This window comes from Varanus komodoensis, unplaced genomic scaffold, assembly GCF_004798865.1.
Source record: "Varanus komodoensis strain SLA01 unplaced genomic scaffold, ASM479886v1 scaffold12, whole genome shotgun sequence".
Classification (NCBI taxonomy): Eukaryota; Metazoa; Chordata; class Lepidosauria; order Squamata; family Varanidae; genus Varanus; species Varanus komodoensis.
The window spans coordinates 12,646,865-12,718,953 of NW_025335349.1; the positions used below are offsets into that span (position 1 = coordinate 12,646,865).

General features: G+C 43.6%; 1 protein-coding gene across 1 annotated transcript; it reads left to right on the plus strand.

The window, feature by feature from the left end:
• The first annotated feature begins 8,838 nt into the window (after positions 1–8,838).
• On the plus strand, positions 8,839–30,566 carry LOC123019017 (hormonally up-regulated neu tumor-associated kinase homolog A-like). The gene is made up of 7 exons (XM_044421455.1): positions 8,839–9,090; positions 9,837–10,129; positions 13,805–13,860; positions 17,558–17,696; positions 24,086–24,213; positions 25,919–26,054; positions 30,374–30,566. The coding sequence occupies exons 1-7, from the start codon at positions 8,839–8,841 to the stop codon at positions 30,564–30,566; spliced, it is 1,197 nt and encodes a 398-aa protein (XP_044277390.1).
• The last annotated feature ends 41,523 nt before the right edge of the window (positions 30,567–72,089 follow it).

Below are 72,089 nucleotides of genomic sequence, written 5' to 3' on the forward strand. Positions count from 1 at the left end.
CTAAGAGAAAGTCCAGGGCTGGCTTCCTGTTAAGGACAGGGATGGTGACTTCCCTCCTGGAGCTTCCCTGGTAGAATCCACACACCCCTCCAGTACTGCAGAAACCTCCCTAAACATACACTTTGCTTGTTCTCTCTGTCTTTGACCGCTGCACCTTTGTGCACTTGTGACTTGCCTTCTTCATTGCATACATGCTCCAGGGGAACCATACGCCAAGCAGAGCATCAAGGGGGACTACTGCACCCATAACCCACTCCCAGGTTGGCAGTCAGTGGTTGTCAGGTCCAGAGCCATGACATGGACAGCTAGAGGCAAGGCAAGGCAAGGCAAGAGCAACAGAGGCTCCAGGGCCCGGGCAACAGAACTTCAGAAAGAGAGTGTTCAAACACAGGGCTTAATGGAAAGTCCAAGTAATAGCAGAGGCCAAGATCAGCAACCAGAAGAACACATGAGAACAGACCAAGGACATGGTCAGGAAGAAGCCAAGAGTCAACAACTGGGAGGAGAACTAGAGGTGCAGGTACCTTGGGAAGGATAATAATAATAATAATAATAATAATAATAATAATAATAATAATGGGAAAGGAGACACAGCATGGCAGGGTACACAGCTAGGCGAGGTGCATGAGATAACAGGAACCAGATGCAGCAGGGGTCTGGCAAGATGCAGGAGCTGAACCGCGGTTTGCAGGAAGCCCTGTGTTACTGAGGCAACACAGTGAGGCAGCATACACAGGCAAGGCGTGATATAGGTCAGGCAGGAGCAAGGCAACGTGGAAAAGTAAAACCAGGAGCAGGAACCTTTGGGCAGGAGGTGAGCACAGCAGCAAGCAGGCGAACTGTGTTGCTGAAGCGACGTGGAAAGGCAGGAGACAAGCAGGAACCGGGACCAATCGGAGGGAGCAGGAGCAAAAGCACGCATGTTGCTAAGGCCAGTTCTGGGGGGAAGTGCAGGAGTTTGTCAGTCAGCCGAGAGTTCCAGCAAGGCCTGGGACTGATCCTGCATATACAGTGGTGGTGGTTCTGGCCACCAGAGCAGCCCAGATCCTGGCAATGGTTCCCACTGAGCAGGACACACCTTCTGTTGAACAGAGGCACATTGTCCACTGATACCCCAAACACATCGCATTGCTTGTTGTTGCTTTAAGTTGCCCAATGCATCTTGAGTGCCTGCCTTCCATTTTCCTTCCTGCTCCTTCAGATGAAGGCTGACAAGTAGAAGACACCTTGCTTTGATTGATCTGTTTACTTTAGCAAGCCGGCAAGCAGGGGGAGACGAGGAGATCACAGGGAATGCGAAGCTTAATCACAGCTTTCCTGTCATCTTCCCTGCACTCCTAATCACCAAAAAATAGTTGCACCAGGAAGGTTTCAATAGCAGAGAGAACGTGAGAGAAAGGTTTTAACCGTCACTTTCTCTGTAATCTCCCTCTGTAAACATGGTTCAGCTGAGGACTAGGAAGCAGGCAATCCCTGCACGGGAATGGGCAAGGGAGAAGCGAAGTTTTCCGGTCGCTTTCCTCCGCTGTTCCCCTGTGCATGCCACCCTGCTGAAAGCTAGAAAACAACTGAGCAGGACCGTGGGAAGGGAAATCATAGGGAAGATGAGAGCTAAGCATCCTATTTCCTGCAGTCTCTCTCCATCGTCATGCTGCTGAGCTGAATGGTAGAAAATAAGTGAGGAGCACTGGAGTGTTGACTTTTTAAGCTAAAGTAGTCTTCTTTTTTAGCATAGTACCACTATTTGCAAACTAGTGGCAGTCTCAGACACTCCTCAGCTCTGTGTGTGAAAGAAAGACCGACCTTTGCCCTGGCTCTGGCTACCCATAGCAGCTCCAGCCTCTGCCCCACAAGCCACTGACGAAGCCTCGTGGTGAAAAGATATCTTTTGCATTACAGGGGCTGAGCACACACAGCAGTGATGTTTATGCATCTTTCAGGCAGAAACCCACATTATGAGAAATTCTGTAATCATTTTCAGGAGTTCTTTTCAGAAGCCACTTTCCCCATCCAGTGTTGCATTGTATAAAAGAAAAGGAAAAAAGAAGACTTTCCAAAACTAAAAATCTGAACTCCATGTTATCATTTATATATCTTCCCTTAAGTCCAGGAACTCTACTTGTTTTGATAAGGTACATTGAGTATTAAAGATTTTGCAGATTCTCATATCCGGATCTGATTTAACAATGTTATCTCAGAAAGTGCAGCCACTACCTCAAAATCAGTAACTAGAAAATGAAGGATATATATAAAAAAAGATAACACTTGATATTACATTGGAGAGCCTGCTTCTTGGTGCATGAATAAAAACTCAGTCTCACATTAAAAATAAGCATCAGGCCATCTGTTATTGAAGGAATAATCTCAGAAGAGGATAACGTATCACACATCAGGCATGACATCACATGCAGATCAAACGCTTTTCATGCCAGGCAGAAACCCACAGGAATTTGCCATTTTTTGCAGATGCACATTTGCTATCTGGGGTTGATGTGTTACTGAATTTATTGATCCAGAGAGGAAGTAAAATTCAAGAGCTGGCAAAATCAGGACTGAACAGATGGTTGTCCAGGATTCTGTCCACAGAACTGTAAGATAGCAAAGAATGGGAGATAAAAAACAAATACACGTAAAACCTCAGAAGACCTTTCCTTTATAACTGACATTGAAAACTCATGCATGCATTCTCTGTCCTGTCTCTCTCTCTCTCTTGTGCATGCAAACACCCACACAGCACTGTTTTCATGCAAAACTCTCCTTCGTGACATAACGGAGTGACTTTAAGCCATATTGATTAAATCAGCATTCTCCAGCCTGGTGCCCGCCAGATGTTTTGGACTTCATCTCCATGAGCCTGGGCCAGCATGGCTCATGCTCAGGAATTCTGGGAGTCATAGACTGAAGCATCTGGGGGACACTGGGTTGGAGAAGGTTGTGTTAAATCAATGCAACTTAGAAAGCACAACTTTGTGCGTGGACTCAAAGAGCAAAATCTGCAGAGAAGATTCCCTCCACATGCTTAGCTCGCATTCATTCCAAATGAGCATGCGCAGAAGAACCATCTCTTAAGTTGTAGCCAAAATCTTTTAATGTGTCACATGAAACCTGTATCATTTCAGTATATGCACATATTTTAGGACGGATATATAGTTAAATAAAATACCTACTGGCAATACCCCCCTTTTGTAATTCTGTTCCTGTATGTTCCACAAATGCCACTTCCTAGGACATGTATAAACCAAACTTCCATGCTAATGAGGACTTGTTTTTCTGTGGTCTACCTTCTATTTATTTAATGCAATATAATCCAGAGCAGTTAAAGACGGGAATTACTGCCTTATATTTTGTGAATAATCACACTGCTTTGGTGATTAAGGATGTGTGAATCAAGCAAATTTGAGCTCATTTCCATGCTAGTTGTGAACTGATCCATACTCAGCTGTGAGCTTTTGTGTTTTGTCTTTGTCTTTTGTACAAATTGATGCACTTTTCCATCAATGTGCACATTTTTAAAATATATTTTTCTCTTATTAACATAAACATACTGATACGTGTTATTCAAATGTGTGCATTTCCAAGTGCACTTTTTAAATATGAATCTTATCACAACCTTGGAAATGTTCAGAATGCAGATTTGCATTAAGGTCTGTATTCAAATCCAGGAGTTGAGAATTGAATAAATTCTGGCAAAAAACAAACAAACTACTCACTCAAATATTGAATCTTCCCGCTTGTGCTGGTGAAGTTTCACAAAAACTAAGCAAACTGTGATAGTGAATTGGCAAAATGAACACAAAACAGAAGCTTTCCTCCAATATTCCAAAGATACATACTGTCAAGCACCCAATGTTAACAGGAGGGGAGAAATGATGATTAGCAGAGTGAATGAAAAATAAAATGTAAACTATGTGTATACCCTGCAATTTGGAGATGCTTGATGTCAATACATCTTCAACCATGCATCACCCTGCTGGCTTTCTGCCCAAATATTTAGAACCATATTCGCTTCCCTGATTCTGGGGGGAAGACTATGAAGTGCAAACCCCAATCGGTGTGTTTCCAGGGCAGCTCTTCTATTCAAAGTATTTCTCTTTTGGAGGAAACCTATCATTCTTTTCCAAACATTTTAGGAATCCCAGTATCATGGGGACTCCAAGAATTTCTGTCTTATGGATCCCTAGCCCCACTTACAGAAGTACAATCCAACCCAAGTGTACCTTGGGGATGAGGAAAGATTGCCAAACTGGTTTAAAAGCACTGCCTTTCCTAACTGAGCACTGAGAAAGTTCTGTTGGACCTCAACTCCCATTACCCTAAGGTAATGGGAATTGTAATCAAACGCATATGAAGGAAAGACCAGACTGCAGAGTGGAAAAGACTGCTGCAGTGGATTGGGAAAAATGTTGTGATATTTTTGTTAGGTTTTGTTTGTTTTTGTCCAGTGATCAGCCCACCACAAACATGGACTTTTTACATGTTCCAAGCATTGTCTTTGATTTGCAGCCCTTTCTGTATTTCCCCATTGTGTCTCCTCCTTTTCCCCACCTTACCAGTAAAAATCAATAAAGAAGAAAAAAATGAAATAGGTACCCAACACCTTTTAGATGGTTGACTTAGGAGCTCTATAATTGTTAATTGGTTGACTTTGGATTGTCTTTTCTGTTTTAAGTTTGTATGTGAGCTGCTTTGGAAGGACTTTTTACCCTGGAAGGTGTCTGTGTATTTACTACTCTGCCAAATTTTTCCTTTTATTTGTTTTCCATCATTTGATATAGAGAAGAAAATCAATCCAAACATGGTGGGCTGAGGTAAGGATTTCAGAGAAATTTCTCAGGCTGCAGGGCCTTACTGTAAGGAGGTAGCTGAGGGACTTTCTATTCTATACTGTTTATCTGGTTCTGTCCTTGCAGCCTCTCTGGCTGCTCCCACTTTCTGAAAAGCCTCCAGAGGACTAAACTAGGACGCCCTTCCTTGGGGAGCCCCAGTGCTTGCCCCGGAGCATGTGAAAAATAAGCAAGGCATTTTTGATTTTATGTCGTTAAACGTCTTTTAAACAAGAGGGAGAAGAACTCCTTGCTTGGGTTTCAGCAGGCTGCAGGCAGCAACAGAGGAAATCCTCAAGGGCCCGAGTCCCTTCATTTTCTCCAGGAGTGCTTTGTCAGCATTCAGCACATGCTGATGGAAGCTGTGCAGTTTCCACTGTGTTGAAAAAATGGTCTTGTGTCACACACAAATGCAACTGGGGGGAGTAGGAGGAGCTGGAAAGGGGATATCTGCAGAGAAATGGCCTTTTAAGTGTTATTGTTATTTGTTTGCTTTAGATCCATTATGTGCACTTTCACTGGAGGAAAAAAAAAAGTAATTCACAGCCGCTTCCCAAAAGCCAACACTGTACTGCCTTTTTCAGCAAAAAGAAAACACAAATCATGACCATTGAAGAATTACACAAATTTAATGTCAACAATGCAGAACCTGAAATTGTGAAAGATTTTGGTTCAATTCTCAATTCAAATGGAGACTGCAGCCAAGAAATTAGAAGAGGATAGTCTTAGCGGGACAGCCAAGAAGAATCTAAAAAAGATAATCAAATGTAAAATCATTTCACTGGAGACGAAGGCCAGATCATCCACACTATTGTACTCCCGATCACTATGTATGAGTGTAAAGGTTGGAGAGTGAAGAAAGCTGGCAGGGAGGAGAATGATGCAGTTGAAGCATGGTGCTGGAGGACAGCTTTGTGAATGCCTTGGACTGACAGGAAGAACGAGTGGGTCCTAGATCAAATCATGCCAGAATGCTCCCTGGAAGCAGAAGTGATGAAACTGAAACTGTCATACTCCAGAAACCCCAGTGGGTTGTACCATTAGAAGGTTCAACTCACTGGAGAAGACAATCAAGCTGGGGAAAATCAAAGGCAGAAGATGAAGACCAGCTATGAGATGGATGGATTCCACAGAGGAAGCCACAGCTTTGAGTTTAGAAGAGTTGAGCAGGGCAGTCAAAGGCAAGGCATCTTGGAGGGCACTCATGCATACAGTCACCCTAAGCCAGAGATGACTTGACGTCATGGAGCAACAACAGACATGCCCAGTGCAAATCCCCATCCCCTTGGAGTCCTCTGAGGGCTTTTTAAAAGCAGCCAGAGATGCCACAAGAACGAGAGAAAAAGGGTGAAAAAACACAGAGAATCTCCTCAGCCACCTTTTACAGGAAGGTAAGCACTGAAGCCTCGTGCCCTGCAAAATTTCTCTGTAATTCTTTAAACACTGCAAAAGAAGCAAAACAATGACTGACTCTTTCACAGGGAAATGGAAGAAGTTGCAAAGGTGTACATGCATTTCTGGCACAGCACTAATGTATACATAAAGAGGTGGGGGGATTCTCCCTAAAATAATATAATCACTGCAGGTGTTGCCTTTGGGCTGGAGGATTCCTCTGCAGCATTTCAACATCAACTGGACTATATTCACTGTGTAATATACTCCCCAGTGTTAAGTATTGCTGCTTTTGGCACATTTGTTCCTTTTTATTTGTTCCTTTTGAAGTCTCTCCTCTTCCAAACAAAAAAGGGCTTTAAAAATATTTGGCAATCTATCTAATGTACTTTTTTTTCAAGGTGTGATGTTGGGCTCTTCCCCAACCATAACAACAGTAAGTTCAGCTGGCTATCATATTTTACATTTGTCATGGTGTGTGTGTGAGGAAGCTTCCACTCTTAATTTTAAAATGTGTTTTGAAATATGTCATTTATGCTTTATGCTGTGCTTCCTCTCCTTTTCCTTTTAATTAACTGATACAATTCTGCACCTGCCATTTCTCTCTTTTACTCAGGAGAGGAGCAAAAGGGTGGGCAAAGGTGGCATGGAAGAAGGTCACATCAGCAAAATAATATTATTCAGTCCTTCTTTTTTCAGTGTAAATTGTGTTCTAGCTCACCATACTACTCTCAGGAGAAATCTGTGGATATGAAAGATGGAGGAGTTTGTTTGTGTAGAGAGGCCGGGTGGATGAGCAAGAAGCTAGAGACATGTGCATTTGACTGTACCTATCATAATTTCTTCCCACAGGGAAGGAGCTTCCAGGTAAACATGCACAGACAACCCCAACACAGTGTGATAAACACTATGCATGTTCACACAAGCACACATGCAGGCAGACACACAACCTCTTCCTCCAGAGATTAGGACCTCTGGGGTAGAGGCAGTGAGGTTAAAGCCTTCCTTCTCCTACCAGTGCTGGTCAAGATGGCGGCTTCAATGCTGTTATTAACCATGGGAAAGCAGAGATCTGAAGCACCTCAGGAACACAGGGAAGGCATGAGATTAAAGCTTCCTGATCAGGACTGGACCTTCCTTGCTGCTGGGACAGTGCTCTGTTCCCCAGCAGAAGCTGAGGGCAGTGGGGAACGTACACAGTGCCAACTGGGCTTCACCAGCAACATGGAAAGAGGTCAAGGGATTCAGCTGACCTATCTGGGTTGTAAAATACCAGTGATTCTAGTGGCCATCACCACTGTGGGTCTTATCTGCACTGGTGATGGCATCAATGGGCATTACACAAATTCATGAGGATATGAATAATAACTATAGCAGTACCTATAATAATACCGAACATGGTAGCTATAATAACCAAATGGAAGTGGCTCTTGATAGAACCTCTTTTGGCCTCTTCTAGCTTTAGGGAGCACATTCCAGTGGTGGCAAGGGCCAAAAGTAATAGGCACAGAGCCAAAAATCCAGAAAATACTATATTGTAGCTTATTATATTCCTGCCAGCAACTGAGCCTCAAAAGAAGCACTTCAGCTTTTCAGAAGGGGGGAACAAGCTGCTCAAATGACAGGAAACCACTAAAACATGGATGGTTGGGCTGAAGAGGCTGCAGCCAGGAGAAGGGCTGCGACTCTTTGGGGGAACCTGGAGAACTAGACTAGAACCCAGGAAGCCTGGATGTGGCCTGCGGGGCCAAGGCTCTCCACTCTTGCCCTGTGTGATCAAGGGGTCACTGCGGTGTGCAGAAGAGTCTGCTTGGGTCATAGCTGCAGTGCAGGCAGAGGGGAAGGTTAACCCTTCCCTCCCCAGCCACAATCCTGATCCACACTGGCCCCCACACACAGCATATCACTTAAGAAAAAATGCCCCATTGCTGCAATTGGATATCTGTTCCTCAGTGAAGCTGTGGGTTGTGGGAAAGCATGGTTCAATCCTACCTCTATACTGGGGTTCTGGTCCAAGTTTATTTCAGTATATTAACATAAACTATGTTGGTATTACTTCTTAATTTGATGCAGAAAGCTGCAGTGGAGCATCTCCAGCAAGACCTCTCTCTCTTTCTCTCATAAAAGTATTAAAGAAAGAAAGCAAAGGAAACCCACAGCCACTCCATCCTAATATGTAAGGTCAACAATGTCTCAGAAATTTCCCCTCTCCTCATGGCAGCCACCGGGGACAGGAGGCGCAACAACCCTTTTTCACGAATAGCTGGCTGTCCTTGCCAGAATGCAGGTGGACTTTTGGCCCAGCACTCGTGCATTCCTTAAGATTGTTATGTGACATCGGAGCTGTCAGTTCTGGGGCATTAATTGACATCATGTATCAGGTTAGGTTAATAATCTCCCGCGTGGTTCTGCTTGAGCAGAGCTGCATGCAGGCAGATAGAGATCAGTGATGACAAAGTAGCCTCCAAGGGAGGATGATTAAATACCGTATGGTCAATGGCCTGGTGATTGTGCCCCAGCATGTGAAGACAGAGGATCTGCTAAGCATTCTGAATTGTTGGACCTGCAAAGTGGAACTTCGCCTGGAGGAAGTGGTGGGCTGGCCAGCCTGAGCCTTTCGAGGATGCCTGCAGCAACCAAAGATGCTGCCGGTGACAGAGCGACAGAGACGGCAAACCAAGAGAGGATATTTCTAGACTGGGAGAAAAACAATAAGGATATACAGATACCTGTTTGTTTCCGCAAGATGTCCCAAGAACCTAGAAAGAATTTTCCCCACACCAAACAAGTTGGGAATTACCTAGTGGGCAAAATAATCAACAAGGGGTCCTTTGCCAAAGTGATGGAGGGGTTACACATCCCCACTGGGGAGAAGGTAAATTGAGAGTGCTTAGGAGTCACATTTGCTACTAATAGCAGCATGTGCTGCAGAAGTTCAGTCTTATTTCTTCATCCACAAATCCAAGTGTTTTAGTTAGCTGAAGTAGCAATGTCCAAGTGAAAGAAGGTAAAATATTAATGTATTGATGTGCTATAATGAACCAGACTTTGATGGGGGTGGGGGAATTGGTTGATTGTATTCTGTACAGTATAATTTTGTGTTGAATATAAGGGTTTTCTCTTAATTGGCATTACTATTTTTCCATTAATAACACTAGTGATGTTTGTTCAGTTAATCTTGGGACATTTCAAACCACTTTGCATCTATGTCTTAGCAAATATGTTAACGAATACTTTGTCCAATTTCCATGGGAAATGTTTCATTCATTACCTAAAATAATCATATAATTAGGAAGGTGGAATACTTAGCTGATATTTGCCTGTGTGCTGTGCAAGAAAAATGTTTGGGCATAGGACTAGATATACTAATAGAAATGAAGGGATATTTTATGCCACGAGCACTGTAAATATGATTCATTGGATGAAAACCACACAATTTAATTTGGTAGAAGAAAAATTGCATCTTGATGCAATTGAATCTATAGAAAAGATCAGTAATCAAGGGCATGGGAAGTAAGGTGTGTGCTTTTTCCTGATATTTTGAAAATAGGTGTGTGCAGCTAAAATTATGGGTATTGTAGATATCATGAAATACATACTTATCACATTTTTATGATTTAGGTAGCCATAAAGGTTATTGACAAGAAAAAAGCCAAACAAGACTCCTATGTTTTAAAAAATATGAAGCGGGAGCCTTGGATACATCAGATGATTAAGCATCCTAATATTGTTCAGCTGTATGAAACCTTGGAGACAGAAAACTCCTATTACATGGTGATGGAACTGTGCCTAGGAGGAGATCTCATGGACAGGATCTGTGAGAAAAAGAAACTAGAAGAAAGGGAAGTCAAGAAGTATACCAGGCAGATCATGTCTGCAGTAGAACATTTGCATCGTCATAAGATCGTCCACAGGTACCCTTTTTTATACTTTTTTTTTTTTTTGCTTTTTCATAAAATGGGAAACATGATTAAACATTTTGTGAAGGAACTTTTGGTTTGGTAGGTTGTACTTAATGGCAAACAGAGATTCATTCTATCCACAATCTAGGAAAGCTAAGCACCTTTAACTCCTACCAATTTCAGTGAAAAAAGATACAAGTATCCACATAAATTCTCTGGTTCATATCACTGGTGGTTAAAAATGTTCCACTTCGGTAGATTATGCCCAGTGCATATATATCTGAGCATTTATTTATTTATTGAGATCTCTGTTACAATCTGTTTAAAAAGGCATGGCAAGTCTAGTTATGCTTCAGATTAATGCCTAAGGTGACCAGCTGGTTTTATTAAAACTTGGTGTGTTTCACTCAATTTGTTGTTATATCCACAGTGCCAGGGAGAAGGAGCAAACCATTTGGATTTCCTGCCTCAAGCACTAACTGTCTTGGACTAGTCCAGTGTACACACACACACACACCACTAGGGTTAAAACAGACAAGGGTGGTTTTATGAATTCAGAATTGTGGAGAGGGCAAGACTTCAGCTACGTGGGTTATTAAGCTGCTGTTTATTAGGAAAACTAACAAAATACCCATCATTATGAGAAGCGGATTATGTGTAAAGAAGTCAGGTGAGGTTGATGGCAGGATTTTGATGCACCGAAGTGCAGCAGTTTATTCCTCACCTCAAGGGTGAATGGGAATTAGTCTCTTATACAGAAAAATACAGATTGAAACTCCGATCTAGTGCGGGAGGTGTGGGAGAATCTGCCTCTGCACCCACAACCCCTTTCTGGGTTTTGTTTCTTGCTAACTGTGGCATGTGGCAAGTATTTGGGTCCTGCTTTCTATATCGTTCCTCCGTTAGCAAACTCAAGGAGTTGATGGCCTCCCCATTAGGAAGCAAAACAGGACTACCCAAAAATAAGGTAGTAGATTCCACACACTTCAGGAATTCCTTATGTAAACAAAACACATGTTTTTAAATTTAAATAGCAAAAAATTAGGAACACAAAAACAGCCTGGCAAGGCCCAGTTGAGTTTCCAGAACATACAGAATACAGAAGTGCCCACTGAAAACCAGGTGACGAGAGGAAATGGGAATGGAAAACTAGAAGAAATTATACTGCTCAGCCCCTAACAATTTATAGCAAGTGTTCTGAAAAGGGAATTAGTACTGGGGGAATAGGCATCATGAAGAAAAACAAAACAAATCCCCCCTCCTTCCTGCACTATGCAGTGATGTTTCAACAGACAATGGGGGAAAGGAAACTTTCCCCACTCTCCAGTATCAGCCTTGCCTGCTATAAAATACCCTGTTGCGGGATTGGCATCCGTTCCCAGCTCTGGCCCCTCTGAAGATTTGGGAAGTCCAGTGTGACTTACAGCCTGTTTGCCTTATCCAGACCAACACAGCATGCAGCTTGCAGGGATGACCAGCAGCTTGAGCCAGTTCAAATCAATTTATTTTACTAGTTGTTTTATACACATTGCTGGAGAGGGCTATCTGGCCCTGGATAACTACAAGCGCCCCCTAAAGCAGGATGCATGAATAATGAACCAAAAGCAGGAGAACCAAAAGCTCTCCCTCTCCCCAGGGAGAGAGCACAGGTTGCCTGCTACAGAGGCGAAGAAGAAGAAATGGAGGAAACAGCAGAAAGGAACCGGTCAAGTAACCGAACAAGTGGGATAAGCAAGGCAAGCTGCTGTTGGCACAACCTGCTTTCCATTGCCCCCTTTGGCCTGGAAGCATGCTAGGCCGCTGCTGTTAACTGATAGAGCACAATATGCTAAAACAGGAGAACGATTTGAAGGGGTTGAGAAGTGCTTCTCATTTTGCCTTTCCCTTCCCTGTGAGGCCTGAAAGAGACTGGAAGGATCCTATTCCAGGCTAGCTGGAATTCTGGACTGGTCACAACATTCCTCTTGGTGGACATACATGGAACCGTAGGCCCAGTTGTAGGTAATGGACATTATAAAGCAGTGAGATAGATTGCTTGGCTATGATAGGCGTGAAAGAATGATTTGAAACAAGGGAGTAAAGAGATTTGAAAAGGTAACAAAGAAAATTACTTAGCCCAAAGGAGGGGAGGGACCAAAATCAGATAGCACAAGGTATGGGGAAACAGGCACATAGGCAGGAGGGCCAAATACTTCCTGATTGTTTATTGACAAGCTGGGCAGAACAAAATGAGCCTATTATAGCCCACTGGGGGCAGGGCTGGATTGGGAAGAAGGGCCGGTGTTGGGGCAGCGCGGAGTATGCAGGCGGAAAGATTGTAAACTCCTGGTACCCCAGCCAATTGGGAAAGGAGGAGGGAAGAAGCGACCGGGAGCAGGGTTCAAAAGGGGGAGGCGAGCATGTGCTCAGGTGAACAGAAAAATGAGAGGGAAACCATTTTTTTTTCTGTTCTCTTCATTGGAATAAATTTTTAAAAAGAACTCTCTGCATGCCTGGAATATTTTTCTCTTCCGACGGAAAGGAAAGAGTGATCATAACAGCTACGAGATGATTATGTCAGCAATCATTTATTTCTATGCCGCCTCACTAGCCATAGGTTCTTTGGGAGGCTTATATCTTATTAAAATCCATAGACAACATAAAACAATACCAAAGACAACATGACAATACATAGCTACAAAAGATCAATGACAATAAAATCATAAATAAAATATAAGAATTCAATAAAACCAAATTAAACAAAATAAAAACAATAAATAGAAAATATAGAAAAAATCTATCTATATATCTGTCTTATTTTCACATGCCATATGTGATGGGAATGAAAGGCCTTGATTGAAAAGCCAAGGGGTTATTCTGGTACCAAGGTATGCCACCTACTCAGAGTTGGACCATTGTGAAACCAATTTTATGTGTCAACAAAACAAATGGTATCCCATCTCTCAATGTTCTTAGTCACGCTGTTCTGTAATGCAAAAGGACGGAGCGAGGAGGCTTTCTCCTTAAGCTTCAATTGTTCCAAGCATTAAAATGTGAGTCACATTTATCTGGAAAGCTGAATTACTCAAGGTGTGTCTGGGAAATGGTGCACAGGAGATTTAAAAGTAGAAATTTTGATTTTAGCTGGAAGAAACCTGATTTAGATTTGGGGGACAGATATCACTGGAATTTTATGGCAATGACATTCTTTGACTATGTTTCTCCATAATTTGTCTTTGTAAATAAATAGATAATAACGATAACAGCTTAGATCTCCAGGGTTCTTTCATCTGAAGGAAACTTATCTAAAGGCTTTTCTGAACTTTCACCCACTCAGGGCACTGAGAAATCAGAACCTGAAATCAGATCAAACAGATAGACAGAGGCTTCCTAGCCTGATTGGAACAAATAGATGACTGTCTTTGCTCTTAAATAGAAGGCACAGAAATGGCTGTAAAACATGGCAGAGGCCCTGGAAGAAGACAACATTGTATATTGGATGCACAGATTTCCATGGGTCAGGGATCACAGCCACCCAACAAGCGCTTAATGGAGAGAAGCCCATATTGCTCTGAAGCTTCTCCCGTGATATGTAGGATTCCATTTGCCATGTTCCATCAGAGCCATCAGATTGTTATATTCTGAGAAGCCATGCCTGCTATTTGCTTTTCAGGAAAAGCTAATTACTTTGTCTCTTGGTTTTTTCAGAGATCTGAAGATTGAAAATTTTCTTCTAGACGAAAGCAATGGCATCAAAATTGTTGGTAGGTGAATCATTACATAAAACTCTTTTATATGAAGGGCTGTTTTATCCTTGTGCAGGCTGCATATGTCGCCCAGTGGATGAATCATAGCTATGGTACAAGTGGCGAGGGGGTTAATTATTTAATGAAAAGCATTTTATCCCTTGCTTCAGCTGAAGAGAACTTCCAGAATTACTGAGAAAAACAAGTAATACAATTGTGGAAGGGATATAACCTCTGCCTTATTCAGTGTGGGGATTAATACAAGGGTGGAGAAGGTGTGGTGATGAAATAACATCTGCAGGACAACTCAACAACAGCCAGCGTAGTCAATGACGAGGGATCATGGACGTTGTAGTTCAACAAATATCTGGAAGGCCATATGTTCCCCACCCCTGGATTAACGCTTGTCCTGATGTACATGTGCAATGTCAAATCTGGAGATGGGAGGCCCCCCTCAGCCCCTGCCCGCCTTCTGCTGCATCCTGCACAGATGCGTTTCCTTTGTTTCTTTTGGACACCTGGAAACTTTCCTGGACTGCAGGCTGAGCTCAGATCAGGTCTTGGCACAAGGTGATGGCATCTTCATTGCACACCTTGGTGGGAAGCCAAAGACCTTCTGCAGCCTTCATACCACGACTGAAGTCCTTCCCTCCACCCGCTGTTTGCTACATTACTCATCTCCCCTGGTACCAAGGGAGGATTCTACCACATACTTTTTCTGTAAGTTTAAATGAATTGGGCGGACTCAACTCAAACCCAAGGATAAAAAATTACTAACAAACTTCTTCGAATAACCCTACCTACATCTATGGAAACTGCGTGTGATGTTATAAAGGAATGTACATATTTTCTGCTCCCTTCCTTCTTCATGAGCACACTTCACAAAAAGAAAGAAGCTTTCTTTTATAATGTGGTGTGGCACTTCCCCGCCATTACTGCCTTTTCCTCACATGTGCTTGATACTGGCATAGAGTATCACTTTTAAAGTGTCATCACTGACATGAACTGGGAAAACACACATGAAGTGAGTGGGTAGCTTAACGTGTCTGAGCCTGCTCTGTAAAATCCAGACACGCATTAGTGGCACAGTCTTTTCAAAGCCTTCTTCTGTACCATAGTAGCTATGTGTAGAATTGAAAGTTTTCTGAGTTCACGTGGAGGACTTTTAGTACTCTTTAATTAGAAATGCACTCCAAAAAGTGAATGAGCACTAAAATTTGCCTAACTAAGAAACGTTCATTTCCTATAGACTCGAACCCCACAGAACACTACAGAAGAAGGGTTATAGTTCAGTGACTGAGCATATGATTCAGTCCCTGTTTCAATAAGACCTAAAGATTTCTGTCTGAAACAATATAGCATGGGTGAGAAATCCACAGCCTGAATGTGGCCTATAGAGCCACTGGAAGTCTGCCTTCTCTCCCCACTGCACAACTGATCGGATATCAACTGTTTCCTTAATGCTGTTAGCAGTGCTCTTGATCAGAATTGCCTGAGAGAGGTTTCCACCTGACCCTGAACACACCTTGCAGGCAGGATTGCTGTTTTTCCATTATTTGTGCATACATTATTCCTTAAAAAAGATAGTGTAATGATGGAGAAAGTGTGGAGAAGGGCAACCAACAGGATTAAGAGCTGCAGCAAATCCCCAATGAGGAAAGCTTACAACATTTGGGGATTTTTTAGTTTAGAAAAATGCAAGCAGGAGTGTTGAAAGTGGATAAGGAGAAACTTCTTTCTCCTTCTCCCCTAATACCTGAGATCATCCCATGAAGCAAGCTGATTGGTAGGAAATTCAGGGCAGATAAAAGGAAGTATTTGTTCACACAGCTCATATTTAAATTGTGGAAGTCACAATATGTAGGCTGCCTTCAGCTGGAGCAGTGCTGCATTATGCAGCTATTCTATCTTATTTTTCATAGTGGATTTTCTGAAGAAAAAAAATGTAAGAAGCTGGGAGAGAGTACAGGAAGCTTACAAATGAAAGATCACATTTTCTGGACCTTCTGACCAGCCCTAATCGAATTCTGTGAATGATGCAGAAAGTGGTACATTAAAGCTTCCTCTAGAAACATCCACAGTGATAGCCTACCAAGATGGGTGATAGTAGAAGGGAATCAGGCAAATCCAGGGAAGATGAGTCTATCAACGGCTCTTTGCCATGATGGGCAGGTACACCTCCAATAGCAGAGACTATGTGTCTTTGGAAAGCAGTTGGTGAGAAACACGGGCAGGGGGTGGGGTGCTCTTGCACTCATGCCCTGCTTGTGGCAGCTGGTGGACCACTGTGTAAACAGAATGGTGAACTAGATGCATCTTTGATCTGACCCAGCACATTTCTTCATATGTTCCTCACCCCCCACTCTGTGCGCATCTGGTTGGATAGGTGCATCCTAGCCTCTCTCACTGCCAGCCTGGCCACCGTCCGCCCATCCACCCATACAGCCGCCATGTACAAAAAGACCTTGCCTGTGCTAGTCTAGAACATCTCTTTGATCAACATAGTCAATACTGACTATTCTGGATAGATAGACCAAAGGCCAGAATCAATATAAGGCAAATTTAAAACGAATCAAGGGATTATTGGTGATGACAGTGTAGATACACTATCATAACACTTACACTATCATTGTCAATAAATCTTGCAAGATAGGAAGCCGCCTCACAGTGCATCACATGTGCAGGATCCGCTATTCATTAAGAACTGCGGCGACCCAGATTCCACGAGCTCCTCAGCCATGAAGTTTACTGTCAGGCAATCACTATTTTTCAAGCTAACCTACTTCAGAAGGTGAGGGGTCATGTGTGCATTGCTTTGAGCTCTTGGAAGAAAAACGGGACAGAGACATAAAAAACAAAATGCACTATCATAAAAGGATCTAACCTTAATGTTCAGTATTAAGCATTCACAGAGCTACCCGGGACACCTTTTTTTTTGCAAATGAATCACTTCTCACATTTAATTATTTACTCATTTCTTTAATTTCTAGACCCCTCAACAGCCAAAGCTATCTTAGCTTCCATTTAGCTGGCAGTGCAGTGGTCTAGTGAAGGTACCCAGTTGAAGTTCTTGCTATAATGGAGAAGAATGAATATTCACACACACATGGATCTCCATGTGAGCAGGAGCCCAGATTACTTTATTCTTCCCCACTCAAAAGTAGAGGATGGGAGGAAAGAAAATGCACTGTTCAGTGTTCTACACATGCCTGCGTGGAGCAGCCTTTCCTAACTGGGTGTCCTCCAGATGTTTCAGACTGCAACTCCCATGAGTTAGAAATGCTTGCAGCCGTAGCCCAAGAATATCTGGAGGGCTTCATGCTGGAGGTGGCTGGTGAGCATCATGTCAAGGCTCTGTCAGGGGAGGGGATATCTTGCTTCTCCTGCACCGTGGAACAGAAACGGTGACCCATGTAAGCACCCAAGTGGCCAGTGTGTGAAAGGGTCGTGATGGGGGCTCAAGCATGAGTGTGAGTGAGGCAGCCTGCACTACCTGCAAGTGTGCAACATACCCAGAATAATAACCACCGGAAAATATTGCGTGTTGAAAATAGGGTGGAGTGGAAAAGCGGTGCGACATGAGAATAGGCCATGTCTGCATCAGTCCCTTGTGTGTGGGCAGCTTCTAGACCTTTTCAGAGCGATAGTTAACGGAGTCCCAAAGGGCACATACCTCTGAGTGTAAATATTGGATTTCCTCTGTGCGTTTCTTCAGATTTTGGCCTGAGCAACATCATGAAATCTGAAGGCCTTTCTCAAGAACTGCTAAGCACACAATGTGGCAGTCCTGCCTATGCAGCCCCAGAACTCCTGGCTCACAAAAAATATGGACCAAAAGTGGATGTCTGGTCCATGTAAGTAGTTAATTAATCATTTTATCACTTCTACAGCATATTTAAGATACGGTGTACTTTATGATAGTAACCATCTCTCACACCATTGCTATTATTGTCATTTTGCCTGAGGAAAACTAGGTAAGGTGCGCCCAGGGGAAATTTCAAGGCCTGGGCTGGATTTCTAAAAGGGAGCTGCTATGCACAAACTAGTATTCCTCGGTCTCCTTTTTGTTGTAGCCTGTTATGTGGTATTTAATTTGATCAATTAAATTAATCAATACTTTTGACAATTGGAGAACATTGACTGTGGTGTAAATAGCTGCAGCCAGTTGAGAAATGGAAGAAACCCTCACTGTGCACCCTGAATCACGTGGGTTTGCCCAGGAGACTGTCTTCTTATATCCTTGCCATTCTGTGGCCCACGCTTAGCATCCTTGCCATAGAATGACAGGCACTATTGAAAAACACAAAGTCGTTGGTAAGCCATTTCCATGGGAGCGAATCAGGAGCAAGCTAAAGACACGCAATCACTTTTTCAGAGAACCAAAGTGGACTTGAAAGTGCCAGTGTTGTCATGAAGTGGCTACAAGGAATTGGCTACAAGATGCATCGAATGCTCAGTCCATTATCAGAACTTGTAGAAATACGTAATTTGCAGTCAGTCATTTATGAGCACAGTATTGATAGTATATATATAACAATCTGTCTGAAGTATGATTTTTATGAGATGGGGGGCAATTTGCATGGTATGACAGCCCATTGTGGGATAATTTACCCATGAGGACCTGTGGTGTGTGCCAGCCACCATTTTGAATATGTAAGCCCCTGCATTGGTTGTATGGAACAGTAGAACAGATTGTGGTCTTTGAAAAAATGTTTTAACCCTCAAAAGCCCCTATTGCTCAGGTTTAGATGGCACAACAAGCCATGGCAATCCCCAGCTGGGCTTTGCATATCTGTAATGGCACACTGGGGTGCCTCCAAAGCTAATCTAGTTATAGTGCCATCCAAAGTGAGTTGGAAGAATCTCACAAAAAGGAATACCTTAGGGCTGGTCTGAATCTCCCACTTTGCCAAAGCTTTGTCCTCCATGAAGAGAGTGGAAGAATATTGGTACTTGGGAGAGAAATCAAAATTTGAACTTTGGTTGTCTGGGAGAAACTACTTAGTTACAAGGGAGTAAGGGCTTAAGGCCTTCTTTCCACCTCATATTCAAAAGTGCTAACTCACCATTGGAATGTTCAGTTCATCCCAAACATCAGGGAGTTTTCGACTCAACTGTCCCACACTTCCAAAACCCATCGGTGCTGCATCAGCCTGTTCTTCCTCTGGGGAGCTCTGGTACCTTCACTTCTGGCTCAGTCCTGCCATCAAATTAGACACAATTCCTGTCATAAACCTCCAGACCAAAACCCTTATGCAAAGTTCTCTTGGTTGCTGGCAGGACAGACTGAAGGACTGTTAATGTGTGTCAATGATATGTTCATTTTATGCAGCGATTGCATTTCAATGGATAACTGATGTATCTGCTTTGCTTTTTCTTTGTTTTAATTCTACTATAAGTCTCCTTGGGTCTTTTTGTTTTTGTTTTTGTTTTTGCAAAAGTCTTCTAAGACATTTTAACAACAACAACTACAACATGACCTGTAAATTACATAGTAAAATAAACAATCCATCAGTATTTTAACATACTTTAAACAACACATTAAATAAAACCCAAGCGTCAGCTTCATCAGAGAGCCATTTTAATTGTTGTAAGAAGAGGCTTAGAACCTCTCTGAAGATCTGCAAGATGCTCAGTAACAGGCCTATTAGGAAGATCCTATCCAGTCACTTACTTTGGGGGCCGATGTTTCCCTGCAAACAGATTAGAAGCAATCCTAGTTCAAATGCTTCAGCTCACAGGCTTTCTCTGAACTGAAGAATTCCCCCTCCTCTTCCACTCCATAGACATTTCTTTCGGGGACGTGCAGAACCCTGCAGTGCTGCATATGCTGTGTAACCTTCTTAGTTTTTGGTGCAAATGGACAGAAGACCCCTCCCCAGCACAACTGCTGTCAGTGCAAAAAAAAAGGGATAGCCAGTCATTTTAAAGGGACACTAAAGCAGTTAATATTGGGGATGTATCTAGGTACAAAAAGGACCCATGCTCAGGCCCACAGGACAGCATTCAACAAATAAAAAATAAAAATGCACAGCTCCATATATGCCAATTTACATTGCTCTAAAGACTCTGTGCGCTAAGGACAGCCCTTTATAAAAGGAGGTCTATGGGCAGGGGAGAGGAGGGCATTTGGTTTCAGAAAAATACTTCAGGCTGAAAGACCCCAGCAGAAGGGCAGTGGAAGGTGAAGCGCACGGGAGTAAAAGCCAGCTAATCCGGGGGCTCCAGCGCAACAGGGCCCATGGAGGCCCCAGTACCTCTCTTTCAGCAAGTGCCCTTGGAGAGCGGAGGGGGCAGAGATCTCCCTAGAGATTGGTGCTCCTACCGGGCTGTTCTCTGACACTGCCTCTAGTTAACATGCTGTTTTTTTTCTTGCAGGGAAAAATGATGTCCATGTTCAATACAAAAACGCTTCTGGGTCACATACCTGAAATAGCTTTTTCAGCTCATATGAATATGGCCAAGATAAATATAACTTTTCCTAGTCACAGTTTGCACACTGGTATTATTACATGCATATTGGATGAGGTAGTGATACCTTTCAGGGGCTACTGTTAACTGAGAAGTGGCCTTCTACTCATTATATTCTTTGGTTTGACTCTAATAGTAATATAACTTTAATCCCATTCATTTCATTGGGTCTGTTCTAAGTAGGACTAACATTGAATTCAACCCCTGTATTTCCTTTTCATGTGGAGAAACTGTAGAGAGCTATAAAATAGAGCAGCGGAGCAGCTAAGCTACTGAATCAGATTTCACTTCTACAGTGAACCTCACTGAACAGCTGTAGGGAAGCCACTCTCTCTCAGCCTCAACCCCGATCAGTAATATGGAAGCAATAATAGTAGTCTACCATACAAGGGTGTTGTTAAGAATCTGAGACCTGGCTCATACAGTGGCAGAACTCTGAGGTGATAGAATGGCATCAGGTGATTGCAGATGAGTAATCGCATTTTTCATGCTTCCTGGGCTCAAAAGTTGCTTGCCTGAAATATATCAGCATTGCAGGGAGCAAAGCTAAGCTCAGCCTTCCTATCCAATGTGCTACTTTATTTGCATGCAGGAGGCTTCTGTGTGTTCTGTTCTGCTTTCCCCTGTAGGAGAGGGCAGGATACATTCCAATGGACCAAAGCTCAGGGAACCAAGGTTCAATTTGGATGCCAGGAAGTACTTCCTGACAGTTTGCTGGACATGCACATGGTGGGCATGTCGTGAGTGGAGCTGGGGGTTAGACTAGATGACCCAGGAGGCCGCTTCTAAGTCTCTCTGTTTCTATGTATTTAATGTGAGAGAACAACATTCCCTTCTGTAGCCTTAAGTGGTGTATTCCACTCTCCTACTTCAAGATTACTCTATACAGAGAGGACAGAGGGCTCTTCCTACTAAGAAACCCCTTATTTACAAAGGTTTCCCTCCAACCCCCCCAAAATATAGATTGCTTACTTCCTATCACATCCTAGTCTGTCCCACTGCTTGAGATGTTTCTGAGCCCTTTGCCAGAGGCCCACCTCTAGGCACAAATACACACACACACACACACACACACACACACACACTAAAAGGAAGGGTTGTGGGCCTGGGGGCAGGGGCGCGGCCTAATTTCCAGAAAGGGAGAACGCAGCAAAAACATTGTGAAAGTCCTGCAAGCAGAAGTGGTAGTTTGGTAATTATGCAGCCCTTCATGTAAGTAACAGATTTTAATGAGAATGTCTCTTTTGAAACAACAAGGCATAATGTCCAAGTATTATAAAGAGTTTATTTTGGAGAAAAAGAGTAGGAAGTGGAGAGAAGAGAAGGCAACAGTCCCATACACAATTTCTAAATCGAATTCAACAAACTTAGTCTAATTTAGCTAGTTACATATTACAAACCTTAGCACAGTCTTGGTTTCCAGAGCATATGTAGAGTTTGTTGCAGAAAAGATGCTCTGAGAGAAACATCTTGATGGACTAGATTTTACAAGGAATGTTTTTGAGGAAGTGAGCAAACTCTAACTTTTATGGGAATATCCAGTTAGTAAAAGTCAGTCCCTTAGGTGAGACCAATAGATGTGATATCCCCTTTTTCTGAAGCTAGCAAATCAGAAAATTACTTAGTAGAAAGCTCTACCCTCAAAGTAGCCTTAAATGTACATCCTAGAAGAGGAAGCCAGTTTGAACCTGTTGGCCTGTATGTGTGCATGTTAAGTTGGTGACAAAAATATAACCCTGTTCAGGAATTCTACCACCTGCCCTTTAATTTCAGGTTTTTGTCATTTTTCTCCACCTTTGGTTGATAGATCTTGGGATTCTACTTAAAAAAAAATCTGACAAGCTCAAAGTCCTCTATCTCCTGCTCAAAATCACCACATAAATGATATTATCTATTTCCCCCTTGTCACAGCCAGTTCTTGACAATTATATTTTTCCCAGAATATCCCAAGAGTTCTCAGAAAAAATTATGACACTTTGGAAGAATATTAGATTAATTTTAGGAACATTTCATTGAGGCATAAATAGCTTTTTCACTGCAATAACTGAACATGTGAAATTGCTTGGTGTTGGAGATATATGAAAAGGGTTATACCAATAGCTCTTTTCATCACCCGGCTGGAATGTACAAGTCCCAATGCATGGAAATTGTGAGGGCAGGGAAGCGTTCCAACCTCAGCAGGTTTATGAAATAGCATACAAGACTGACAACATACCAAACATCCAAGCATTGACCAACAATATGCTTAAGGTTTATTTGTGGCTGGAAACCGACAAGACATGCAGCTTGAAGATTTATCAGCTGCAATACACTGTAATTCTTCCATCCCAGTGAAATTGGTGGCATTCTTGGAACAAAACTGGTGTTTTGCAAATTCAGGTGATGGATGAAAGCTAATCATACTGCAGTCCTCCAAAGCATCTTAAATCTGATGTTCAAAAGCTAGGCTGCATTTTCTGTGAAAAATAATGACATTGGCTTGGATCCTAAGATAACTTAAGAAGCTTCCCATTCCCCCTTCAGCCCCCTGCTCTTCCCCAGAAGCCTGTCTGGAGGACCAGGCAGCCCTTGCCATGTGGGGTGGGAGGGGATGGGATGGGACAACATCTGCTTTGAAGTGCTTCCCCATTTCCTCAGCAGATACTCGGGGCCAGATCCCCCATTGCGCAGAAGCACACCCCACAACTCTCTAGAGAGGCTTTTGTGGGGTGTAGGTGGTTGTAAGGGGAAGACAGTGGAGGATACATTTTCCTTTCATGAACTTCCTTATATTAATCTGTCATTAGCTTCCAATCCATTATGTGTGTGTTTTTTAAGTGGCTTGTTTTCCTGACTAATGTGATTTTTAGTTAGTACTATTTATTATTTTACTGATTAAACTGATTTCTTTGCTGGCTTGCAAGGCATTAGCTTACAGAAGCAAAACAATACTGACACATTAATCAATTGTATACTTTAATAAAACAGGTTTCAGTGAAACACGATTTCATAGTTATTTTCAATTAAAAGCCAGGGAGAACAGTTGAATTTTTATAATCCATTTAAAGCAGGCACAGCTGTGGCCAGCTATATCAATCTTGGAAGGGAATTCTATGGATTCCTAGTGCATACCAACCTTATTGTCCTTGCTGGTGGGCCAGTGAAGATGGACTCTAAAGATGATCTTGAGACACAGGCAGGAAGACTCATCATGCAACTCATCATACATAATTAGGCTTCCTGCAAAGGGTTGTCAATTGCCATATGCAACCCTTACTTTTTCACTGAGCACAGGATGGGTTTTCATAAACTAGAACTGTGCCCTGACGTCCATATTGTTATTCTACACAGAGAATCTTACTGGCTGAGGGCATCCGTGTCTTCATGAAACTCCCATCCTAATCACACTTTCAGAGAGTAAAACTTATTGCATACCTTTAACATACTTGTAAGTAAACACGCACAGTACAGTGTTCTAAGATCTTTCAAGCTAATATGTTTAAGACTTTCTGCACTGTCACTCAACATGCCCCTTTGAATATGCCACAAAAAGCATTTTCAACCATTGCATGGTGGTCCCTGTGGGGAAGGAGGGACTACTTTGTAGAAAACTGTTCTACAGCCGTGCTGTTCTTTACCATTGAAAACATGTTTGTGTGTTCTCCTATGTGTTAGTAGTAGCGCAGGGAAGCATATAACCTTCATTTTTGATAAGCAACACAAAATGTGATACCACAGGTGGATACTGCATGTCATTTTCACAGCTATTCTGCATTGTCTTTCTCCTTGACAGAGGAGTTAGCATGTTTGCCATGCTCACTGGCACATTACCCTTCACTGTGGAGCCCTTTAATATCAAGCAACTTCATCTGAAGATGGTTAATGGTGAAATGAATCCCATTCCACCCAACATTTCCACTGGTAAACCATTCCTGGTTTTGTATTTTATACATGGGGTATGTTCCACACAGAATTAAATACTTTGCCGCCCCTTCATTTTCACTGGGAAATATAGGTCCTTGCTTAATCCTCTTGTTGACATGAACGGGGCTTTAAAATACTGAACTATGGCTCAACTGTACCTGTAATTGTTTGATGCCCTTATAAAATGTGGCACAACTTCTCAAGAAAAATGTCACAATTGCATCAATATTTTCAAGGGATAGTAGTGTCTTGGACCCAGTAGAACAAGTTGGCCATGCCTTCAATTAGTCTAGTGTTTCCTTTTGAAATTAGTCTTTTGTCTGTTTCAAAACACCTTCAGGCCTTCCTGTAACCTTTTCCCCATCAGAAAGCCCAGCCACTGCTAAACCACTCAAGTGACCTTGCCACAGCAAGCACTTGCCCAGTGAAGGGAAGGTATTGCTGAGCACTAGCTGCATTTCAGCTCCCAATAGAGCAAGCAGAAATATGCAGTCTGCTCCATGTGTGAATCCCCAGGGCAACAGCCTCCACTTGGCTCCCTTCGCAAAACAAATGAAAAAATCCTGCGCCATTGTGCTGACTAGACCCACTTTACACTGTTGAGTGCAGTAGAACTTAAATGCCAAAACTTTCTAAGCAAACTAATAACTGTATGTAATTACCAGTGCACAGGTGCTGGGTATCTGTTAATAAGGATGGGATGAGGGAATTGTTCAGTTCACATATAATGCAAAGTCACCTAATCAATTAGATTAAATGATCCTATATACATACAAAGTTAGTTTTCTTTCAGGATTCACACATCTCTGGATTTTGCATTGAAACACCCTACAAAAAGCTGTATCTTCAAGGTTGGAGCATACAGAAATGTGTATACATGTGAAAATAATGATCCAATTATTTATATTAGGAAAACCATTGCACAATTTGGGCACAACTGTTTGCAAAAACTAGGCATGGCAGCTTTCACCAAAGGGGTATCCCTGCATTTGGAATTATGGCTGGGTAGGAAATGGATGTTCCCAGGTAACCTGGACAGCCAACCCAAATCTGCAAGTAATGGGCCTAGGAGAATGGAAGAGTAACAAACCTGGCAGTGCCACATTGTCCCTGGGCCATAGGGACCCACAGCATGTACAACAGAGAACAGGGCTCCTGTACTTTGCATATACAAAGCTGTATACAAGAAGGTATTTCAGCAGGTACAGATGTTGTCTCCTCCATAAAAGCTACATCCTCTTCTATTTAACCCTTGAAGGCACTGAAGACTTTTCTTCTTTTGGATCTTAGCAGGAGCAGGTGTGGCCTTTCCTTCCCCAAGTCAGCCCAGAGCAATGCCACTTTTAATCAGAAATTGTTACAATTTTCTCATGCCCAAGATTATCTTCTTAGGAATAGAAATATTTTATTTTAAAAAAAAAACAGAGACGAACATTTGTACCAAAATAAAATAAAAATACATTCGGATCCTAAAATCCCAAACCAGGAGCACATATTTTTGCGTTAGGAATATTTGCATCAGGGCTGGCTGTACCAGTGACGTATTGTTGGTGCCATGGTGCAGTAGTAAAAAGCAGCATTTCTTCCATCCTCCCTGTTATTGTTGTGGGCTCTTTGGTGAAAGGGGGGAAATGTTCTGAAATTATGGTGTCCTGCATATTTTTACTGTAGTTAATGCCATTTTGTTGGCATTTCTGCACAGGAGCTGTTCATTTTATGCACTCCTTACTTGAACCTGATCCAGCAAAGCGACCTGCTATTAAAGAGGCCATGAAAGACAAATGGCTGAATGACAGTAATATCAGGAAATCAGTGAACTTGTTCACATATAAAAACAGGTAACACTTTCCAAACTTCACTCTCATGCCTTCGTTTCCATGTCATGAGTAGTATTTCCTGGGCTTAAGGCCAGTTTCATTCATTCTAGGCCTTACTTTAAAAAACAAACAAGCAGCAACAGAAAACGGAACCTTAAGTAATTCTAGTCCCTCATTTAAAAAGTCATAAAACCAGTTTTAGTGGTAGCTCTATAATAGGATAGTCAGGATCCATCCTATGAGTGAAAGAAAGAAAAAGGTGGCATTTCAAGAAATTGATTCTATTCCCCTATATTTTGAGTAGAGATCTTTGGGTGTTTCCTGAGCAAGGGCTCATAGCATGCCAGTCCAAAGGCACTGTGCTACAATTCGGTCTTCTCCTCCTTCACTGGCATGTCTGTATGAAGAAAGGTGGAAGGTGTGGTGAGAAAGGACAGGAGGGCCACAAATTAAGTATGTCACCACCTGGATCGTCTGCAAAATTCCATGAAGGGGGCAGGGAGAATGAGCAAAATAAGGCTTATCTGTATCCCTCTCCAATGAGAAGTCAAAACTTTACTGCACTCCACAAGCTCTTGATTAGAACACACTTTTTGAGATGTTGGGGGCACAGTCTTCTCTCCCGTGTCTTCAGAACACATCAGTCCCTGGACTCGGAGGTTCCCCTGCATCCTGTGCCCGGAATGAGGCATGGCTGCGGGAATCTCCACCTTGCATTGCGTTTGTTTGCTTGCTTTAATTGGACAGCTGTTTGGAGCCATCTAGAGAAATGCCAGGGAGGGGTGGGAGGAAGGCTGGTCACCAGCAGGACTGGCCTAAGGTCAAAGCTCCAGTCTCTTCCCTTCCCACCTCTTGGCACATTCCCCCCTGCAGGGCCCAGTCGCGACCAGGTGGGGGCAGCTGGCCTGCTTCTTTCTGCACAGGCTGTGCAAGGGGCCGGGCAGAGGCTCCACCTTCAGAGTCTCAGCTTTGAGGTCATTGGAACTCAGATGATATCAGGAGAACATAGGATTGTGCCTTTATTTTTGACAGCGAGAGCCCATCTGTATTTGGGGATGGGGCTCACATTACTGAATTCTTCTCAATGCAACAACAACAAAAGTCCATCTATAATAGTTGGTTTTAGGGAGGAAGCCCCTAGCCTCATCTTCCCCTGACATTTGTGGGTATTTTTTTTGGGGGGGGGGAATGCTTGAGGAAAATTCTCCCCCAGCAGAGCTGCAGTTAGGATGAGGTTATTCTTGTCTGGACCAAGGATGGAGACATGGGAACTATGCCAGAGCTGTGGTCCTTCTTGGATACTTACTGCAACAATTATTTTGTATGCCAATAAAATGCTTCTGGCTGAGCATCTAATTCATTTTCCCAATATTCTAAGGATTAATGTTGTTTTGATAATGGTTTTATTATATATTTATATTCTACTTATGTATGCTGCCCATTGTATTGCCATCCTGAGACCCTTGATATTGAACAGGATATAAATGTTTTAAATAAAAAATAATTCAGTATTGCCTGCACTGTCTGGAAGAAATTAGGTACTGAAATATTTATTTCTTTGATCTGTATCCCACCTTTCTACCAGGAAAAACGTCATTCAAGGCAGCTTACATTTATAGATAAGATTTGGGTAAAACAATAATAAAATAAGTCCTTGAAAATGCAATCAGAAACACAACAGTAACAGAATGAAAACAGCACCCAACCAAGCAGAACTGCTTACACATCAAAGTCCTGTTGGAATGTGAAGGTATTTTCTTGCCAGAAGAAGGACAAGAGGGGTGGGATGAACTTAGTCCTCCTCAGCAGGAAGACAGACATTTTAGGCAGAAAATAATTGTCTAGTTTTGTGGAAAGCTTCTCTGTGCACTGTGGGGGACTAACAACTGTATGTACAGATTTCCAACTTACAGGAAAGACCAAGACAACCATTACATGCTTAATAACCATAAGCTCAGAGAGGACCTTCCAGAACTGCACACCAAACAGGAGTAGGTGAAGGTTGACCACTTCCATCTTTGTTCTTCAAGAACAAAAGGAACTTCCCTCTATGGAGTCAACCGAAAGAGGCCTTCCGAGGCAGGAGCAGGCAACTTTGGAGGGCTGGGAGCCACACTGCCTGTCTAGAACCTTCCAGGGCCTCACCTGCCACCGCAATAGTAGTGGCCATGCTGCCAGGATCCCAGCCACTCTGCTGGAAAGAAAGTTGTGCAGCGGGGAGGTGCAACCCCCACAAAAAAGTTAGGCTTTGGTGAGCCCCATGTTGAATGCTGGCCATCATCTTCAGTGGTGTGGCCAAAACTTGATCTGGAATAGGAATCTGGCCAGCTCATTGTACTGAAACATGCGAAAAGCAAGAGCAATCTTCCTCAATAATTCTTCTCAGTCTTGATTGTAATATAAGCGGCATGCATTTCTTCCTCCCTGACATCTAACACTCCCCAGCACTGAGACAGATGGGACCAAAGCACCAGACAGCCTGGGAAATATTCTCTAAGTGCTCTGAGTTCACACTGTGGCTATCAGTAGCCTTGGAAATTACCTATCTAAGGCATTGGGAATACTGCTGAGTTCATTCAGCTATATCTTAGATGCTGAATACCATGCTGAGACAGGGTGCTTAGGAACCCTGAGAGATGTAGTTTCTATCATGCATGACATCCACAATATGCATTAGGTATCCTGGGAAATTAAGTTTCCCAGTGTTGGGAGCTGGGGTTCCTCCTTGGTGCATGCAAAAACGACAGGTTGGTTGGTTGGTGGGTTGGTTGGTTGAAAAGACTTATATCCTGTCTTATACCAAAATGAGTCTCAAGACTGCTCACAATTGTAGCAGCACAATTAAAATACAATGTGAAACATATGATAAAATTCTAACCTTTAAAACACCATCAAACCTTAAAATACCAAGTAAATAAAAAGGTTCTGGCCTGGCACCAAAATGAATAAAGCATCAACTCCAGGTGTACCTCTCTGCAAAGCAAATTCCAAAGCTGGGGCGCTACCACAGAAAAGGCCCTTCTCCATGTAGCCATGCTTCTAAATTCCTTCAAAGAGGGTTCCCAAAGAATGACCTCCCTGGACAACCTTAGGCTTGGGCAAGTGAATATGGAACGTTCCTTCAGATAACCAGGCCCTAACTCTTTAGGGCTTTATGCATCCAAGTTAACACCTTAAATTGGGCCTGGACTTCAATCTAAAACCAGACCCCAAGCTAAGACACCCTCAGTAAAAATCCCCAGAGGGCCCAACACAGAATCTGGGGCAAGGAGAAAGTCTCCAGACCCAACCTAACCCCAATTGGCCCTGAACAGCCATGAAGGCCACAACCAGGGGAAGAAAGTATGCTGCCAGAAGTCCAGTGCAGCCGTGTCCCGTCTCCACAAGTGCAGCCCCCTGTTCCCTGAAACCCATTCTCCCTGGTGGGGGGACAGGCAAGTGTGCAGATGGAAATGTGCGGGGGATGAGGAGCAGCCCCAGAGTAGATGGCAAAGCTCCTCTCCAGTGTCAAATCAGGCAAGGCATTGGGCGGTTTTCCTTGCAAAGTATTCTTTATCTTGACCCCAAAAGCACAAAGCACCCAGAATGAGTCTCTGAGCATTCACAAGGCACTTTGTTGAACCATACAGTACTCACCTCCAGGGCCTCACCTTATGAGCATGCCTGGGCCCCATCCCTTCAGGAAGGGCCTTCTGAAAGCGAGCACACTTCCTTTCCGCGTGCTGATCTTCTAATGGGGCCACTTCCTCGGCTGGCGATGTGTCATGGCAGCTCTTCCCACCATCTGCACATCTTGGCTATTCCCAGAGACAGCCTGCCCACCTGGGGAGTCCGGCCTCGAGACAAATGTCTCTGCTTCCCCCATCTCAGTGTCTCGGCTTGGCCCACATTCCCAGGCTCCCTCACATCTGCTTCACATTGAGATTCCAATTCCTCTGAAGTCCAGCCAGCAGTCCTTGAGGATGAGCACCCAAAGCAGTCATCTTTCATTCTCCCTACACTAAGTCTCCCTAGAGCTTTCCAGGAACAAAGTACCTCTGTTCTCAGGCATTCTAGAGATTATAGACCAGAAGAGATGGCACCCAGATGTCTCCAGTGTGACTTCTTCATTGCCACTGTTAGTGTTATCCTACAGGTTTGGGGAAAAGCGTGGGTGAGGCAGGGTCCAGGGGCTTACAAGCAGGTTGGGATATTTAAGAGCAATTTGAAGGAAGTGCCAATTTTGAATTTGGAATAGAATTATCCGGGTAGGGGGGAAATAGATTCACTTCCTCAGATCTGTTCCAATGTAAGCCAAAGCAGTTTGCTGATCGCTGTTATCTCAGCATCTTCTTTTCCAGACTTCATCCTGATGAGCTGAATCCTGTTGTTTTGAGTTACATGAAGGAGACAATGGAATCCAAGCTTTCAAATGTTGTCAGTCTCCTGATAAACAACAAACCATCTTCAATAACAGCAACTTACTATTTATTACTGAAGAAACTAATGCGCTATCAAAAGGAACACAGGCCAGTGAAGGTGAGGTGTGAATGAATTACTGTGTAATAATGAGCTAGTCTGTTCTTGAGCAAATAGCTGAATGATATCCCCTACGAAATGCTGTTTGGCCAGATCTCATCCAGGTACATCTTTTTGTTGGGCAGGGAACGTCTTAGGATTTCCCCTTACTTACCCTAAGGAATGTGGTAATTTAGACTGTGAAAACTTTCTAGTTTGAGGGAAAGTCAGAGCTAGCAGGATTTCCCTGGGAGTCTGAAATTGCTCAGTGCCCCTTGAAATGAGTAAGCTGTCAATCAGCCTGTACATTTCCTCATAAGTGTAAATATCAAAGTTGCCAATGAATCTCCTGGGAACTCATTCAAAGGAAACCAACTAGGGTGGCACTTTAGAAATTGCCTCCAAAGAGAAAGAACATCACCCAAAAAGGCAAAATTGGCTGCATCCCAACATTCCTGTTCACACAGATAAATTTGCATAATGTTTGCATGTGTGTTTGCATTTGGAAACAATTGCTCTAATTTAAATAGAAATGCAACTAGGGAAATGCTTCTCCTAGTGAGGAAGGCCAGGCAGCTTGCTCAGTCCACAGGCTAGCTGCTGCCGCTGCCACTCACGACTGACAACTTGAAGGCTCCTGCCTTTTCCTTCTTATCTTGAAACACACCTTGGAGGTGACAGTCCTTTTCATACAGGATACCTTCTAACAATGACCTATCCTCCAAAAGCCATTCAGGAAGAGGACTGTTCTCTGTAAAAGAGGACACATGGCTACCTTAAAGTTCTCCCTACTGAAAGGAGTAGAGTATGAGTATGGAATAGCATTTCAAGGGCTTTGAACTGATGTTCCTCAGTTGGCTTTGTCTCCTTAATTTTTAGGGTCTACAGCATATCCTTCCTTTGCTTAGATTTTGCTTGTAGAGGGGATGAGGGAAGCTGTGCTGATTGTGCTCATTTGTTGGGCCCTGCCCTCAGACAGAATATTTGGGTGTATCTCAAAATTCTGTGTCATGGCAGTGGACGCTTATGAGCAAAGGTGAGGGTACTGCTGGCTCAGTTGCCATGAAGACCTGACCTAAGGATGCTGGAAAGATGTGGTGGACGTGAAGCTACCCAGCTGGTATTTCTGTGGAAGCTACAACAATTGTCCACAACAGGGATACTTATTTGGCTTGTCAGTGTGGCCCTGCAGGGGGATATGAATCAGTGCCAATGCTGTAGGGAGTTCTCCTGGTGCTTGCACTGACAAGAGCAGGGGTAAGGTGACCTGCTGCACCCCAGAGTGGCTGGAGTACAACTCCTGGTGCTTGCACTGAATGACACTGACTAGAGCAGGGGTAAGGTGACCTGCTGCACCCCAGAGTGGCTGGAGTACAACTCCCATCAGCCCTAGCCAGCATGGCCAGTGAGTGGGGATTATGGGAGTTGCAGTCCAACTCTGACTCCACCTTTTATTTTTCTTATTTTATTATTTACAGAATACTGTATTCTCCTTTATACTAAGGGGACCGGTCACTACTGGCCTCTTCTCTTGCTCCACACAAGTGTGTAATGTCAGTGTAAGACCTACACATCCAGCATGCAAATACATCCCTATCCTCTTTCCCTTCTATGAACAATGAGTAGTAACAAGGCAAGACTTAACATATGAAAATGCCTTTAAATTTGAGGTGCGGACAATATTAACAAAATCTATAAACAGGGTAGACACATTTTTCACAGCAGGAGAGCTCCCAATAAATATGCCATGGAAAAGCCCACTTAAGTTAATGCTCTGCTGTATATTTGGACCAGCTTGATGATCAAGCAGGATGAAATGACCTGCTTCAGGTGCCTCCATAAATTGAGCAGTGGGTCACTGAAAGCAGGCACAGGTGTCTCAACTATGCAGCAGGATGTTTTAGTGGTGGTGGAGTGGGGAATATGGGTATTGTGTCAGACAGCAAAGCTATATTTATAATAGGAGCATCGGAGAACCCCTTATACTGAATCAGTCCATCTAGCCTAGGATTTTCTGCATCAGGAATGATCAGAGGGAAGATTGAGATCTAATGGTAGAGCTCTGGTTGATTAATGAACAATCAACATGGATTTCTGACTTCCATTTCTTTAACCACTACAACAGAGATAATTCTTCCCCCACCCCCAATCCTTCTGAATTAGGCTGCGGTGATGGCTTAGGAGTGTGTTTTTGTGACAAGACCAGGAGCTCAATTCTGGAAATGAAATATATTTCTAGACTAAGTATGTGCTTAGCATGAGATATACAGATTTGGTTAAAACCTTTCCATCTGCTTCTCACAGATAATCTGGCACCTTTCATTCTGTATCTGCTTGTTGATGAGATCTGATTTTTGCCATTTCCTACACTTGTGCTTGTGCACACTTGTGCAAATTTATACTTCCCAAGAAACACCTTTCCCTAAATGCTTATTTTGATGCTTTAACCTAAGCTGGGGAGGGGGAGTGTTGATAGGGATACACATTTTCAATCATTTCTAAAAAAAACTTTGTTTTCTATAAATTTGCTCAATATTCTGTAAAGTAAAACAAAATGGATGGCAGAGTCACAAATTCTGTATGACTCAGGGAAAGTCCATCTGTGCCAGACAATAAAAATCTGAACTTATTTGACTCTGTTGCAGATTTTTACCACATCCTTAGCTTAGCAGTTCCTTTGCTGCTTAGCCACTATTGTGCACCTGGTCCTAGTTGTTGGATTTCAGGTTTCTGGTAAAAAATAAGAACAAATTAGATCCCCCGAGCCCAAACTCTGTTCATCCCTGACTGTCCAGGGTCTCGGCAGGAATCTTGCCCAGCCTTACTTGAAGCTGTCAGTGGTCAAACCCGGCTATCTTCTATGTGCCATTCAGACAATTGTTGCCTCAGAACAAGGTCCCTTCCATAGACAATGTAAGCATGTGTTAGTATCATTATTCAACAAATTCGTTTCCTTTAGAACGGAAGTGTTTAAGATTACCAGGGGCAGTATGTAGTTGTTACTAGAACAGTCTTTTTGTCAAACACAGAGGTTATCTTGTTTCATTTTGTGCAAATATTTTCCAGGCCTTATGATTGATTTTCTGAGCTCCCTGCTTGATCATTTTTTTGGAACTGTTTGTTTTTGTTTTCACTGAATTATGTTATGTCTTTTGGAATTGCTTTTAAACCTTGTAAGCTTCACTGACCTTTCTTTAGCACAATGGAAAGGTAACATTCCATAAATAATAACACAGTAATACTATTTCCGTGTAGGGAAACACCAAGCATGAAGTAGGCCATATCCTCAAATTGAACTGTTTTAAGAATTTCTCCTTCTTGTCATTCATGTTGGATTTCAAAGCCTATATTTCACATTTAATTTTAGCCCTGACTTTTTAATGGAGATATATGGGGATTATTAAACAACCCCCCAACCCCAACTTTTAGATTATAACAGAATTTGCTTAGAGCCAAAGTACTTCAGACATCTTTATGTTTTCCCCCCACTGGTAACCATCACTATTAAGGGGCTAGCAAGGCAGCCATAAACAGTTCAGTCTAGGCAGACAGGAAGCCAAAATCTAACTTTTAAAGTATAAATGGAGTTGGAAATATTTGGGGGGAAAAAAACCCACCAACATTTTTGGACTGACAGATACATTTTATGTATTTATTTAAAACATTTCTATGCCGCCCCCATCACAACAAAGACTTGGGGCAGCTCACAACAAAAGATACATGCTAGAATGCTAACTCTGGGGAGAAACTATTTTGGATAAAGGTCAGATATGTTTGACTTGAACAGTTATGCTTCTGTGCAAAATTTTAATTTGTTAATATGGTGGGTACAGAATCCTAAAGAGTAATTTCTGCACCTCCTTGGACAGTTCAGGATTTTCCTAAAGTTAGCAGGGAAAAATGTATAATTACATGAGGTTTCTCACATCATAAAGTCAGTTCACCAGAGCACTTCCAGAAATAACTCTTGTAACAAAAATGATAGCATGAGATGGACTTCTTACTCCGTGACTTTGGACACTCTGTTTTTATTATTACCTGAGGGTATGCAAAGGGCCGAGCAGATCAGAAATTGTTGCCTTTCTGGTCATTGGGATGCAACAGTGGTAAACTTCTGGCTAAGTGGAAATTTTATACTGCATGTTATACTGAGATTCAGTTGTCTTTGAAAGGCTTGCTTGGGGTTTATCTTTTATCCTGTATCCCATCAAAACAAGGGGGCCAGTAATGGCAAATGAAAGGTGGTTGAGGAATTTTGACTTCTGCTTCCAGTTCTGAATCTTTGGGTACCAGACTTAGTCTACTTTATAAATGATTGTACTGGGTGATTTTGTGCATTTGGTTTTGCTAATGGATAAGATTCAGGATGGAGTTCAGGATCTTAAGATTACAAAACCCAATGCAATTCCATACATATCGACTCAGAAGTAAGCTCCAGGTAAGTGTGTCTAGGGTTGCAACATTAGTCTAGCCAGCACTTGGTGATTTCAACCCAGGATACACTGCATCTTGAGTTCTGCAGTTTTAAACTTACATAAACCTTTTGTATGCTTATTTCACTCAGTGTAAATGTGAGGTTTTGTGATATTACAGGGCTCTCATGGGATTTAGTTAGATTACAGAAAATATTTTGGTGACAAGGGTTAAAACAGCAGGGAATGAAGCTGTTCACGGTGAAAATGATCACACCTAATTCTTATTTTTATGTCAGAGTAATGACAATGACAACATCTTGATACAGGATGAAAGTAGGGTAGATAGATCCATTGAAAACATGTTAGGTATCAGTATGGCTAAGACAATCTTTGCAGCCGATTTCGGAAGTACCAGAAATCCATCTTTACATTTGACAGTTCATATTGCTCAACCTCTGCTTCACCCGCAGACATTCTGCTATGTCTGGGTGTCTGTGTGTGGTATGGGGCAAGGGGAGAGAGAGACAATGAACTCCTTGAGAGTTTATTAATGCTCAAGACACTTGAAACAAATGAGAAATTTGCAGCACGGTGCTATGGAATGAATAATGTGCAATGCAATCATATATGTAGCTATTCAGATGTAGGATGTAAGCTCCTCTGAGATCAGTGGGACATACTCCTAGGTAAGTGGGTGTAGGGTTGCAGCTTAAAAGCCTCAAATAAGCTAAACAACTTTTCCAGTGCATTCCTATGCTGAAGTAATATTTTTCCTTAAGACTGAAATTTCAGGAATACTTGGCTAGCAATTAAGCATCATTCATGTGCACAGATGCATACGCATGCACACACACAATTATTATTTCAAATAATCCTTCATGGGGTTTCATGTTCTGGCATGGCTAAGGGAGAGAGCCAGATACTTCCACTAAGCTCCTATTTGGGTTGTAAAATAAAATGCAAAATGAAATTTATCCAGGCTCATCTTAATGCCCCAATGGGAATAATACAGAGCAACTTAAGAATCCCTTGCATTGGAATCAGATGTTTAAAAAATAGAATCTTAGAAGCTAAAGACTGAAGTCTTCTATTATCCTCATCTTGTCCATATCACAACCACTGCAGATCTGGTCCCTGTGGTCCTTTTAACTAGTGCTTAGTGAGGAGTAAAATATTCAGAAATCATGAGTGCTTTCAACTCTATTTGCGCATGAATCCAAAAGTTAAAAGGTCTCCATTTTGTTAATTCCTCTGATATTACCTCTAAGCAGTTCCCTTGTGAATGTCATGCATCGTCCCAAGTTGTACTTCCTTTACAGTGTCATAAATACCATATCTATCACTCCAGACTTTAAGGTTCATCAAGAAAACTATGTAGCTGAATTTATTCCCCCCTTGATTTTTGTTGAGTCAAACATATGGGCATTTCATTTGTATTAACACCTTTATTTGTATCAACACTTTGCCAGTTCACCCACCCATCTTCAATATTCAGAATTAAATGTAACACTGCACAGACTTCCACTTACCTAAGGGGATTTGCCCTTACTCGCCTCCTGCTGCCCCACATTCCCTATGCATCCCCAAAATTTGTCCTGGAGAGCTCCCCAACACCCTTTAACAGTAGTGGGAGCTGCAGAGAGCTGCATAGGAAATCTGTTAGATAGGAAATCTGTTGGGCCAAAAGTTTCTAGTCCTCAGTGAGTGTGACATTTCATGACAGATTATATGAAATGATGAAAAGGCCTTCACTGGTAAACACCAGAGGCTGAACTTTGGTAATCCAGCTCATATGTACTGCTTGTTCACTCATTCTCCTGTAAGTTATCAAGTGACACATATGCAGATTTATACATTTGTATGAATTTTGTTTTTTAGTGCCAGATTTCAGCTTTTGTTCCCAACTCTGAAAAGTGCCATTTTGGAGGTGATTGTGTGTTTTATCCATTTGGCATTTGACTTTGGTTTAGAATGCATTAAGGTACAATCCTGGGCATGTTTGGGGCAGGAAAATGTTCTGCAAGTGCCAGTATTTCCCAGCCAGCATGGATAGGAGACCTTCTCTCTCACTGTGCTTTGCATTGCACCCTTAAAATACTTTTCTTGTGTGTTGTATCTGAAAATGCCCTGATCTCAGAGAACTTAAAACTCTGGTTCAAGAAAACATAAATCTGCACATTTATCTTCTAAATTTGAAAAATAAGATCATTTAACCAGGCCTCTGATTAAACTGTTTGAGGGATTGCCGATGAATCAGTCAGCAGAAATTCTTTTGCAGTGTGGTGCAAGTGCCACTGGATCAAGCTTTGCGTACCATTTGCAAAGAAAACAAACAGGCTACCAAACTGAGACCCTGATAAATGCTGTACTTGGGGGCGAGAGAGAGACTATGGAGTCTACTTCCGAGTGGGACAGGGGAGCAGTGATGTACTGCAATAGTAGAGCAGAGAGAAGTCAGTTTAAAAGATTATAAAATAGCAGGTTTTTAAAAATTAAAATATGTAAAATTATGCAGGTGGGGCTTATGTGTCACTAAGCATCAGTGATGGCAGGCACCAGACAGTAGATACCCTTGACCTAACTTAACTACAGTGCACTCAGCACTATTGACTACAATAGTTGTGCTAGGTGAGAGAGAGAGAGAGTCAGTCACATTTTCCCAGTTCCAAAATATTGCAGTTTTCATGCTGAAAAAATGTGATTTCCCACAGTTGACACAGGGAAAGATATTGAATTTCCCTCCCCTCCCCACACCCACATCAACAAAGTCAAAACTGTGCTTTGGTTGTCCAATAAAATGCTTGTCTGGAAAGACCCTAAAGGTTCAATTTATTAAAGTTTAACATCTCACTTTCTAAAATCCTGACTGTGAACAGCTGGTCACAAAAGATTTAGCTTCAGGCATGATAGTAATTTTGTTTGGTGGGAAAACCTACTGGAAATTTGGCTTTTAAATGATTGCAAGCAACCAAGACCTATTTTTCCCATGATCAGGTTTGAGCCATAAATTATTGGATAAGCATAAAACATGGCCTGTCCTTTTATGCACTGTGATTTCTCCAAGCAACCTGCCTGCATTTTATGTGTTTTGTTGTAGAAAGGAGAACTCTAATGATTACAATTTGCCATCCAAAACTTTATAGTTTAAGCCTCGCAGAAATAGTGTTTCTGCCAAAAAGCTTCCTGCCCAGGTGCTTAACCAATTAGCTCTTAAGAGGCCTGGCTATAAAAACTGGCCATTGCAAGTTTTCTGATGCACTGTATATAAGGTGACAGTTTGCAAAATCTAAAATGAAAATTTGTTTTCCTAACCAGGAGTGTGTAAAATCCTAAGAGATGCTTTGATTGCATTGAGTAAAAAAATATTTATGTCATATCTTATTCCCTCCTTATGCCTTGTGGTTAGAGCAATACCTTGGAAAAAAGAGAAGCAAACCTTAAACAAATGGGTCAAGGACAGGAAATCCTGGAAGATAAGTTATATCATTGCAGTTCTGCAAGTTTTGAAAATATTCAGTAGTGACAGATTCTGGGTGTCTCAATAATTTTATCTACCCTGCTAAATCAAAAAAATACATGCAAGTGGAATGTATGAATTTTATGTATGCCTGCCTATGAATTTTACAGTTTTGAAGAAAGATTGCAATAAGATTGCCCTACAAGGAAAAGCTCTGCCATAAAACCGGTGGCTTGCACAAAACAGGTTTGGTGTCACGGGACATGTTCCCATTATAGATTCACAATGCAATCTGGGCATGCTTGCTCAGAAGCAAGCGCCACGGTGACTCAAGGGCACAGAGGTTAGAGGGAGAAAGCTGTTTAGCGTGCCGAGGGGCCGGCTCAGTTCCTGGAGTCTCCAGTCCTAAGGGCCTGGCAGCAGATGGCTTGAAAGGCCTCTGTCTAAGCCCCTGCCGAGCCGCTGCCAGTCCGTGTACGGCTGACTGGGATCTATGGACCAGAGATTTGCCCCCACATTGGGCAGCTTCTTGGGGTTAAACATGCAGCCTTCATCTTCTTGAGTATGGGAATTCTTTCTGGGGATTGCAGTTTTGTGATGGGAAATTCAGCACAGCCTCATGAAATCACAGTTCCAAGGATTCTTGGTGGGGAAGCCATACCATTAAAACACACTGCTCTGTTTTACTGTTGTTTTTGCAGTAAAGTTTTAGCTGTTATTTTAGATTGTTACATTTGCTTTTTTTAACCCTCCCTCCCTCACACACACACACACACACATTTGCATGAGAACTGCTTGGTTTTATTTTAGAATATTAAGTGTTTATTTTATAATAAAATAAAAACTGGCACATGCGTGTAGCATAAATGTACCCCTCGGCATTTTCCTTCTAATCAGCATTTCTAGATATCCCCTTTCAAGCAGTTTGATACTGTACCTCAAGGGTTCAGCCACAAATAATTTTCAGCTGTCTTCCCCAATCTGGGTTCTTCCTGATGTCCTGACTCCAGTTCCCATCATGCCCCATTGGCCATGCCGGCAACAGGGATTATAATCCAGCCTCTCTCTGAAGCCAACCTGAGTTACTCCATGGTGCTGCTGTTTTGGTTCTGCCAGGGCGCGTCTGCTCCTGACTGTGACATTTGATCAGCACTGCTGTCATTATGAGCCCCTCTGCAGAGAAAAAGATGTTGGCCCCATAACTCACAGGATCCTAAGGAAGCACTTCTTCATATAACAGGCCATTAACTTGTGAAATATGGGAGCCACTCCAAAATGATGTAGCAGTGGAGAAGTTGTACTTTTTACTGAAAAATTAAGTATCAGAGGATAGATCCATCCATGGCTATTGATCAGTAGCTAAATGGAGCCTCCATGTGCAGGGCAGTGGGCCTTTGAATGGATCCAGATACTGGAAAAGCAACACAGGATAATCTTCCCTTTCAAGTCAGGCCAGAAGGCTCCCAGAGGCAGATGGCTGGCTGCTGTTGGAAAGATGGCTGGACTCAGCTGATTTGGGTCTCATTCAGGGGCCAAAGCCCAACCTGTCTTTGCTGTTTCCAAATTCCCATGCTCTCTTCCCTTTCCCCATCCTCTTTCCTCAACCATCATTCCTCCAATGGTTTCCAACCTTTGCACAGGTTTTTTTTTTTACTCCTATAAAGGTGAAATTCTGCTCCTTAGGCTGAATAACCAGCAGTGAGAGCTTTGCTCTGCTGGTATTTTTTTACTTTTTCCTGCTTTCCCATTTTTCAAACATCAGTTCTGTTGCCTTTTGTCCTACCCAGCACTGGAATGCAGTCCCCAAGGGCATCTCCTAAGTAGATTTTCTGCCCTGGTATGAAAGAATTAGACCTCCTGGTCTAATTCAAGAAAGGACCTTCTTGCATTCTTATGATCAAGCCATGTGACTTGGGAAAACTGCAAGTGATGTAAATGCTATAAAAACAATGTGAATATTGCTCTAAGATATGGCCCTACTTGGGGATATCCAGTGTATCTGGAACACAATATTTTTGTATAACAATCCTGGTTTTTACACTACCAGTTTTATTGCATCTAGATGCAAATTGCAAATAAGAAAAGGAAAACTATTGTAAGACGTTTTGTAGCCATCATAACAGAATGAGAGTCAGCGATCTGAACTTTCCTGCCACATTGAGGTTCCTTATCACCTCAGCTTCCTTACCAGTTTTGGTCATGTTACTGTGTTTGCTGTGTCTGCAGAAGAAAAGCGCACCGGAGAAGCTTGAAGACAAACCTCCTGGAAACATCCGGGAAGGGACAGACATTCCAGCTTCTCAAAAGATAGATCTGGTTCCAGCAGAAAAGCTGGAAAATGGGGACAGCAAAGCTGAATTTCCATCTGTCCTGAACTCAGAAGTTCCCAATGCCATCCAGGAAGATGAAATTGCCATCACCCTTGAAAACCAAGAAATCCTGCCAGAAGGTATTTTGCATCGCTTTCCTTGATCATCTGAAAATATTACTTGAGCGTAACAGTTGAAGTGAGCCTGATTTGATTAAAAGGAAGGACAAAACAGGTTTGATTCAGGAGGGCTGATTTTCACATGTCATTTTATACTTAATCATATATTTGTGGGTTGCTGGCGTCTGGTACTGTGGGGCAGGGAATTATTATTATGCATGGGGAATAGATTATCATTTCTCACCTGCAATTAACAAGTTTGTGATAACTCAGAACCAACCCTCACTTTACACTTATACTTGGGGATGAGGAGCCTGATAGACTGCATGAGCGTCTTGTGAAGTGTGAAAGGAGTATGTGTGTACCATTCAGCATGTGTCCTTGGGAAAGCTGACATTGGAAAACAGGGTCCCTGCAATTAATTCCATTAAAGGGACATCTGGAATGGATATGCATCAGTTACATCTTTAATGCCCCAAGTGGCCCAGGATTACATGCACTGCCATTTGGTATTTATGGAGAAAAATGGTAAGTGGTTTGTCCTGTCCCAGTAAAAGGATGTGATACGAAAAGGCAGAAAAATGAAAAATAATTGCAAGAAATCCTAATGATGCAATGGTTTTGTTTGGGATTTCTTGTTGGTGCAGCTGTTAGCAAGCTTAGTTTGGCTGAGTATCTTTGTCTTTGGATCTTTCCGAATCCTGCCAATAGCCCACCCGCTTCGCCATCTGAAATGGCATTGGTGTTTTTGATTCTGCAGGCAGAAACAACCCCTTGGCAGGGTCCTCTCACAATGCTCCCATTGGTAGAAAGAAAATGTTGTGCTGTCTATAGATTTTTATCTCTTGATTTCATTGCTATTACAGGTCTTCAGCCCTTCAAGCCAGATTTTCAGGGCACACACAGGGGACTGTAGGGGCAGAGGGGAATTGAGTAAGATCATTTTTGCCTGCTGAGTTATCAGAAAGCTCAGCTAAAGCATAAACTGTGTGCTCCTGGTCACAGTAACACCTTAGCCATCTCATAGCGATGCTAGGACCAGAAGTATTCTCAAGTTGCAAACCTGATTCTTCTTTAAGAAAAGTGCAGTCCCATCCAAAACAGATTGAACATTGACCCTTGGGTCAGTTGTTCTTACCAAAAGCATTTCCATCCAGTCTAAAGTATCAGTTCATTTTCCCCTATCTTATCCCTTCACTGATCCAAAACACTGGTTCAGACTCTCCACTGTTTCCCTGGAATATGACTGAAAGAAGATACAGAGCTGGGTTTCAACCCCATATTGACAGCATTCCAAGTCTTATCCTAAAGGATAACATCTCCCACTGAGCCATGGGGCTCAGCAGCATTTCCCCAAGACATAGCTGGTTTCAGCTTAAATTTTTGGGCATCAGAGGAATGGAATGACTGACTGAAAGGGGGAAACACTTTAATATTGCATTATAATTATGCAAGAGCAATTTCCAGAATTTTAGAATTGGACTGAATATCAATTGAAAAAACAAAAAAGAACACATATTTATACTTGTTTTATGGCAAGTATGATTTCTTCATGAATTGATTGTATATGTTTTATATTCTATTTAGTTTCCAAGTTTGCAGACAGAGAATTGGTTCATTTTGAGCCTCCTAAATCTCCAGAAAATTGTTCACATGAGCTGTTAAATCAGACTCAATTGAATCCACAGGAAAACATAGAAGATGTTAAGAATTTCGCAGATGTGAGAAAATCATATTTAGCAGAGAAACCACCTTCTGCTTTAGCAAATAACCCAACATATTCCATAAACCACCAAGCTCAGAGGTCCTCCATGTCATGTATAAGTAGAGTAACACCGAGGTCAGCAACTGAGAACAGGATTGTAGATCCAAGTCCAGTGGCTTTTCCAGAAACAAGAGTAAAAGATCTTCTGAAGGCCATGGAAGAGAACATTACAGCTCCAATGTGGCAATATCAAGAAAAAGACAGTTCTGCCTTCTTGATCATGGAAACACCACAGCTTTCACCTTTACTGAAGCTGAGGCAGGTATCCCTGAGGGACCCCATCACTAAAAAGACTTCTTGGATGACAGCATCAACACAACAACCCAACAGCTCCCCTCCATTTTGTGTGAAGAGCTCAAGACCTCCCATTTTTCCTGTGGCTCAGCAGCAGATGCTTATGATGAGGAGCTTGAGGAAATCTAAAGAAAAGCCTGATGACTTTTTCAACACTAGTAAAGTTAAGAGAAACCTTGTCCAGATGAAACATCTGCCTAAGGATATGGACCTGAACCTTCCAGCATTATCACCACCGTATCAGTCAAGATCAGGAAAAAAACCTGAGATTTTACGGTTAGATTTTGCATAAAAAATTAATGCAAAGCAATGTGCTAAATAGGAACCAGTGATTGTTTGTGTGCATGTACAAGATGGTGAAAAGACAAAGGGCTTGGTGAGTAAGCCACAAGAACAGGCCACAAGTGTTGGAGAAAAGAGATGGAGAGAAGGAAGTAGTAACAAGAGAGTGAGAATAGACAGTTCATGAGTAGGTGAGGAAAGGCTTTGCATAACATTCCCAAAAAGTGAATCCCGCCCCCGCAAAAACATTGTGAAATGAATATTCATCACCTATTGGTTTCTATTTCTGATCTTATTTTCATATTTTTGAAACCTGTGCCAAATAGTCTATGTTTCATTCATCATATTTGTAGAACAACTGTAGTAGTATTTGGAATGCACTGTTTTTTAAAATGATAATCCATATTCAGTGGCAATTTTTCTTAAAACCAGAGTGCAAACTTCAGTTCTACCTCAGCAGTGTATCTCTACACATAAATCCACGCACACTCGCCACATGCCAGTTTGGATCCTGAATTTGGACCAGGGAAAGCTGTGTACAAAATCTCTGCTCAGACAAGTCACTGTTTTTGTCCGATGTTCATTCACTGGAGATCAGGCCTGAACTCGGGAGGCCTGAGAGGACAGCTCTGAGAGAAAATTACATTCTCCACAATGGCTTCCATCTTTCATTTCATCCTTCCATTTTCTCTGGGGCTGTTGGGAGGTTGAAGGAGAAGGATATGCTGATGGCATAAATAATGTTAACAAGAAGTCATGTTCCTGGAACTTCCTCAATCTTCTTGGGCACACACAAGTACCACTACCACAAACCCAGCTTCCATCATCATTTCTTCTGCTCCGTTTGAGGTTGTTTGTTGGGTTGGCCTTATGGAAGTGGCATACTCAGCAATGTGGAAGGAGGAAGAGCTGTGCTTGGGAGCAGAACTGAGCATGGGTGCTCCCTGGTGAGCCCTTTGGTCCCCAGCTGAAACTCCTCTTTGTTCTGTTGTCCAAGGCAGTGCTTGCGCTGGTGGTGAGGCTGGGGCAGGGAAACACTAGCTCTGGGACTGGGTTATTTTCTGGCTGACTTATTTTCAGGATTTTCATCTCACATTGATTTTCATCTCACAACATCTTCATTCACCAATAGTTCATGTCACTGAAAAGAGAAATTACTGAAAAAACAAAAGGAATTCGCTTTACCCTTGGGTGCATGAAAAGATGTCCATATTTTACCAGTGAAGAAAACTGTGAATTGAAATGCGATTTTTAAAAAAAATACAAAATTGAAGTTTTTAAAATGACTGTGTGAGACTTGAATGAAATCAAGAAACTTGATATTATTCTCAATAAAACGTAATGCAGTGCTTTATTATAATCATGCAATTTTGTTTAATTTTAAAAGGAATCAAGTGCTTAACCTAGAGTTAGCTTGCAAATAGCATGTTAGGACCAATGGTGACCTATCAAGACAAGCTTGGTATGAAGATCAGCAAGAAAAATCTCAATTTCTCATCCATTTGCCCCATTTCAGATGCTTTTTCTCTTCGGATAAGTTCTCAGTAAGTAGATAATACTTGACACTTAGTGTTGACAGGGCCATGCTGTAATTTCAGGGTCTCTGTAAGCAAACCTTCCCCGACTCAGGCCTGCCAGATGTTGCACTGCAACTGCCATGAGTCCAGGCAGCATGGGCAACGGCTTCCTCCATCCTCAGAAAGCTCCGCACAGTTCTTCCTCAGTGACTCAGGGATCCTCACAGACTTTGCCTTGCTCTTCCATTCCACATAGCTGAACTTCACTTTGCCTTACCTTCCTAATAAGTGCAGCTTCATCAGAATCTTGAGATGAGCTAGACAAGACAACATAGACATGAAGCAAGTGTGTTTGCCAAACCATACTCCGGGTTGGTTTAAATGTTATGAAGCGTGTTGTAGACCACTGGGATGGTAGTTGTAGCATTGTACCCTTATGGGTCCCAAACGTCCAGCTGAAGATAGTAAGATAGAGCAAGATACAGAGATGGCCACCAATGTGGATGGCTTTAAAAGAGGATGGGAGAAATGTACGGAAGAAAAGCTATCTAGTGTATCAGAGGCATCATGCCTCTGTACATCGGTTGCTGGGGAGCCTGGGCAGGAGGGACCCGTTGCACCTGTGTCCTGCCTATGGGACTTGCAGGGGCAGCTGGTTGTGCACAGAGTGCTGGCTGGAGGACCTGTTGGTCTGATCCAGCAGGGCTCTTACATTATTCGGTTCCTCTGCTCTTACCAAGTCCTCCAACCTGGTGCCCTCCAGAAGCACTGGACTGTAAGCTCCATCCTCTCTGGCCAGCATAGCTCTTTTAGACAATCCAGAAAAATTGCTTCCAAGCACATACAAGCTTTCCTTGAAAATAAGGAAGACTAAGATATGAAGAAAAAGTAATCATTCAGGAAGCCTTTGCAGTCTGTTGCCTTTTATAATGCATTCCTAACCACACTGTCCTTTAAGCCATAAAAACACACTATGGTTAATAATTTAGCAGTCAGGACATTTTGTTTAGCCTTTAAATAGATTCTGAATAATTGAGAAGGCGTTCTGACACCAGATAGCTTCTTCGACGCTGTGACATTTACCTTGTGTAAAATGGTGAAGAGAGATTGAAATGAATGAACGGTCCCCTGAAGGGTCTCGCATTACGGCTTCCTGATCCACTCTCCAAATCAGAAGCTGGTGAAAAAGAAGATGACTGCTCCTATTCGACAGCAAGAGAGAACCCGCTGCCCACTTGTACAGTTCTTTCCACACAAGATGCTGAAAATCCAAGGCTAACTGGAATCAACTGACCCATTTTTGGCATGTGCTTTATCAAAGGACCATTAAAAGCCCAAAACCAAGTTCTGAAGCACATTGGGAATCAAAAAGGAATCAGAGAAGAGAACAGAGAGAGTAATTACCATTTCTCCTAAGAATTAGCTATTTGGGTGTAGAACTGGGTAGCGAAGGGGTGGTGTTAGCCAGAGCAGAGATGCAGTTTGGGAGCGGGACCTGGCGGCATGCAGTGGGGCCTGTTGTGGGAGGAAGCATGCACCTTAGTGGTAAAGGGGGAGGCCTGGTTGTGTTTGGTGCTTCTGGGAAGAACATACTGAATTGTGGGGAGCAACCAGCTGGGACTGCAGGGCAGGTGAAGTGTGAGAAGGGAAGGGAAGGGAAGGGAAGGGAAGGGAAGGGAAGGGAAGGGAAGGGTGGTGCTGTGTTATGTCTCTTTAACAGGGAAGCCAGTAGGACCACAGCCTGCCAAGTGGCAAAACAGCTTCTCTTTCATAGCAGAAACCTGAATGAGTGCTTAGGCCTGTATCACCTCCTCAGGATCAGGAGCGTGCTCAAGAAGGGTCCTTATGATCCCCTAGGAGGTGGCCTAGTGTCATGAGCTGAGCTTCTCCCTCCAAGCAATATCAGTCTCACCAGCGTTTCTTTGCTAATAATCTTGCATTGCTACATTCAAGTCTTTGAGCATACACAACATGAAATCTCAAGCCTTTCTGCTGTATGAACCCTCCTGTGTCTTGCCTCCAGGAAAGGGGCACTGTGAACGCAGGCATGCCTTTGCTCTTCCTGCTTTGCCCCTAATGGGATGCCCGTCCAACGACGACACCTACTGACCAGGTCTACTCCTTCAGGAGGCGGGAGTTCCCCATCAGGAAAACTACTCATTTCAAAGCCTCTTCCCTTGGCCTGCAACTCCTGCATTCCCACAGCCAAGTAGAACGGTCCCGTCATCTGCCCTTGGGCTAATGTCCTGCACAGCAAATTCCAGTAGAATCTCATAACCCTGAAGCAGCTGGAGTCTGGACCATTTCAAAAACCATCTCCAGAATCTGAGCAGTCAGACTTGCCCAGATAAGTAGCCTCCCCATGTGCATGCCTGAAATCTGACAGGACCCAAAATCAGGCAGGTGCACACAATACCTAGGTGGGCATTCAGGATGGAATTTACAGGAATAGTTGCCTCCTTTAAGGGACACATGCCTGCTAAATTCAGCTGAATAGATGCAATGTGCTTTGTGCAAGAGCAGCAAAAAAAGACCCTTTGCAATTGTTATGGAAATATCATGCCACATAAAGGTGTTCCAATTAAGAAACCTGGAGCAATGAAGAAGGAATGGTAGAATGTTTGCAGTGAGGCTGTTCAAATTTTGAGGGAGGGATAAATAATCCACATCCTCACCCTTTCCATCTCTTTGGGAGGGGGCAATTTGTGTGAAAATGTCATGTGTCATTGAGAGGTCCCAAGGTAAGAAATCTGCAGAATTTCAGGGGGATAAGTTGAGCTAACAAGTCATAATAAATGAAAAACTGTTTAAGACTTGAGTAATTTCCTACTCGGTTGGTGCTAAAGGCATAGATAATAAAACAGGATGGGCTTGAAGATAGATAGGGAGCATCTATGTTCAGGAAGAGGGACCCATGAGTTGTTCTAGGAGACATTGTACCCATGATGAATTACCATGTCTTCTGAACCAGGCCCCCCAACCCCATCATGGGTACCAGGAGCCATCTAGTGAGCCACTGCAAGAGCAACAAACCCCCCTCGCTCCTCTGGTTGAGCTTGCCCAGAGAATGGCGACAGGTACCCAAGCACCCCTTGGGTGTCCGCTGCCAGTGTGGTGAGCCATCTTTGGTTCACCACAGCTTTTCTCTCCATTTGACAGCTGCACTGAAGGGCTTGTCATTGGCTCTCAATAGGGAGATCATGAAAGTCACCTGCAGCTGTCAGCCAGACTTCATGATCTCTGAAAAGAAAAGGGGGGAAAGCCATGGGAAGCCAAAGAATGGCTTGCAGTTACAGTGGGGAGGGAGAGCAAGTCAGTCTTGCCACCGTGACCCAGAGAAGACGACTCGAGGGAGGAGAAGGCAAACAACCCATGGTGAAGCCATGAGTTGGGGACACAGAATTGGTTGCAGAACAACCAACCCACCATTGCTTATTCCGTGACTGCTTTTCTGTCCTAATGTTTTACTTGGGGCTTGGGCGGCAGTCAGTAATAATATTGTGTACTTGGCAGTCAATAGTGGATTAAAGGTTAGGGACCATTGGGCCAGACATCCTGGGTCAACAGAGACCGCAAGCAATGGATAATGCTTATTTTTCTCCTTTAAACTTATTTAGTTCTTGAAAGTTACAGGAGATTACAGCACACTGTGGAGTCTTGGTAAAGTTTCAATCATAAAACAATAAGAGCAAAACGACTGAGCAACTCCAACAGCATGAATTTAAAACTTAGGAATAGGTTTCTTTGCAACATTAGCTCAGTAATACAGCAGAGAAGAGTGCATACATTGGTGTATGTTTTGAATTAATCTAGATGGGAAGAATAGGGGCTGTTTGCCCAGGCTACTATTTTCTCTTATATAAATAACTGAATTGTGTCATGCTGTACTAAACAAGCAAGTTTCTTATTGCTCTTCGTATGTTTTTATCTTTAAATTAACTTCTCCACCAGTGCATACACTTAGGGTTCTATGCACTTTCATACCATGCATTAAAAGTGATGCGTGTATCGGCCCTCCACCTTTGGCTGGTTCACACCTGGTTTCTTCCACCGAAAATGAGACCAAGTTCATGTGTGGAATGTCCTTGCTGCCATCCGTCAAATCATGCAACAAGGGAAGTTCGGATGTCAACACACACTTTTAGTCAATAATAAAGTTAATTTGATTTTGTATGATGTCCACCAGAAATGATACCTGGTGCTTCCTTCCCCACTTCCCCTTCAGCACAGGACAGCAGTAACTGCATAGTGCATTAGAACTTCATGCATGTGAGGCTGGCGTTCCCAGCAAATGTTAGCCAATCAAGTCAAGCCCTCTGGCCACCAAAATAAGACGTGACCAAGAAAAAGGAAAGAAGCAGTAGCTGCCTCTGTCCCAGAATGTGCCAGTGCTGGATAACAGTAACTCTCATTGCAGTGGCCGCAAGATGAGTGCTGTTACATTTTTTATGCCCCGTTAGCTGCCCTGTGTCAAAAGTTCAGAAAGGCAACAGGGCAGTCTCCATCGCACTTAAACGCAATCATCTGCCTTCCAGTCATGCAGGCGGAAAACTCTGGAGCCATTCCAGGAGGACAGGGTCTAGAAAACGTGGTGCCATCCTTCGAACACATTAACACTTTTAAGCTACGGAAAGCCAATGCCTTTCTTTCCACTACAAAAGACAAACCTGGCCAGTAAACCAGCCTAGTTTCCATCTGGCAGCAATTTGTGAGTTGTAGGTGACATGAATGGACCACAACAGTCCTTGGACCATCTGTAATAGTTTCTATCACGAGCACTGTACACTCGGGCCCCTGGCCCAGAAATTATTTCCCACAGCCCTGGATCTATTCCCTGGAGTCCAGAGAGTCCATTGGAGCCAACTGAAGGGTTTCTTAACTTTATTGTCTGCAGGAGGTGATTTTCCAGGGAGATTGTGTTTGGGGAGGGAAGGATTAATGCTCTTCTAGCCGCATTCTGAAAAACGCTCCCCACATTTTTGCTCCATATAAATAAAATTCATTAAACATATTCTACTAGTCCCAAATGGGAGCTTTTTTTGGAGCTTAACTGACATTTGGGGAAGATTTAAGGAGGAGGGGTGTCCCCAGTTGGCAAGGGTTGAGAGTCTCTGCGCTGCATGCAGTGTATATGTCCCCAAATCCTCCCTTACATAGCAACTAAGCTTGGCCAAAACTTCCTGCTGGTGCCAATGGAAGCTTTTCTTCTAAGTGTAATTGCATTGGGTGGGTGGGAGGATTTCATAGACGCCAACAGGGCTTTGTCAAGAATAATCCTGCCAAACGAATGTAATTTTTTGACTGTGTAAGCTCCCTTATGGACTGTGGGAATGTTGTGGACCTAGCCTAGACCCACCTAGACTTTAGCAAAGCCCCCAAACTGCCCATCATTCCAGTATGCACATGACACCGACAGCTTCTGATCACGCCAATCAGAGGTTGTTTACAATACATAGAAGGGGCTCACATGCAGCACACACCTTAGCAATCATTGGCTGAATAATGCAAACTGGCCCATGGACAGATTAAACCCTTGGCAGAATCGGGCAGCCCGTGCGCACTGACACAGAGGTGCACACATGGAGGGCAACTGGTCACTTCACCACTTGGACCCCCGCTTCACATGAGTCCATTTCCTTTGGGGACATCACTGCTGCACAAGGAGATGCATGCAAAACATGGAATGCCGCAAGCATTCAAGCCTTGGGAAACAGACCTTAGTCTCAAGATAAGGAAATAAATGAATAGGTCCTTTGTGCACATGAAGCGTGATAAGTGCTTTGTTGCCAGGATTTATGTGCATCAAACCTTTGACCTGTCTCTGTGGCCACATCTGGAGAAAGAAAGGGATGGAATGTGTTACCGCTGCTGAGCATTCTCATATGTGAAGTAAAAAGGCCTAAACCATTTTTTATCTTCCCATTATTTTAAGAACTAATTTCTATTTTTAATTGGGCTTGCCTTATAGATGTGATACTATGCTTTTGGTGTTGGGCCATCCTAAGACATTTATGTATAGGACAGAATAGAAAAGTTTTAAATAAATAAGTAAAATTTTCAAGTTTGATTAGGTAGGGGAAGATGGACCAGAAACTTCGGCAGGGCCAAACTGAGATGAGGGGGACTTCTACCTGCCACCAGAATATTTTATGAAGGCTTCGGGTTGGCAATATCCAGTTTTGATTCCCAAAACTTTTGTAGACAGCACAATATCATGACAGAGTATCATTTCTGGAGGTTTTGGGAAGAAAAAATGGCAGGCACCAGCCAGTGGGCTCCAGAGAGAAATGCTGTGTCACCAGAAAATGTCCAAAATGGCCCCCGTGTTGCCATCTTTAAATGGAGCAGCCAAATGACATGACAGTTTAGCCCAGATTCTTATAGGAGGGAGATAAACTTTATCACCTGCTAAGGCTGAGCCTCAGAACAGCCCTGAAATGATATCTGGGCAGGGAAACCCTCCAGTGTGAGGCGCTTGTCTTCGCAGTCATTGCCTACAGTACATTCAGGCACAGCATACCCAAACATGCTTTTCCCCTCAGGCTTCTGCTTTCCACCTTAATTACGTTTCCCTCCATGTGTAAAGTATTTCCCACCTACTACATCTGTGTTTCCACCCCATTGTGCCTGTCACTGAACTAGAGCACAGAAAAAAACCCCTAAGTGCTTCTAGCTAAAAGGAAATTTCCTTTAAATGCTTTTAGCATGGTAGGAAATTTCTTTAAAAACATTAAACTGGCTGCTTTTTAATGATGTGTTTAAAATAAACATTTCCAGATGGGATATATCATGGACAAATGATGTTCTTCAAGCACCTTGTTTACCTTAAAATCTGAAACTAGCTATGAATGTAGATCCATTTTTATTTTAAAGCACCTGGAAAAAATTGCTGAATTCTTTTGTGTTCACTGTAATGAGAACAAATACAGAAGAGTGTGAATTCTTGGGTTTCGGTATCTATTTTTAAATTGTTTGCCAAGTGAGCTTTTGGTTTAAATTTAATGAGATTGTAACAGAATTTAAAAAAAAAATCCAAATGATTATTACAGACATATTTATGTCAGTCTCCATTCATAGTCTGAACACTTCTTAAACAGTGTTTCAGATCATCATATGGCATTTCAGATTATTTATCTTCCTAAATAAAAAGAATTATCAAACTTTTACAAGAAACACACTGCAGGGAGTATGAACTATTTTGCAAGAGGTAAAGCTCTCTGCAGTTGCTTAGAACTGATCACTCCATTTCAAAACAACAAATAAAAATAAAAAATAAAAAATTGCTGCTATTCCATGCAAGATTAAGTCACTTAAATGACTTGAATGGAATTTACACTGCCTCTTTGTTCAGGATTTCAGCCCTGATGATCTGAAGGTACCCTACTTTTGTCTTTTGTTGAAAATGTACCTAAAACTGAAGTCAGATTAGAATGTTGCTGTTTACCAGATAATACGGAAAGAGATGGCTATATTGTGATGCACCGGACATAAAAGGCAGGAACAAGGTGCTGTAAAATCTCACATTCATTGCATTCTGAGCTATTAGCTCAGAATTAGCTGGGCACCTTCCACCATGCTTTTTTCGGCCACTCTCCAGGGTTTCAGGCAAGGTTTGTTCCTACCTTGCTTAGAGGTACGAAGGTCTGAATATCAAATACCCAGAACTAAACCTAGGACCTTCCTCACCTGCATGCAGTTCTCACCTGCATGCGTCACAGAAATCTGGCAGGTTAACCATCTGGCATGGTGACAAGAGACCCTTCATGGGTCAATTTTTCCTTGCAGCACAGCCTCTAAAGAGGTAGCACTTCTCCTGCATGCTGAGGACCACATACTTCAGAGACCACAGTGCAGCCACAGCTGTAGCCAGCAGAGGGCCATGGCCATGGCAGGTGGTGTCACAGGTCTTCCAGAGGTGCTCTGTTTGTTCATGACTGAAGGGACAGAATAATATTTGCACCCCAGCATGTGCTTCTTCCATGGAAAAGTTCTGTCCGTCAGCTCTGAAGCTGGGGAGCAGGGCACAAGAAATGCTATCAGTAACCTGGAACAGGGCTATGGGCATCAGCCTGAGGAAACAGCCTAGAGGTGGGGTCTCCAGCTTGGTGCTCACAGGCACAATGTGCTCACAGGAACCTCCTGGCATCTATGATGGTGCCTGCTCCTGCCGGTGCCTCTTTCGCTTCTCAAAGCTCTGCAGGCATGCTTGCTGCAAAGTGAAGTATGGCCTTCCAGCAGCAACTGTATTTGGGTTCAAAAAAGGGTTTGTGTTTTGGAGGTCTGCCATGTACTTAGGTCCTCAGGCAAGGTACAAAATGGTAGGCTTACCATTTTACCTTCCGGTGATGGTTCAGTCCACTCTAGTCATCATTTTATGAATGGGCAAGCCTGCCCCATGGCACCCAGTTTTTGAAAAAATCCAGATGTGGCCAGCGCCCCCAAAGAATAAAGAGATGAGGCCTGGAGAGAGTCTGGAGTTTCAGAGTTAACCGTGAGCTGGAGGCCCTCCACTTTCAGCCTAGGTACAACTTTAACAGTGGAATCCTGAGTTATGGACATTTTATGCATTTAAAAGGGACTGGTTTTGTCTAGCAGTACTGGGCAATGAGGCAGAAAGACCTCCAGAGAATGCAATCTGCAAACTCTTTCGAAACAAGCTATGTCCAGGGCACAGAGGTCATAATGAAATACTATCTCTAGTAATTAAAATTTCCACATGCAAGTCAGAACATGACAAGACTAAATGCCTGAGAAACACCATTTGATATGAGCAAACACCATTTGCTCCTTCTGGAGTGCAATGGAATGAGGAATGAAAGCCAAATTGGTGCTGCGTGTTTTTAAAGCTATAAAATAAAGACACACAGTACAATTAGCTAAATGGATTTCTGGCTTCACTTGTGTCCCATGAACCTTGCAGGGGAATATTACACAATTGCTTATCTCACATCGCTGATTACTTTAGCTTTAGATTTTGAAAACATCGTTTTAAAAAATCAGTAAAACAAGCATTTCAAAAAGCCAGGTAGCAGCACCAGGAAAATATGCTGGAGAAGAAAAAAGGCAGAAGGGGGAAAGTGCTTGTGAATGGGAGGGAACTTTGTCCCAGAAACCTGAAAAAGAAACAATTGGGTCACCCAAGACACTGAGAACATCACTCAGAAACTTTACGGTGTTTGAAACAGGAAGAAAACAGCATCAGGAAGCTCCCAGTTCCTACCCGGTACCATTAGGCCTAGTGGCACCTAGTGACTACACTGAATAACAACACTACCTGCACAATTTGCAATCTCATCATAACAGGGTTTGCTCAGGACATTCTCTTGTCATAATCTGCATAATCATTTACTGGATCCATGTAAAGTTCAACCAGTCCAAAAGTAACCCAGCAAAAAATGTGCCATCAGTGTACAAGGCTTGCTTGCTTGTTTTCATGTCATTACTACATTTGTTTCACAGGCTGTTCCAAGCTGTGAAACCTGGACATGGCATTATTTTGCAGCATGGATGGCTGGAATAGTGACTACCACAAATAATTCCTCCTCTGTGGCGAGCACCATCTCCTTCCCTGAAATGCCCCTAAGTGACCAAATGTTTGGGAAAATACCAAATGATCGCCAGATTGGATGCTAAATTCAGCTCTGGTGGCTAAGAAAGGCAAGGGGTATTCCTTGACAAGAAGGTATAGACTACCCTCGTCTCATTATGCCCGAAGAAATGAAAATGGAACCATTTCCCCCAAATCTCCAATTATTCTACAAGTTGACCCCCAAAGCTTGCTGAAATTGGACATGTAGCCTCCACCTGCCTGTGGCTGCTTCCAAAGTCCTTCTAGAACTGAACACGAGACTGAAAGCCAATAGAAAGAGCACTGGCCAATGTTCTCAGGTGCTTTGTTGTTAAGCTTTCAGCTTGCAACCTTTGTCTTTGAGGCAATATGAAACACCTTCAGGAAAGGGCTTTACTTTAAGGAAATTCCATCTGAGTCCTTAAGCTCACGCAGTTTTATTAACTATGTTCACTTTAGAGTTGCATCTGATGAATCTGAGACATTTTTTTTTTTGAGAAAATCCTTTTGTGCTGGATCGATTCATTTCCCAGACATCAAGACAGAAGACTATTCATTAAATAAATCTTTCTAGATATGCTCTGAGCCCAGTTCAATGCCTTTTATCTATAATCCCATATTTCATGTCTTTCTTCTGTAATGAACAAGGCTTGATTTAGTGCTCTCTCAATATACTAGCAATTTTACTACCACATTTTTTCCTTATCATTGAATCAGATTTCCATATGATGGGAGAAGAAGTTGCAATTGAATATTGGTGAATAGGCTGCTGCTTTTGAATGTAAGAGGCATCACAAACATTTGATAGGTTGATTATCTGACATTTCTTTTACGGATCTGCAGTCCCCAGAGGGAGTCTTTCTGAGCTATGCAAACAGCACTGTTTTTTCCCATTCTTCAGCTACATTGATGGCTGTTTCAAAATGGATGTTTTCTTGACATTCTTACCCAACCTACCCCAAATCTTACCCCAACATGGCACCCTTCAGATAAGCTGGACTACAAAAGTCATCATTCCCAGCCAGCATGCTGGCTCCAGATGATGGGAGCTGTAGACTGGCACATCTGGCAAATGTCGAATTGGGCAAGGCAGTTCTATAAAACTGATTTTTTAAATTTATGTTTTGCAGTAATCACATGGCTGTGCATCCATTTGTTATATAAAGTCTCCCTGCCTTCACCTTTTCAGTGCCCTTGTTGTGCAGTCTCTGCAGGAGACAAAGGCAGCACCAGGGGGTCCCACCCCTTCCCTTCCAAACAGCAGTGGGCCTATCCCTCTGCCTTAGGGAGGAACAAGATGTTACACTTCCTTGGGTTCAGTGCGAATAATGAAACAGTGCAACTGCATCCCCTTCCCAGATGTTGCTGGTCAGTCAGCAACTGACTGCTTGTGAGATGCTAACCAAAGCATCCCCTGCCTCCACCATCACCTCCCTTAGAGGCGATTTCCGGCTCACGCACACCATTTCCTGCCACCTTCGAGATGCAGTGCTAACCACATGGGCCTCTCAGGCCTCATAGCCAATGAGCACAGCAGGAGAAAGGGGCGCAGTGTGGCTCGGGTTTTGGAGCTTCTGGAAAGGACGAGCGAACTCCAAATTTCTGTCTTAGGTCCCTGTTGACATGGATTTATAGTCATGCATGTTCTCTAAGGCCCGTACCTGAGGCTGCCTGTACAATGACCGGTTCTGTGGTCTGTGGAGCACCCCCAGGGACTTCATAAGCCCTTTCACGTGTGCGTATTTGCAGAATCAAGGGACGCGCACAGGCCAGGTTGAGCACCACAGGCTCTGCTCCTCTCCCTTGCTGTCCAATAAATGTCTGAATCATGGAGCTGATGCATGTAATAGCATGGGAAAGCTCCGAATATGGAAATCAGGAACCTGTCCATGGATGTGGCCTTCACAGATCCCTTCATGCCTACATCCATAGGTGCCTTCCGCTGCAGGGAACTCAGGTGCTCCATGAATGCAGGTAGAGATGCACCTGAACAGCTGAACAGAGCTATAATAGTTCCGAATTCACTGCTTATCAACTGGGGCAGGGGATGGAATTATTGTGAGTAGTTCCCTCTAAAAGATATGCCATGGGTTGTGAAAGAGTAGTTATCACATCAATATTTCTGGCCTGAACTTTTGGCCTAAAAACAAAGCATGTGGTGATATGAATTCCAGAGCGCTCAGGCCACCTTAAGGGAGTGAGCAGATCCAGCCCTTGGCAGCTGGTTTCATTCTGGTGAGAAGCTGGAGCATAAACAAAGCATGAGCAATGCAAGTTGACACAACAATATAGTTACTGTATGTTCAATTAAAACAAGGCTAAGGCTCTACATAAGAGCACCCCGTGCTGGATGTTAATGTAAGTTCATGAATATTAAGTTGTGAAAATATGGACTAGCCATCCTGGTACTTTCCAGAGGCCTCCCCCCACCTGGTGCCTATTGACGATGCAGCCCAACAAATGTGGAAGGCTCCCTGTTGGAGAAGTGAGCTCGTGCCATGATATCGGAAGAAAGCACTGTTGGCACTGTTCTTGGTGGCCACCTTCCTTGGGAGGCAAACCCAAAGGGGAGAGATGAAAGGATTGAAATGAAAGTCTAACTGGGGCTTGCTGATTCCTAGGGCCCTCGGCTATCTAGACAGGCATCCCAGTGAAGCAATTTTCTAGAAGAAATCTCTGCTTGCCCTTGTGGGAACTCCTGTTCTTCCCAGAAAAGAGCATGGTGAATTTGTGATGTCAGCCAGGGCAGCGAGGTGGGCAGCGAGGTCTGACTAAAGAGCCCTTCTGCCTTCACCATCAACTCCCATCAGTATCTAGGAAGACTGACCCAAAACTGCCACCAGGAGTAGAGAACTGTTCCACCTGCCGCTGCTGGGGATGGTCACATCGTGATGCTCGGGGCAGCCCTGGAGGGCCGCCGGGCACCACTCTTGGTGAATCAGTGGCTGGGAGCCAGAAGGTACGTGGACATTAGCATCTGCTGCTGCTCCTTCTCACCACCACTGTGGCCAGGGACAGAGGCAGAGGCGGAGAGGGGTGAACAGGTAGATGGGGAGGAGGAGCCACTTCAGGGTGAGATGCGGTGAGAGCCCTCAGCAGGTGCCCTACCATGCCTACCTGGGCCTGAGCCTAAAGAACTCACAAATGATTAGCCAACTGTCCCTTAAGACAGTGACCGGGTTGTGTGATCAGAGAGGGGAAACGAGCCATTGTGGCTTGTTTTCCTCCCCATGCTGCTAGTCTTGGGTTACGTAATTAGCAGAATTACCTTTGGTAGAACAGGTGGCTGAGATGCCCAAACCCAGCAAGGCAGTTGGGTGGCTGGGTTGGTTTGCAAACTGCTCCGGAACCTGTGGCTTGTTCTACTATTGCTTATTGTTCCCCTGTGGTTGTGAGAACCTTCTTAGAATGTTCTCAGGCGCTGAAAACATGCACTGCTTTTGATTTCACCCTGAATGGCCAACCCCTCTGCTCCTGCCTAGGAAGAAAACCAGTTGTGTTCATTGAGCCCCGGTTAGAATTGGCAATCCCTGGGACACTGCTCCCATTTCTCTCTCTTGACTGGACTCAGTAATTCTCTAAGTTACCTTCCCTATTGAATTTCAAGTTTTCCTGCTGTGGGAATTCCACCCAGCCCTGTGGAACGCCTGGACACGCACTTTAGACAGCTTCAGAGTGGCTTTTCCCACCTGGAACTCCCAGGTAGCTGGGGAATGCTGGCAATCCAACTCATCTAGAGGGCACCAAGTGGGGGAAGGCAGCCTTAGGAGCATCCAGTTAGTTACAGATCACCGTCTGCTTTTTAAAGCAAGAGGTACACATCATTATGAAAAGATGAAAACCTCTCCCTTTTCCACTGCCAGGTTCCAGCGATGCTCATCGTGGGTGATATAATGAATTGGCCCTCAACTAGAAAGAAGCTGAGGGTCAGTTCTACCTTCCCAAATGAAATATTGGCTGTGCTGACCTTGGCTGAAGCTTTATTGTTACTCACTGTCATGAAGAGAAAGCAAGTGCCAGTGACAATTTGTTCATGCAATTTAAAATCTATTACCAAGCCTTTCAGCCACACTGCGTGCGCCTTAATGACCAGCAGATGTGTTGCTAGTGTTAGTTTTCTTTGGACAGGAACAGATCCTGCTCAGGCCATCCCAGAATCCCTTTGGTCTCTCGGCTATGTCTCAAGCCCCACCACCTCGCTAATTTGGTGTTTGCTCCCGCGTGAGTCATTACCAGGGGGCCGGCGCATGTCAGCTGTGCTTGCCTGCGACCTGGTGTCACCCTGAAGCGAGTTTGGTTCTTCTCTTCCCTCGTTTGGGTTCCGCACTTAGAAATACTCTTGATTAAATGATGGTTCGCCAGCTACTCCGTGGGCTGAGCAACTGCTCCGGCATTGCTTTATTAAAACAAAGCGTTAGCTGTTTTGATGGTGCAGATTATTCAGACCTGCTTTGATGGTCTGCAAAGACTGGAAGGACATGCCCTGGCTAGGGGTGAGTTTCAGGGGTTGCTGGTGCTGGGCTAGTTGGCCAGAGTGGTTTGCAGGCAAGTCCATTTGCAGCAGCCACTCACCATCCTACCCCTCCGTGTTTCTGGACTGGCAAGTGGAGCAAGGTTGCTTTAAAGGACTGCCACTTCTCACCTGGGCCCTATTGGTTGCTAAGCCCTACTTTACCATGTGAATATTGGTGCTGGTGCAAAGAGCACATGGAAGAGGATGTCAAGAACAGAAACTCGAAGCAGTCGGCCCCGGATGACCTGCTGCGGCTCCTTATGGGTTCTTTAAACAAGCCTAGAGTCAAATGACACGTGCATCACCCTGAAACAGATAATGGGTTATGCCAGCATTGTTTAACCCTCACCTGACCCATGCCTCCAGGGTTCAGATAACACCGCAACCTCCGAGTGGGGCTTACATGTTCAAAACGCCAGACACATGCAAAAGTGGACTGTGCCAGTTGTGTAAATGGCCCCAATTAGACAGCTTCACTGTGTATATTCTGATGCACACGGTGTGAGGTAGAGAAAAGAAGGAAAAGAATGAACTGCTGGGGTGGTGAACCTGGCAGAATAACCTCTTAGGAAATGAATGCTAACTCTCTCGGCAAGGGAGTGAACCAAGAGCACTCACAATCCAGTCAGGAGGGGGTCCCAGGACTGATGGCTTTTTACTGGTAGCACAAGGAGCCATCCATCTGGAAGAGCCTCCTCGCATGGCTGCATGGACGCCAGTCCGCAGTAAAGAAAAAAGGCAGAAGCAGCTGTGGAGATGCACGGGAAGCACTTCACGAACGGAAAGGGCTTTCTCTAGCCTCGGACATGCACTCAAGCAAAACTCCATGGATGAGGCCGGGCTAGTGCCCCTCGTGCACAGCCGTGCTCATGGGCTTGCTAAGCCAAGGCGTTCGTCCTACCGTGGCTGCAGAGTGGGGTCGAGGCCTGGCTCCCTTGCACATCGCCACATCAAGCTGTGGAAAACACGTGCCTCTGAAAATGCCACTGACGTCATTGTCCCCCCTGAGTCAAATGCACATGTCCTCAGGTCCCAAGTGGCCGGATGTGCATGAGACCAGGCAAGGCTTTCCTGTAGTTGAAAAAGGAAAGATGGTTATTGATGAGGCCCGCATTGTGTGTGCATGCATGCATTTATACACATGCGCATATGCATGCTATATAATATATGTGATCCTGCCAGCTGATTCTACGGTACCCCTTTTGGCGTTTGCCTTTTGCTTTTCCCAAAGCCATGTCCTGCTATTATTTTTTGTTTTAATTGGTGAAATATCCCTACCAAGCTTTCCTCCTGCCACAGTCCCAAATGTGCTTATAACTATAAAAGGGATCCAGATGGCATGCCGTAACCACATAAATAGATTTAGTGTGAGCAAATAGTGAGTGTTTTCGACTCTTTTGCACTCTCTGGCATCCTCAACTTCAGGGCTGGCCCATGACTTGAGGAATTCTCCAGTTCACTGTGTTCTTGATTCATTGACTCATGGCTCTTTCTTCTTCCCACCCCACGCTTGCATGCTGATTTGTTTTTGTCCGGGTGTGTGTTTTTTCTCTTTGTTTGCAACCATAGAAATGAAATGCTTTGGCTGGCAATGGGACCCGATATGTTCTGCGGTGCCTTTCTTCTTCACGAAGATCTCTCACCCATCCCATTCCATCGCAAGGGCTCGTGCTGGCTAATCTTGATAATATGAAATGAGCCTCAAGAATAAGGAAGGGAGTCTTACTATAAGGCATGGGAGTGCATGTGTTGTTCTAAAGATGTGAGAGTTTACAATGTGATGCAAAGCCGAGCCAATGCAGAAACAAAAGGTGTGAGCTGCAACACTGCGGGGGGCCACTAGGGGTAAGCTTACAGTTGAACTGAGGATGGAAGCATGGCAAGGATCAGCCCAAGGATGCTGCAGCCCCAGCGGTCCCGTCCCAGTAAGAACGGGGCTCCTATATCCTGCACCATGGGCTGTTTCGTAGCAGCCATCCTAGGACACATCTCAGAAGGGAGAGAAGAAATGCTGCTCCTCTTCCATTGCAGCAACGATGGAAAGCTTGTCAACAGCTATCCAGCGGGTTGGTGTTGAAAGTGAGCATGTCCGGCAAGGTTCAGTGACACGCTGCCCCTCGAACGTGCTGTTCCTCGTCTACACTGCAGCCTGCGTGTTCTCCTGCCTCCCTCTCCAGCCCAGAAAGTGATGGGGATGAGAAAGAAGAAGGCAAATGCTTCTGCCTACCTGCTCAGGTGCTCTCTGCCCAGCACGAGCTCACGGGTAGCACTGATGAGAACAAGGGTGAGGAGGGCACAGTTTCAGTTGGTGACAGTGGTGCTGAGAAGGTGGATTCAGTGAGGCAGGGGAGGATTGGGGCTCCTAAAGAATGAGCAGGCCCTAAGATGGCCTTGGCTGAAAGAGGCAGGATCTTCTTAGCAGTTCAATACCTACTTGCTTTGATTGCTTACAACAGAGTTATGTCTTGTATGCACTTTCCAGGGACTTGTGATTGATTGCTTGGGACCAAAGGGTATAGCACAGGGAACCCAACATTTGACAAGAGAAACCAGAAGAATAAACCAAGGCAGGGGAGCATGTAAAAGAATCTGAAACCTTCTGCAACTGTGAACAAGTTGCCAAATAGTTCTGCGGCTTCCTCAGCCTTTGGGATTATGTTAAGATAGACAGGGCCGCTCACCAGGGCTGGGTGTAGAAGCTCTGCAGAATGACACAGACATATGACATAGTAATTAACAGAGAGATTTCATTCAAGAATGTGCTGAGAGTGTTTTGCTTCATCCAGCACAACCACAGGGAGACCAGGGGAGTAGACTTCGGGATGAAAAAGTGTATTAAAAAAAAAAATGGAACAAATTGATTTGAGACTTCAGGGACAGGGTTATTTGCTGTTGTGATGGATTCTGTGCCTCTACTTAATTTCTATAGTTATACCATTTTAATAATTTTAGGTGCACCATCTTGGCATTGCCTTTAGCAGTGAAAGAGCAGGACAGCCTTTTTTAAAGAAAGTAGGCCGACAAACACGCAAACAAGCAGGTCTTGCTGTGCAAATTAAATCTTGACTGGTCAGATGAAAAAGTGGCACCTTAAAAGTGCCACTTGCACATCCAAATGGAGTGCGGTAGCACATCACTGTAAAGCGGCATCTTGCTTTAACGAGTGGCGAGACCTCCGAAAGCCTTTCCCAGTGCCAGACCTTTCTAAATAATTTAGAAGGGATCAGATGCCCTGTGCTTTCAGGGACTGGGCCCATAAGACCTCCGAAGCTAAGCCCCTGCTGTCTGAGCTCTCCCCTGTCCCACCTCTCTTCTGAAACGACTGCCTGTATGTAGGCCTTGTTGTTGTTGTTGTTGTTAGTCGTGAAGTCGTGCTCGACCCATTGCGATCCCATGGACAACATTCCTCCAGGCCCTTCTGTCCCCCACCATCCCCCGGAGTCCACTTAAGCTCATGCCAACTGCTTCAGTGATTCCATCCAGCCACCTCATTCTCTGCCGTCCCCTTCTTCTTTTGCCATCTATTGTTTCCAGCATTAGACTCTTCTCCAGGGAGTCCTTCCTTCTCATTAGGTGGCCAAAGTATTTGAGTTTCATCTTCAGTATCTGGCCTTCTAAAGAGCAGTCAGGGTTGATCTCCTCTAGGACTGACTGGTTTGATCACCTTGCAGTCCAAGGGACTCGCAGGAGTCTCCTCCAGCACCACAATTCAAAGGCCTCAATCCTTTGGCGCTCAGCCTTCCTTATGGTCCAGCTTTCACAGACACGCATGTAGGCCTGAGGTGATATATACCCCGACATGATGTCATTTGTTTTGCTCAACATTAAAGTTGCCAACCAACATGAGCTTCAGAGGAGGGCAGGATCTTGCCCTCCTGACTTTGCTCAAAGAGTGCTGAGGGGGACATCATGTACTAACAACAAGCCAAGTGTCCATCTGAACGGATTCCAAATGTTTTCTTAAGTGCATCGTATGGTTTTAATCCTCAAAATTTGTCCCTCATGGCTGTCCGGGATGTGGTTTCAATGCTCCTGCACTTTTATGGGCAGGCGGATGCAGGCGGTCAATGCAGAAACAAGCCAAACAAATCCTTGGCTGGGGCCACAGGGCACATAGAAGGCTCTGGAAATGCCTGCCTCTCTCCTCAGCACCCGCATTCTGTGGTGTGCTTATCCAGTGCAGGACTTGCTGGAGGACTGGGGAATTGCTCGCAAGGGGAATTGCCGCTTGCAGAATTGGTCTCTGTCCTGTCCTCCTCAATTGCCCCAGACCACCGTAGGGGCTGCCCCATGCCCTACACCCTATAGTGATTGGAATGTGGTTTGGATGGGAAATTGACAGAAGAATTTTTTCACACAAATAATATTCACTCCTTCATGATCCAACAGTCACAGCACATGACCTATTTACCCATTAACATTGTGCTTTCAGCATAGTCACTGTTCTTCATCTTCAATTTTTTAATCTGCAATGATGCACTGATGATGAAGAGGAGGAGGACAATGATGAATGTAGTTGTTTTGGGTGCAAAGAAATGACTGTAATCAACCTTGCCTGAAAAGTACAGGAAAGCAAAGGACCATTTGTTGGAGAAAAAACACACGGAGGGTTTTGAAAGGAGGCACCCAGCGCCATAACACATGTGCTGCACATTCAGAGTCTGAGATCCAAGCACTGGCATCTTGAGCTGAAGCCGGGAAAGACTCTGCCAGAAACCCTGGCAAGCAGCTGCCCAAGAGCAAAGACCAGCTTTCCCCATCCTGCTGCTCTCCAGATGTGCAGGACTGCAATGCCCATCATTCCCAGACAACACAGAATATTTTTGCGTGTTCACAGACAAGCACAGGCATCCCAAGCGGAACACGTTGAATTTGTTTTCCTAGATATTCAGACCTTGTGCCTGGTTGTAGAGGGGCTCAGAAGAAAAAAGGCAATGAGAATAGATTTCTGGTCACACACTGTATTACCTCTCAGCTCTGATCTGAGATTACTACAAGCCTCTAGGAGTTACTCCAGAAAGAAAACCCAACTCTTGCATTTCAGAATATTGTTGAACTTCTGCATTCAGAAAATCCTTACAGCCAGGCTTTCTTTTTAAGAGAATGATGCATATGACTCTGGTTTTGTTCCACTGTTGCCATTATATTAGTTATAACTCTGACTTGATATGAAACCTGAGTTTCCTGGACATTGCACACCTGAAAAACAAAGCAATGCCTGACTCATGTTTCTGAAAGCTATGATAACTTCAGAAGAAAGCAACTCATCGGGTTTCTAATGAGCTGCGTTCATAATTCATCACCATTCTCAAATGCAAAAAAAGACATAACTTAGAGAATGAGAGAATCATAACATGGAATAAGCATATTCAAATGAATGCATTTTTTCCATTTCATTGAGCCAAATTGGAATATCACATTTAAGACTGCTTATTGCAACATACTTCTTCAGTGTTTCACTCAGGATAAAATCTAATGACACGGAATTATCTTGCAGCATCTTAAAAACAAATGTTGAATTATCTGAAACACACACACTGCCATTTGTGCAGAATTAGCAAAGCTTAAAGTAAGAACTAAAGCAACCACAGAAACATACAAAATGATCAGCAGATGCATTAATACAGGGAGAGCGTAATGTATGACAGCCCGACAACTCCCACCTTCCTCAGACAGCGTGGCTGGCTGGGCAACTCTGGAAACACGCAGATTTATTTCTGCCTAAACAAGCGTGAGATTGCACAAAGGTGTAGTCCTACATTCATTTATTTGTTCCACTGAATGCAATGGAGCTTCTTTGGATTGGACATATATAGGATTGGGATGTAAGTGTGTCATATGTTTTCATGGTCCAAATCCCATTTCATCAAAGGCATGAGGATCTAACAATTTTTATTTTCTTTTAGAACTTAGAAGTTAAAAAAATGCATGCATTATTTCAGCATACTGAAATTATATCAAATTGTACACATTAAATTCAAATAGGGAACCATAGCATGCAGCATATTTAGAAAAGAATTGATACCTGCATTCATTTATCTAAAGTCACTCCTTAGTAGTCAGAACAGCTGATTCCCAGGACAACTCAGCCTGCTTTTCTGAGCAGTTTGCCATGCCTTGTAGGCATTCACAGATGTGCTAACTGAAAGCACAGCGCAAGAGCACTTGTCCCTGGCTGGATCAACACCTCGCCTCATTTTGTTAAGATGTCATCATGCTGGTGCCATATCCACATCTTACATCCTCTAGTGCATTTAGTGAGTGCTACCCACTTGATCCCTGCCAACCTTGCAGTTCGAAAGCATGCAATTGCAAGTAGATAAAAAGGTACCACTTCGGTGGGCAGGTAACAGCATTCTGTGCACGTTGGTGTTTAGTCATGCCGGCCACATGACCACAGAGACTGTCTGCGGACAAACTCTGGCTCCCTCGGCCAGGAAACGGAGATGAGCACCGCCCCCTAGAGTCAGGCATGGTTGGTCTTCATGTCAAGGGGAAGCCTTTACCTTTACCTTTTTACCCACTTGATGGTGCTTGTCACTATTCAAGAAAATTATGAAGAGGAATTGGAAAGGAGATGCCTTCATCAGGAAAGCAGGAAAATAGCTTTTCAGGTTCCCTTGTTTTTGTGTTTTTGCGTTTGCTTTTAGCTCTATTAGCAATGCACAGGCAAAAAAAAAAAAAAATGGGGGGATTACAGCTTCCTTCTTCACCACCGCCCCAAAAAAAATCTTGGAGAAACAGAAAGGACACCCTTGCTTGCTCCTTTCCTTCCAGGCCAGTGAGAGCAGCACCTGCATTATCTCTGGGCAAGCAAATACAGCTTCCTCCTGTGCAGACCTTGCCATGCAGTAGCTTCATTGAAGTCAATGGGATTTAGTGACCATAGACGATAATGTAATTTATTTGAGTAGGCATGCATTTCAGCTAGTTGTTTCTTAAGCAAGAGGACAAAGAAGGCATGACAAGGTGTCACAAGCTTGATTTATTTTTTTAGAGGGGAGAGACAGAGATGGGAATTTGCAAGTCAGAGAGAGTTTGGGGGTGGCGAGGGAGGCAGGAAAACAGGTGGGGATCTTTGAATTGCTGCCCCATATTGTAGAGCAGGGGTCTCAAGCTCCACTTACCTGGGGGCCGCTGGAAGTAGAGTCTGGGTGAGGCTGGGCCGCATCAAGTATTCCACCACCGCAGTGGTGGTGGGCCGCTCATCCCGCGTCGCTCCCGGAGGCGCTTTGAAGGCCGCAGGGCCCCTTCCCTGTGCCCCACCCGTCCCAGCAATTGGCCCGCGGGCCGCGAGTTTGAGACCCCTGTTGTAGAGCCTGCCCCTTGATGGGACACTTCCTTTCTGATCTCCAGCCACAGGGAAGGTTGGGACAGGGCCCACTGAGCACACACTTGGTGGCAGGCACCGCAACTGTGGCACAAGGAGAAGAAAATCCAGAGCCAGTCTGGTCATGAAAATTCTGGAAGAAAAGGAGGCGGACAGCACAGCTGAAGCAGAAATTGAGCAGCAGAGCAGCCTCATGTACTGTTGGAGTTGCAACACGGGAGAAGCTTGCTGTGGATCTTTCCCCTTTCCCCTCTCCTTCTCACCTCCCATGTTGGCAGGGCAGGTCTGCAAAGAGCGCTGTATCTCTCTTTGTTCACCTGAATGTGTTGAGAGACCTACAGGATGGGCAAACCAGACAAGGCAGCATTCCCAGATATTCCGAGCAGTGACCACATGATCAGCTGCACGTGGATGTGGCACCGGCCAAGACCTTGGGCACCAGCACATGGAAATGAGGAGCAGAGGGCTGGGGGTGCACCTCCTACCCCAGTGCCCTCCAGGCTAGCCAACCCCTTTCATCAACCTGCTGAAGTGAGCTGGCATTGATTACTGGCCATTTTATACGTGCTTCAAGAGAGGTGGGATCAACCTGGATAGTGTGAAGACTGGAAGAGCAACACCTTCTCCCAAAATATGGAGCTAGCACCCCCAAACCATACCTTTGAGGTTTCGGCAAGGGGCGGCATAGAAATGTTATTATAATAATAATAATAATAATAATAATAATAATAACAACAACAACTGTGCAAGTAAAACAGCATCCAAAGACCGGCAAAACTAATAATACAGGACCCACCCACTGGGTGCCTGCTTTCAGGAAAACTATGTGCTCAATTTCCATGGATCTTAGAAGCCCTTGTAAGGTAGAGGGACTGCTTTGCCCTGGGATAATCAAGGTCAGCCTGATGAATTATCAGTAAATTGTTCAGCAATACACTTTGTACACCCGATGTTGACAAATTATAATTAATAGAAGAGCTGTAGGTGCCAACAATTCCTAGAAGCATCTTGTGGACCCAGAATTGCTATAGTGAAATACTAGAGCTTTTTCATGAGTTAATGGCAGATGCTTGGTCCGTTCTTGATGTGAAGAAAAGCTTGATGTGAAGAAAAGTACATTCTTGATGTGAAGAAAAGTACATTCAAAGAACTAACTCTCTACAGGCAATGATAGTTGGTCTGCATTAGTCATGCAGCAATCAGTAACATCTTTAATACAGATGCAAACCTTTATGTTCGTGCCAGCTAATCCATAACAAGGAAAAAGGGAATGTCATCTCGTGTGTGTGTGTGTGTGTGTGCTCACGTGTGTGTGTATTTATGGTGTGTGTTCTCTGATGGGTTGGTTTGTTAGCTCAAGTATTAGATGCACTGTGCAGCTACAGCCAGCCTAATTGCCACAACTGGAAATATTTCAGCTTCTTTACTGGCAGACATACATGGATTATATTGACTGAAAAATATAAAATACTTCTCCTTTTTATAAGTAACTATGGTCAAATGGGTAACTCATGTTCTTCATTCAATAGCAAGAACATTTTTATAAGCCTGAGTCTAAAATCTCCTCCATGGCAAAGAGTCCATACCTGTTAAACTTAAGAAAGGGAAGCAAAGGGGAGAGACAGACATGTCTGCACCACCAAATATAAAATACAGTGCAATGTCTTTTTTATACTGTGCTTTATTTCTCTCTTAAGCCAAATCCAATTCATCGCTGTAACATGATGAAGCAATAATTTAGAATGCATATTCATGCTTGTTCATAAAGTTCATGGTCTGTACTTATGGAAGCTATTTCTCCAATGATCCTACAAAATAAATACCTGAAAATAAGGGTGGAAATTAGACCATATGAAAAGCTAAAATTGGTTAAGCTTCTAGAATGCAACTTGCATTCAGTCACTCTACAGATGGCAGTGGGGATTTGTGGGACTTGTGAGTTACCCTTATTGGCAATACATGCTGTGCCTTGGAGAATGGGTTGCATGGAGTTCAACCCACTTTCTTCTCCTGGAGTTCTTCAGTAGCTTTCCGTTCCATTGATCTAGATGTCTTCTGGGCATCAGTTGGGTTGGTTTAGGAAGCACAAATTTTGGAGAATCCAGTTCTTCTGGAGGGTCAGTTCCAAAAGGCCGTCCTGGGGGGCTTCTGTTGCAGCCGTTAGCCTTTGGCTTATGGGAGAAGCAGGGAACGCCTTGCATCCAAATTCAGTTCTGGAGAAATTCAGAAGTTGGATTCCACAGGGCCAACTGCAAAAGAGAACAGGCCCCCAAACACCAAAAGTATCCAGACACTGTAGCATAGAACTCTTATTTCCAGTACTGGGGGTGGGGGGCATTTCAACATTTTGGAATGGGAAAAGTGTGAAAATGCTGGGAAGCCACCAGTCAGTCAGTGGCCAGGAGACAGCGGGTAGTGCTAGGGAGAGACTGGGACCCAGGAAGGTCAGGTGTTTGTTTCCATGCCTGGTTCATAGGGTGCCACAGGGTTCCATGATGCTTCGTGCACTTTTTAGCACCCACATGAAGCTACAAGGAGGAATGTGTCGAGATTCTGATGGAGGTATCACTGATATGAAAGGGATGCAGAGCAGCTCCTTTCATTATGCCAGGGAGGAGAATGTGTTGGGGACATTCTTGAGCTGGCGTCCAGTGGCAGTTTTGAGATGGATGAAGATGAACAAGCTGGTGTTTAATCCAGACAAGAAGGAGGTGCTGTGCAGAGGAAAACCAGCCAATCTGGACGGAGCTTTGCAATTGGTCTTGGCACAGTGTTGCTTCTCCTGAGGGACCACATTTGCAGCTTCAGGATCCTCCTGGAGTCAGTGCTACCTGGGGAACTATAGGCGGTGCTGATGTCTAGGAAGGACTTTTTATCTGCTTCGGTTAATATGCCAGCCATAACCCTGCCTGGAAAGAGCAGGCCTAGTCTCAGTTGGGCACACATTGGTCATATCCAGGTTAGCAATCTGCTGTGCTTGGGACTGCCTTTGAAACTCCAGCTGCTGTAGACACACAGCTGCCCAGATGTTGCTTAGAGTAGAGGGGTCATTGTTTGTGACACCAATATTGTTCCAGTTATGCTAGTTTCTGGAGCATTTCTGGCCGCAGATCAAAGTGCTGGGTTTGATCCCCTAAATGGTTTGCCAGCAGGTCACTTGGAGGACTACCTGCTCCTTGAGCCGTGCCAACATGCTAAGCTCAAATGTGGGGATGCTGATCATGTACCTGCTAGAGAAATCAGGCCGGTTGGAAGAATGAGAGAGTAGATTTTCTCAGCATGGCCCCACTCTTGTGGAATCCCACTTGGAACCTATTTCCACTGGGGTACATACAGCCACATCATTGCAAGCATTCAAGTAAAGATTAAAGACATATTTCCCTGTATGTATATAATGCCACTGTTTTATCTTGTACTGAATTATTTTATGCTTGATTAAATGTCCACCTGGCGCCGTCGTTATTTGTTTTTCGGTGCCAGGCGAAGACCTTTTTATTTAAGCAGCATTTTAAATGTTAATATTATTGAATTTTATTCGGCCAGGGCGGCTTATTTTATTTTACTGTATATATTTTAATTGTTATTGTTTTAATGTATTTTGTATTTTATTTGATGTTGTAAGCCGCCCCGAGGCCTCGGCAAGGGGCGGCGTAGAAATGTTTTAATTAATTAATTAATTAAGTTGTCATGTATGGCTGTTGCTGAGATGTATTTTCTGATATTATTATTATTATTATTATTATTATTATTATTATTCATTGTTATACCAACCTATAGACAAAGCTGTCTGGGTGGTTTACTATTGACTCTCTCTGTTGTATTTTATGCAAGATTACACAATTAATGTTTGCTGTTGTTTTAATTCAGAGTTATTTATTATTACAAATATTTTTAAACTGCCCTTCTCCTTATGGATATGATCAAGAAAAGTCATACCAAAATACAATACAATAAAAGCAAAACAACAAAGTCAGGCACAATGTTGTTATCCTGTAGTTGTATAAACTTGTTATTTATTTATTTAGAACATTTATATCCCGTCCTTTCCGATGAACGGCTCAGGATGGCTTACAGTGATGTGTTCATGGAGCGTTCTAAAATATACTTTCCAATAATCCATGGAGCCACTTGTGCTGATCATAAGTTTGTTTAGTGAGAAAGGTGACAGGGCGATAAGAAGGGAGGCTTAGGGAGAGGGGATCCATCCAGCAGGTCTTGCCCAAGGGCCTTCAGGCAGCAGTGATAAGGAGTCCACATTTTGACAGTGCACAAATCCTGCAGGCACCGGAGTAAAATTCTCAACAGGGATGAACTCAAATTGCCAAGAGAGAACTGAGATTAATAAAGTACTGGAATGAAAGGCTGCCATCTTAACTCTCCGTGTTGCACTAATGTGTGTTTCTGGTCTCTGCTGCTCTCATTTATAAAATATAAAAGACCCTCCCTTCAGCATTCTAAAGATCATTAACTGAGATCCATTTTATGATATTATGAAAATGGTCTGGACTTGGCAGCTTCAGGCCAAATCGGGCAGCTTGCCTGCTGACAAGGGCCGGTGCTCGTGAGCATATCGCACCAATCTCACGCAGGCGACATTGGCTGCTGCTGGCCATCTGTGCCCAGTTTGAAGTGCAAAGCCCTGAAGGGCTTGGGGGCAGGGTACCAGAGGGAGCGCCTTTCTCCCTGTAGACCTCCCTGTTCACTGTGGGCATCATCTGAGGCCCTTCTTGTGTCCCTCCCACTAGTGAGGTGAGGGGGGAGTGAAAGGAACAGGGCCTTCTTGGCTATGGAACTTGGTACCATCAGACATTAGATGTTGGCATCTTCTTTATACTCCTTATAAAGCTGCTGCCTTCTGCAATTTTGCCATTTTTATTTAATTTTGTATGAATTATGTATGTTACTTTAGTGGTGGTTTTAACTGGATCTGTTCCTTCCTATTTTATCTCATTTTACCCTTAATTATTATTATTAATGACTGCTCTATTGTTGTTTGCTGTATGTATTGTTCTTATATGATAGATTTTTTTTAACAAACGTTGATTTCATTAATTATGTTGTAAGCCGCCCAGAGAGCCTTAGGGCTGACAGTTTTTTTGTTTAGTCGCAAAGTCATGCCCAACCTGTCACCGCCCCATGGACAACATTCCTCCTGGCTCTCCTGTCCTCCACCATCCCCTGGAGTCCACCCAAGCCCACACCCACCTCTCCAGGGGCCCCATCCAGCCAGCTCATCCTCTGCCGTCCCCTTCTCCTTTTGCATCCCCACCATCAGGTCTTCTCCAGTGAGTTGTTCCATGGCTGACAGGGCAGCATATAAATAGAATAAATGATAAATAAAAAGATAATATCATTTCTATCATTACCTTTTATAACATCTTGCTTCCTCTTGTGAAAACCTAATATTATTTATACGTTACATTTACATCCCATATTTTCTCTTCTTGTGAATGACCAAATGATACCTGGCATACAGGACAGCATACTCAGGAAGTCATTCAGTCTCGGGCACAGGCAGTTCCCACCGGACCCTTCACTGCTGCTCCAGCTCTTGCAAGCAAGTGCTTCCAGAGAGACTGATGGGTGGGTGACTTGGCCGGGAGTCCTCGCTGCTGGCCACTTCCCACAACACGTTCATGTGGCATGGCCATTCATGCAACGTGATGGCGCACATCCAGGGCTATTTGATGTTCTACACAAGAGCAGCATCAACATGCAAAATTAATCATGTGTGAAGCAGTCCTGGCTTGTAAGAAAGTTGCGGATGCTTCAAAGTCAAATGAACAAAGCTTGTTCATAACTTGGAATGTAGATAGTGCTCCAGTTGAAGATTGCTCAAGAGAAGCCAGATGCACTCAAAGCTAAAGATTTGTCAAATAATTTCAGCCTTCCCTTTTTGCTAGGGTAGAAAATAGATCTGGCCCTTGGAAATACTTGACTAACGTCATTCTGGCAAATTTGCACGTCAGGGTAATTAGCGGCTTCACGGC

What these genes read in the sequence shown, in the direction of transcription:
- LOC123019017 (XM_044421455.1), top strand. Translation starts at nt 8,839, where the DNA reads ATGCCTGCAGCAACCAAAGATGCTGCCGGTGACAGAGCGACAGAGACG. An exon ending in AAAGTGGATGTCTGGTCCAT is followed by an intron (nt 17,697 to 24,085) that starts GTAAGTAGTTAA and finishes TCTCCTTGACAG; the next exon opens with AGGAGTTAGCATGTTTGCCA. An exon ending in TTGTTCACATATAAAAACAG is followed by an intron (nt 26,055 to 30,373) that starts GTAACACTTTCC and finishes CTTCTTTTCCAG; the next exon opens with ACTTCATCCTGATGAGCTGA.